This window comes from Beta vulgaris, chromosome 6 (assembly GCF_026745355.1).
Source record: "Beta vulgaris subsp. vulgaris cultivar EL10 chromosome 6, EL10.2, whole genome shotgun sequence".
NCBI classification, from domain to species: domain Eukaryota; kingdom Viridiplantae; phylum Streptophyta; class Magnoliopsida; order Caryophyllales; family Amaranthaceae; genus Beta; species Beta vulgaris.
This window is the reverse complement of record NC_079207.1, coordinates 36770592-36842680: the sequence shown is the minus strand read 5'-3', so window position 1 is coordinate 36842680 and position 72089 is coordinate 36770592. Positions and strand designations below refer to the sequence as shown.

The window sequence follows — 72089 nt, the reverse complement described above, 5'->3', positions numbered from 1 at the left end:
CAAGAACATAAAAAAATAGTGTTAATACAAAAAATACATGAGCACAAACAAAAGAGAAATTCTCATGTAAACTGAAATTCTATCAAGAACTAAAACATATAGTGTTAATACAGAATGGCGGTTGAAACTAAAACTAAATTATCATCTAAACTGAAATTCTCATCTTAAATTCTCATCTTAAAATTCGAAAAAAGTGAAACTGAAAATCTTACCGTTATAGGTTCGGCCCCGAGTCCGACAAAGTGACGATGTCGTCGTCTGGCATCTGGCGGTCGACGGTGCGTCGCTGGTGTCCGGCGGTATGTCAGGTGAGTGACGGCTCAAGAGAGTGACTGAGTGAAAGTGAAGACTGAAGAGTTGTGAGTAACGTGGTGAGTGGTAACTAATTAACTCTAAGGGATTAGGGTTCACAATTTGAATTTTTACTTTTTTTTTTACAGTTGGGAGTGGGACTTGGGAGTGATGGGTTGTATTGGACCATGGCCATTGGGCTTTGGTTTTCAATACTAATTGCTAACTCTCAAGTGCTAGAATCTTAGAAAAGGTTTAATTAAAGGTGGATATACTAATTGAATTTAGATCAGACTCGGGTCGGATCATAAGTCGGGTCGGATGCGGTCGGACTCAGTCGGACCTTATGAAGGGTCCAAGTCCGACCCACCTCCTATTCGGATTCGTACTTTTTAAATCGGACTCGGATTCGGACTATTTCTTCTCAGACTTGGGTCGGATTTTTTCTATCGCACATAGTCGGAGTTAGAGATGGCAATGGGTCCTGGACCTGACCCAAACCCGCTAAGACCCGACCCATTTATAAGGGTCTGAGTCCAGAAATTTCAGACCCAATGGGTCCGGGTCCGAAGAGCATGGGTCGTGTCTGGGTCCGCATATGCTAGATCCAGACCCTCCCCGCAGACCCATTTTCATATTAGAAGTTTTTTTTACCTAAACACTAAGGTTCTATGAGTTATGATTTTGTGAATTCGTTAGTGTTGTAACTCCATCTAAGATTTGTAACTCGTTAGAGAATGCTTTCACCATGGATAAGAGACCTATATATATTAGGGCGAAAATTTTTAATTACATATATTCAAAAATGTGATGAAAACTTAAAACTAACGACCCATTTAGGACCCGTGGACCCGCTAGACCCAGCGAATCTGGATCGGGGTCGGAAAAATCTAGACCCAACGGATCTGGGACGGGTCTGGGTCTGTGAAAAATAAACGGGTCTGGGTTTGGGTCTAGGTTGACCCGCCCCATTCTTGGATCGGATTCGGGCTCAATTGTCATCCCTAATGTGATAATGTATACACGCTACATGACACCTCTGTTAGCTTGACACAAGATTTGAACCCGTGACCTCGGGTTATTATACATGACACAATTACCATCTCAACCAACTTTTAATCATGCTTTAAGCGTCCACATTATTATATTTGTACCTTTTTTAATGTTGACTTTTCTTTAATATATTTTAATAAGAATGGAAAAAAACATATTAAATCGAAAATGCAATACCAATCCGGAATAAATCCCGAATCCAAATACTAGTTCCATACAAAAATTTGTTAGAAATACGGTTGGATCATTACTCCGTCTGGTTTACGTGTGAACATGTTAGGTTGAAGTAGTAAATAGGCAGCCAATCACTTGTTTTCTGTTTTTCCACATGTTTGTCCAAATGTGTAAATCACCATCCTACCCCTTAGTGCAAAACCCCAAAAAGTCCCTAGAGAATATACACCTGTGGGGACTGGAATAACGCAGATATGCTCTAAAACGAACTTATGTCTTATATCTACAGAACCGTGGGCGTGAGATATAATTATAATGAATTCATCTTCCTAGGTTAAAAACTCATATACCTGCGTAACATTTCTCTGTTCAGGAAACAACGAAATAAAACTAGTTTCATTAATAAAATCATAGGATTTTCGAGATTGAAGGAGAGAGATAAAGAGATTGGAAATGGAGGAGGGGTTGTTATTGAAGAAGAAGGTAGGAAAAGAAAGAGAGATAAAAGTAGGATACAAAGAAATAGCAGAAGAAATTAAGAGGGTGAGTTGGGTTGCAGGTCCAATGGTGGCGGTACTAATGTCACAGTATTTATTACAAGTAGTGTCATTGATGATGGTAGGTCATCTTGGCGCACTCTATCTTTCCAGTACAGCACTCGCTGTTTCTCTGGCTGCCGTCACCGGGTTTAGCCTCTTGGTAACTTTCTTTAATTTCCTTTTCTCTTCACTTTCTTTGTTTTACTAGTCAACCCCTTCACTTTTGACTTTTCTAATTGTTACTTGATCTACAAATACACCGGTGATTGTTTATAAAATAGCGTAAATAAAAAATAATCATTAACATAAATAATAATGAAACAGTCTTATATTAAGCTGCTCGCTTGAGAATTATCAAAGTACTGTACTGGGATGTCCCCTCAAAAAAAAAAAGTACTGTACTGGGATGATATTGTTAATAAGGCCAGTGTATAATAAACTTACAAATGAAAGACTTTTTATCGTAAAGATACGAAGCAATTTTTTTGTTGTTGTAATCATGTTTTTTTCTCAGTGGTATTGTGTTAACTATAGCAAACAATTTGTAAAAATAAACCCGCAATCTTACCGAATGGATTAAACTAGTCCCTAAATGGATTAAAGAATGTGATTATTGAATTGATTAAACTGATCATTAAGTATAATAATAGTAACTAGTCTTTTACAAGACCAACTATTAGAACAATGATATTCAAACTAGTTCATTAATGGTATTCTCTCGATTTAGGGTGCGTTCTCTTTATGCGAACTTATTTTAACTAAACTTATTATTCCTTATTGGACCTATAGAGGCACTTCGGGAGTGAGATTCCCTTACCATTCCCCCCACTCCCAAACGCGTCGGGTTACCCTTAAGACATTTTTTCATTACCAATCTCTTCTTCTTCTCTAGTTGAACTTCGAACTTCCGACTTCAAACTCTGCCATTTGAGCCATGGAAGACGAAGAAGCAATTCCACCAATGCGCGTGAATCAAAATCTGAACAAATTTAGAGAGGAATGCAATTGGCCTAGGAAGTCTTTAGAGAAAGCAGTACTAAACAGGTTTGGGGTCAAACTTAGCAAGTGAAACTGTTACAGAGTAAAAAAGCATGCACATAGGCTTTTACATATAAATTTGAATGATCATTATTCAAAGATTGTTGCATACTTAAATGAATTGATTCGCACGCAGAGGTGGAATTGCTTCTCCATCTTCTTCCTTTGCTCAAATGGCCGAGATTGAAGTTCGAAGTTCAACCGAGAAGAAGAAGAGAAGAGAGAGAAATAGAAAAGAAAGGGGGAGGAGGCACGTGACTTTAACAAAAAGGGGGAGGAGGCACGTGACTTTAACAAAAAGGGGGAGGAGGCACGTGACTTTAACAAAAAGGGGGAGGAGGCACATGACTTTAACAAAAAGGGGGAGGTAATTAGAAGAAAATTTTAACATAATTGAGATTCCCTAACTCCGGTGTAATCTCCGTTTTCGAGTGTCATTCATGCTATTTTATGCACCACACATTTAAGTTGGTGCTACGCTTTGCACCCGTTTAAAGTTGTGTTGTTCCTTGCACTAGAGCCAAAGGTTGTGCTGTTGTAGTCAATTGACCCAAATAAAAATAAATAAATTACATCTAGCAAGCATAATCTCTTTTATTGAACTTTATGTACATTTGGTAGAAGTGAATATGTTAGAAACTTTCGGGATTAGTTTGGTTGGACAAAAAACATTTTCCATGGAAGATGGTATTTCATGGAAATATTTTCCGGTGGAAAACACAAATAAATATTAGTTTTCCTTTGTTTGGTTTGATGAAAATTATTAAGCTAAGAAGGGGAAAATAAAGATGTTTTCGGGTGAGAGGTCTTTGGAATATTGGAGGAAATGTTTACAAAGGGATGAAAAACTCTTTTATACCTTAGTTTTCCTTCTTAAATCACTTGTCATACGAAACAACGGAAAATATGGAATATCATTTTCTTGGAAAGTGTTTGCCTCCAAAACAAACGGAGCCTTAATGAAATGTCACATAACTGATTGTTATTATATACACTCATCTATCAGATCTAAGTGAACTCTCATGAAGTGGTGTTTGTTCATAGCTAGGAATGGCTGGTGCATTGGAGACTATAAGTGGCCAAGCTTATGGAGCACAACAATACCAAAAACTGGGAACTCAAACATACACTGCCATTTTCTCTCTTTCCTTATTTAGCATCCCACTCTGCATCATATGGATTTATATGGGGAACATCCTCGTTTTCATAGGCCAAGACCCTTCCATTGCACATGAAGCTGGTAGATTCATGACATATCTTACACCCACTCTCTTTGCTTATGCCGTATTTCAACCCTTGCTTCGATACTTCCAATCCCAAAGTTTGGTCGTGCCCATGGTCGTAAGCTCCGTTGCTACTCTTTGCCTACACATACCTCTCTGTTGGGCTTTGGTATTCAAATCTGGGCTAGGAAATCTTGGAGGCGCGGTTGCAATGAGTTTATCAAATTGGTTGAGTGCCATTTTTCTGGTATTATATATGAAGTTATCTCCCTCGTGTGCACCTACTCGTTCTCCACTCTCCATGGAAATCTTCCATGGAATTGGGGAGTTTCTTCAGTTTGCTATTCCTTCAGCTTCGATGATTTGGTACGCTCCTTCTTCTTATCTTTGATTGGATTAGTGGGCTGTTTGGTAGCCAGTACTAAACAATGATAACTATATGTAATATTGTTAACTAAGTCTCAGGCCCCTGCCTATGGTAATGGACACTAGTATCATGACGTCTTTCACAAAAGCACCCTATGATGATTAAAGGATTTAAAACTAACATAATAATTCAATCTTTTCCTTGTAGCTTAGAGTGGTGGTCCTTTGAGCTGCTGATTTTACTATCTGGATTTCTAACAAATCCAGAACTCGAGACTTCTGTTTTGTCTGTGTGGTAGTGTTCTCTATCAACTATTAACAATGAATTCTTTTGTCACATATTCAATATCATCAAGTGAAAATGTGAGTCTCTCCCTGTTAGGGAATACAACTAACTCTCTTTGTTATTGTTATTACTAGCCTGACAACCATTTCAACACTCTTCTCAATACCTTATGGAATATCAGCTGCTGCAAGGTGCGCATTAGACCAAATATTTCTGTAGTAATTTGTAAATATATCTATTCAGCTCAAATTTAACCAAAGAACTTTCATCTTTTGACCTAAATTACAGCACACGAATTGCCAATGAACTTGGGGCTGGAAACCCACAGGCAGCTCGTATAGCAGCCTGTGGAGTTTCGGTATTAGGGGTCGCAAATGGTTTAGTTGTTAGCTCAGTCCTCTTTGCCAGTCGGAAAGTTTTTGGCTACTGTTTCAGTAGTGACAAGGAAGTTGTAGACTATGTCACCACTATGGCACCCCTTGTCTGTGTTAATATTCTATTAGACAGCACACAAGCAGTTCTTTCAGGTATACATTCCGAACTTCACCGCTTATTATGTCTGTCTATGAAGAATGCAACAGGCTTTCTACTGAACTTAAGCTGCTGTTCTTGCTATATTTAGGTGTTGCTAGAGGGTGCGGGTGGCAACATATAGGTTCGTTGGTGAATCTGGCTGCGTTCTATCTTGTAGGCATTCCGGTCGCAGCTGTGTTAGGCTTCTGGATGCAAATGAGAGGAAGGGGCCTTTGGATTGGAGTTATGTGTGGTGCTTTGACGCAGTGTGCACTGCTGGCGCTTGTAACGGGTCGTACCAATTGGAAAGAGGAGGTTCGTCTTGTTTATACATATTTCTCACTATCTGTTGCCTAATACACTTCAATCAAAGAAATTTTATTCTAATAACAGTTTGCTAATTGGTTTGCAGGCAAAGAAAGCAAGAAAAAGACTAGCGGAACAAACTTCTAGTGGAGTTTATGTAGATGAGCCAAGACCACTGATAAACTAAGTTTTTCCATCATTATATACTATGTAATTTTTTGGGGTAATTTTAAATGATAATCCCATGTTTTTGCTTCGATAATCAAGAATATAAATTTATTATGAAATGGCCATGTATTTTTGTTTATTGTACGATATAACAAATTCTTATATGTGGCCGGTCACATCTATAACCTTCTGTGTGGCGAGCTCATATAACAAGCCCAACGAAGTAATATGTTCAAAATTTTCATTCTAAATAACCCTAGAGCGCTTTCTCTCTCCTCCTCCCCAACAACACTTTATGCACTTTCTTTATTCTAACTATCTTAAAACTTCAATCATCAATTCATCTCACACAATTTGGGATTTCCAAAAGAAATTCCGGGCAAAAAAAACTTGTCCATGATTGAAAACTCGAAATTCCAAAAATCTGAAGGTTTGTTCATAATATAAATTTTTCTAATTCCTAGTTTTGGAACTCGTATTTACCATAATTTGATAGAGAACTTTGAATTGCAGAAATTCAACCTAAAATGTGTCTAAAAGAGTTGGAATCAAATACACAGAAGAAGTTGAATCCATGAAAGAGCTGAAAAATGATTTTAATTGAGGAGATTGTTTAGGGCAAATCTCACACAAGGATCAATCTGCTTAGAGAGAGAGGGACAATTAAGTTGCAATACTTGGTAAAATAAATGAGCAAAATGCAGCGCAAAAATAAAGAAATAACACAAGGTAATTTTACGTGAAAATCCTATAAATGGAGAGAAAACCATAGGGAAATCAGTGTTCTACCAATTCACTATATTAATATTAGTTTGCAGTACAAGTACACTTGTCTTGCCTAATTGATAAGACTGGCGAGCAACTCAGGTTAGAGAGAAAGAGAGATGACAATTTAAGAATATGAAAGAAAAATGATGGAGAGAGAGATATTGCGCTAAAGTGTTGGTATGATGAGATGATGTTTAAACGCTACATATATGAGCTTTTTATAGTGTAATACTATGTTGCCGTTAAAGGATTTAACTACTTCCCTACTAGCAAGTTCTATATCCTCTTTTCTACGGATTCAATCATATCTTTGATAGGTTGTTGTAACCTCTTTGTAACACTCCTTCCATTCATAGGCAATGAATAAACAAAATAGAAAGATTTATTAAGTACTAGACGATAGCGGAAATATCGTCAAGACGGACAGTGTCACTCTAAAGTTCGAATAAAAACTAAAACAACAACAAAATAAATCCCAAAGAACATTAATCCAAAAGTATCTATAACAAAATAACACGATCCCAAAATCTCACAAATAACGCAATGAAACAAAATAAGTAATCCTCCTAATTAAGCTCGCTGGTATCTCTCAAACCCCATGACAAAACCATATTGCAACATATTAACCTGCAAAATATCAACAAACATCCACAATCAGTGGGGAGTAACTAACAACTCTCCCAGCTCAATTAGGATCCATGTAGAAGTTATCAAGCATTAATAAATAAGTCCCAATTAACATAAAATATCAAACCGAACCAAATAACAGCCAAACAACAACTAACACTTTAACATGGTTACATAAAGTAAATCATGATTAATAAATTTTATAGAAGCATACAAGATCCATAACATTAGCCTCCAAAATAATTTAACAAAAAATATAAATAGGTTTTGAGAAAGAGCAGAACGCTAGTGGATCGCAACCCACTTCCTAAGGTTTGTCAGATCGAAATCTCCAGACAGCCTATGGGCTTACGTTCCCTACTGCCTGTGTCTAAGAATGGCCAAACTCCCGATGCAGGATAGTACCCAGCTCAGTACTTGCCAACCTCTCGGACGACAACAATTAACCCAAGTAAGACCCCTAAATCGCAACCTAGGTGGTTGGCATGTTCTTCACCGGGGACTACGTCTATCCCACCGGATATCTTAATCTCAATAAAACAGTTCTACAAATAAATACAATAGTTTATTCATCAAATATAAATATTAAGGATGTCCTTAGGGCCTTACACACAAAATCAGCAGAAAGTAGGATCGCAATCCAATAGTCTCAATTCAACGATATTTATTCTTCTCAAAGTAACAATAATATTAATACTAACAAAAAAAAAAAATATTTCACCCAACTAAAAAGAATAAACCAACATTAAAGCATACTTATACACCAAAAACACAGTATAGTTAAATTCTCCAACTATTACACTCTCGTTGTCTGAGTTTGGGTACAAGGTTAATTACAACATTAGGTATAATACCTCCGGTACATAACTCTTGGCGAAACGGTACTAAAGACAGTATTATTCTCCCTCGAACTCTGAAACGTCGACAACTTAGATATTGATTTAGTAAAATATATCATTATTATACTCTCAATTTAGTTACCCCCAACAATACCATTATAATAATAATAATAAAAAAAAGTAAGACACTCATAATATATATAAGCAAATATAGCATGCAATTCACGTAAGCCTACTTGGCACTATCATTCACATACAGACAACCACGGACTAGCACAGATGCGAACCACGCAAGGGATACGTTCAGCTCGAGATTCATGCGCTCGGCGCAGTCCATAAATGATAAACGCAAGAAAGTGGAGAGACTAAAAAAAAAAGTCACGAACTACACCCCTTTCTTCAAGCTACTTAACTAGAAGACATCAGATTTGCATGCTCTCATATTATAATCATTTTGATCATACCTAAGAAAACCAACAACATAGGTCCATAACAACATGATTTATAAGGTCTACTAACCAAACCGTAAACTATAAAGATATAATAAAACAAAACAAAATTCTAGCCACCAAACTCTAGCAAGGATAAAAATATACTAGAATCAGTTTTCTTCCACATAAATATCACTCATAAACATTCAAGTATAACATCAATACTATGAAGCTTACCCACCCACAAATCTTAGCATAAAATTTACCCTAACCTAGATATTAAGAACTTAATAATTCCTAGACGGATGCTAGTCGTGTTAGATTCGCCATTAGTTACCTGGGCTAACTGGAGGAGTGAAGCTAAGTCGTATAGTTCCCACTGTCATTCACCTGTTTGTCCTCCAAGTTATGACCTCCTAGCAACCCCAACAAGAGCTTAGTAATTCTAAGATAAGAATGAAGATATACTATTATGTGTTGTATGTGACAAAAGGGGTGAATAAAACGGGGCTTCTTGGTGAGCAACAATGGTACGGGAAGATGAAGGAGAAAAAAAGAAGATAATAACTTTCTTACTCAAGGAGGCCGAAGAGTTTGCAAGAGTGAGTATCATTCACGTTAGTTTAGTGCCCCCAAATATGAGGATTAAAAAGGAAAAGAAACCAAGCGTAAATGATGGTATTTGATGTGGGTATTAAGAATGATTATGAGGGAGATTACAAGGGGGTTATAAACCCTTTAAAATTTTGAAAAAATTCCTCATATTACTGCATAACATTCTGCCAGCATAAATCGTGTAACAGTTCAGACCCCTCTCGCTACTAAACAGTCAAACCGCACGACGAGTCGATAAAATATAAAGCGTAACCCCAACGAGAATATCTAACTACCATTAAAAAATAAAATTAATAATATTTCAAATAAATATGATAATAACATATACTAAATAAATATAATTTTTGTTTTTAAAACAAGTTCACAAACTATAACTTATACGATGTAATTATTTTTCTTAAGAATAACATACTAAATTTTACGACGGAAAACCATAGTGTTACAAACACTCCCCCTTAAGAAAGTTTCGTCCTCGAAACTTAAAACGTCAAACAATACCTGAAAAAAATAACTCTGGATACTTGAGTCTCATCGACTCCTCGGTCTCCCAGGTGGCTTCTTCAAATTTCTAACTCCTCCAAAGCACCTTCCCTAAGTGAATGACCTTTCTCCTTAACGCTCGGTTATGACGGTCAAGAATACGAACTGGTCGTTCCTCAAAGGTCAAGTTCGGTTCCACAACTACCGACTCAACTGGAATGACATGAGAAGGATCGCTACGATACCTTCGCAACGACACATGGAATACGTCATGAACCTTGAAAAATCTGGCAGCAAAGCCAACCTATAAGCCACTTCCCCTATTCTCTCAAGAATCTCATAGGGACCTACATACTTCGGACTTAGCTTGCCCTTCTGACCAAAACGCATCACCCCCTTCATTGGACATACCTTTAGCAAGACCTTATCACCCACCTCATAAGAAATTGGCTTACGACGAAGATCAACATAGGATTTCTGCCTATCTTGGGCAGCCTTCATCTTAGCCTGAATGACCTTCACTTGCTCCACAATATCTCGAATCAGCTCTGACCCCAAAACTAAGGAATCACTAATGTCGCTCCAACAGGTAGGACTACGACACTTCCTCCCATACAAAGTCTCTTATGGAGCCATCTGAATGCTAGCCCGATAGCTATTATTATAAGAGAACTCCACTAAACTCAATGACTTGACCCAAGATTGTTGAAATTCCAGGGCACAAGCACGAAGCATATCCTCGAAAGTCTGAATAGTTCTCTCAGTCTGGCCATCTATAGCAGCATGAAATGCTGTACTCAACTTTAACTTTGTACCAAAAGCTTCTTGCAGAGCAGCCTAAAATGGGGATAAGAACCTTGGGTCACGATCAGAAACAATATCCTTAGGAACCCCATGCAAACGGAGTATCTCACTAGCATAAGCCTCGACTAACTCTTCCATAGACCAAGTATTCTTCATAGCAATGAAATGAGCCACCTTGGTTAAACGATCCACGATCACCCATACCGCATTCTTGCCATCAGCAGCTCTCGGAAGACCCATTACAAAGTCCATCGAGATAGAATCAAACTTCCATGCAGGAATAGGTAATGGTTGCAGCAAACCACCAGGCCTTTGATGCTCAATTTTTACTTTCTGACAAACCAGGCATTTAGCCACAAATTCAGCAATCTCCTTTTTCATACAGGGCCACAAAATATTAACCTTAAGATCCTTATAAAGCTTATCACTCCCCGGATGGACAGAATAGGGAGTGTTGTGCGCCTCCTCAAGAATTTTCCTCTTAAGATCCCCAACATTAGGTACGCACCAGCATCCCATGAATCTCAAAATACCATCACCACCAATCTCAAAATTCTCAGCTCGACCTTGCCCTTTTGCTTCACGAATCTTCTCGAGCTTCGGGTCATCTCTTTCTTTGCTTCTCAACTCCTGGAACAACTCTGGCCCGACACTCATAGAGCCCAACAATGCCTTAATGGAACCTTGAGGCACCATCTCGATATCAAGCTTTCGGAACTCATCACATAAATCCTTAGGAAAAATCATGGCAATGTTAAGAGAGTGTTTTGCCTTTCGACTTAGAGCATCCGCCACCTTATTAGCCTTACCCTCTTGGTACTCCAGGGTCAACTCATAATCTTTAATAAGCCCCAACCATCTGCGCTGCCTCAGGTTCAGATCACGCTGAGTTAAGATATACTTCAAACTCTTATGGTCATTATATACCTTACATGGAACACCATACAAGTAGTGTCGCCAGATCTTGAGTGCAAATACTACTGCTGCTAACTCGAGATCATGAGTCGAGTAGTTCCTTTCGTGAACCCTCAATTGCCTCGAAGCATAAGTAATTACCTTACCTTGTTGCATCAAAACACAACCCAGACCATTTTCCGACGCATCACTATACACCTCATACTCTACCCCTTCAGAAGGTAAAGTAAGAACTGGAGCAGATGTGAGACTTTTCTTCAAAGCTTGGAAAGCCTTTTCGCAATCCTCAGACCACAAGAACTTGCACTCCTTCCTCATCAACTTGGTCAAAGGTTGAACAACTTTGGAGAAATCTTTGACAAAACGTCGATAGTAACCAGCAAGGCCTATGAAACTCCGAACCTCAGACACATTCTTCGGACTCTCCCATTCAACCACAGCTTTGATCTTGGAAGGATCAACTTTTACCCCTGCTTTACTAATCACAGGGCCAAGAAATGCGACCTCTTTCAACCAGAACTCACATTTGGATAACTTGGCGAACCATTTTTGCTTCCTCATGACATTCAGAATTAGCCTAATATGTTTCTCATGCTCACCCTCGTCCTTAGAATACACCAAGATGTCGTCAATAAAGACAACAACACAAGAATCCAAATATTCATGGAATGAGCGGTTCATTTGATCCATAAACACAGCAGGAGCATTCGTGAGACCAAAAGGAATCACTTCGAACTCATAGTGGCCATACCTAGTTCGGAATGCAGTCTTAGGGATATCTTCCTTCTTCACAGGAATCTGATGATAACTAGACCTCAAATCAATTTTGGAGAAGACCCCAACACCCTTCAACTGATCGAACAAATCTTCAATTCGAGGCAACGAGTACCTTGTTCTTGATCGTTACCTTATTCAATTCACGGTAATCGATACACCAGCGCATACTCCCATCCTTTTTCTTGACAAACAGAACGAGAGCACCCCAAGGTGAGACACTAGGCCTTATAAAGCCTTTATCAATCAACTCTTGCAATTGAGTTTTCAATTCTTGCAATTCAAGAGGCGCCATTCTATAAGGAGCCTTAGAAATAGGTGCGGTACCAGGAACAAGATCTATACCAAACTGCTCCCTTTTTGGAGGAATACCTAGTAGCTCTTCAGGAAAGACGTTCGGATACTCACGGACTACTGGAATACCCTCAAGTTGCTCTTCAAGAGTTAGATCCTTCACCATACGCAAGAATACCTCATCTCCCTTCTGCCGCATTCTTTTCATTTTCAAAGCAGATACAATTTCCACTCCCTTCTTCACTACGATTCCCGAATAGGAAATCCGATTACCTTTAGGACCACGGAGTAAAATCTTCTGATCACGACAATGGATGCTAGCATGATACTTGAACAACCAATCTACACCTAGAATTACACCGAACTCGGACAAATCAAACTCCTTAAGGTCAGCTGGAAGATCGATTCCCAAAATAACCATGGGGACATCCTTATATTAAGCATAGCAAGGGTAACTCTCTCCAGATGCAAGAGATATGAGGCACCTTACGGGGGAACTAGAGGTCAAATTAGCTTTTTTCACAAAAGCACTAGATAAAACAGACACTGAGGCACCAATATCAAGTAAAACATAAGCAGACACATTATTAATAAGAAAAGTACCAGTAATCACATCTGGATGAACATCTGCCTCTGCTCGAGTCATCACATATACTCTATAATTAGGAGGAACAGAAGAACCGGTTGGTTGAGTAGGACCTGTAGAAGATGATGTAGCACTCGGGTTCTTAGGGAACTGAAATGACTTGTGCCCTAGCTCTCTACAATAGTAGCAAGTGATCGTAGTGCCATCACATTTCTTTCCTGGATGTATCGCCTTCTCACATCGACGACACTTAGTCGCATCATAACTCTGCTGATAACCAGAACCTTGCTGGTTACCCCCACGGCTACTAGACTCATACCTCGGCCTTTTAGCCGGACTATAGATGAAGGACACAACATACTTCTTCACATCAACAACCGTAGTAGCCTGTTCTTCCTTGACGGAAGCATGAATACTTAAGGCGATCTTATATGCCCCCTGAAATGTAGAGGCCCCCGAACTCAGCACATGGGTCCTAACCTTCAGATCCATTCTCTTTATGTACCTCTTCACCCTCTCAGCCTCTGTAGGTACAACGGTAGTAGCAAAACGGGACAACTCCGTAAACTTGTCCGTGTACTCATGAATGCTCAAAGTCCCCTGGGATAATGAGAGGAATTCCTCCTGTTTCTGCCAACAGAGCTCATCTGGGTAGAACCTCTCCTTCAGTTCAGCAACGAATTATGCCAACCAAAGTCTGGTGTAGCCATGCAGTTTGCACGAATCGTGCTCCACCAGTTGTCTGCCTCCAGTTTCAGATAATAGGTACCTGTAGGGACCATTTCTGCAGCAGGACATCTAGTGGCTGCAAACAATTTTTCCATTTCCCGAAGACAACCCTCTAAGATAACAGGATCATCAACACCCTCATAGGTTGGCGCCCTATGACGATCAAACCTATCGAAGACCGACTGCACACCAGCAGGAGCATTACCACAGTTGGCTAAAGAGATGATGATGGCATTTTCTAATGCCTGACGTCTCCGGCGAGTCGCTTCCTTTCGTGCCTCAAGTGTACGACGGGGAGGCATACTACAAAAAGGAATACCTATTAGTTAATAAATCACATGGAAGAAACATATAACACATCATTTAACAAAAATAATTCCCGAGGCTTTCATCCTACCCAAGTAACTTTCGCAAGAATCTTTTATTGAAGCCTAAGACACTAGTAATCGTAATTACAAGACTACATACTTCATATGAAACATGTAGCAACTCAAAGAGAGTTTTTGGAACATTTGCTCTGATACCAACTGTAACACTCTGTCCATTCATAGGCAATGAATAAACAAAATAGAAAGATTTATTAAGTAGTAGACGATATCGAAAATATCGTCAGGACGGACAGTGTGACTCTAAAGTTCGAATAAAAACTAAAACAACAACAAAATAAATCCCAAAGAACATTAATCCAAAAGTATCTATAACGAAATAACACGATCCCAAAATCTCACAAATAATTCAAAGAAACAAAATAAGTAATCCTCCTAATTAGCTCGTCGGTATTTCTCAAACCCCATGACAAAACCATACTGCAACATATTAACCTGCAAAATATCAACAAACATCCACAATTAGTGGGGAGTAACTAACAACTCGCCCAACTCAATTAGGATCCATGTAGAAGTTATCAAGCATTAATAAATAAGTCTCAATCAACATAAAATATCAAACTGAACCAAATAACAGCCAAACAACAACTATCAGTTTAACATGGTTAAATAAAGTAAATCATGATAAATAAATTTAATATAAGCCTACAGTTAAATACAAGATCCATAACATAAGCCTCCAAAATAATTTAACCAAAACCGCAGCAATAGGTCCTGGTAACCAAATTTTTTTAATTTTTTTTTTTTTTTGCATTTTGCAATCACATTTGTAAGATTAAAATCAGGCAACAAACCAATCCATTATTCACAAAATTCGCATATGAATTGAAAATGAAATGACATATAGATCTTATTAATATATAACGATAAAAAGAATTAGTTACATAAATAATACAAGAGATTAAAAAGTAAAATTAAAAAAAGCACTTACAACCAAAATAATGCACATAATAACAAACGTTTACCAAACTCAAACTCGAAAAAAAAGAAAAATTGTACATAATAACATTATAAGAATTTAACACTTTGAACCACTTCGAACCACTTCAGATCTGGCGGTTTTAACAGAAAAATTTACATAAAATTAAAGGTTAACAAAAAAAAAAATTCAGATCTGGTGAGATAGAAAGAGAGAAAGAGGACGACAGAAAAAATGAAAAAGAGGGAAATTAGAGGGAACGAAAGAGCGAAAGAGGACGACAGAGGAAGCAAAAGCACTTCGAACCACAACTTCGAACAACAACTGTAACCACAGAAAGAGGACCAAACTTCGAACCACAACATTGAACCACAACTTCAAAAACAACTGTAACCACAGAAAGAGGACCAAACTTCGAACCACAACTGTAACCACTTCGAACCAAACTTCGAATCAAAAAACGCAGAGAAATTAGAGGGAACGAAGACAGTGGTCGGCTTCGCGAGCGGTGAGCGAAAGTGGCCGGCTTCGCGAGCGGTGAGCGATAGTGGGCAGCTTCGCGAGCGGTGAGCGACAGTGGCCGGCTTCGCTAGCGGTGTACGACAGTGGCAGGCTTCGCGAGCGACGAATGTGTATTTCCGACGAAGAAACTGGACATAGACCGTGTATAAATTCGGCGAAGAAAGAGGAGAGAGAATGCAGGAGGGTGAAGGGTAAAGGGTGAAGGAGAGAGAATGCAGGAGGGTGAAGGGTGAAGGAGGGAGAAAGCAGGAGGGTGAAGGAGAGAGAATGCACTGCGAAAATGAGAGTGGAAGGAGTAGGAGTGAGAGGGAGGGGGGAGAAGGAGGGAGGCGTGATTGTTAGATTTAGGGTTTTCAGTTTTGTAACATCCAAAGGGAGGGGCGCGCGCGACCTATATATATATATTAAGCGTTTATATTCCTGCAGTTTCCACGTAGGACCGCAGCAATATATTAAAAAACATGTTTTTTAATATATTGCTGCGGTCCTACGTGGAAATCGCAGCAATATTAGCTGGCCTGGGCCCCACATTTTGTTCAAAATTAATCCGTTGGACAATATTGCTGCGGTTTTTGGCGGGAACCGCAACAATATTGTCATTTTTTATTTTTTTATTTTTTTTTTGTGTGTTATATTGCTGCGTACAGGTAAAATCGCAGCAATACCACCGCAGCAAATAGCATTTATTCTACTAGTGAGTGGATCGCAACCCACTTCCTAAGGTTTGTCAGATCGAAATCTCCAGACAGCTTATGGGCTTACGTTCGCTACTGCCCGTGTCTAAGAATGGCCAAACTCCCGATGCAAGATAGTACCCAGCTCAGTACTACCCAACCTCTCGGACGACAACAATTAACCCAGGTAAGACCCTTAAATCGCAACCTAGGTGGTTGGCATGTTCTTCACCGGGGACTACGACTATCCCACCGGATATCTTAATCTCAAATCTCAATAAAACAGTTCTATAAATAAATACTATAGTTTATTCATCCATTTATTCATCAAATATAAATATTAAGGATGCCCTTAAGGCCTTACACACAAAATCAACAGAAACTAGGATCGCAATCCAACAGTCTCAATTCAACGATATACATTCTTCTCAAAGTAACAATAATATTAATACTAACAAAAAAAAATATTTCACCCAACTAAAAAGAATAAACCAACATTAAAACATACTTATACACCAAAAACACAGTATAGTCAAATACTCTAACTATTACACTCTCGTTGTCTGCTTTTGGGTACAATGTTAATTACAACGTTAGTTATAATATCCCCGGTACATAACTCTTGGGGAAATGGTACTAAAGACAGTATTATTCTCCCTCGAGTACTGAAACGTCGACAACTTAGATATTGATTTAGTAAAATATATCATTATTATACTCTCAATTTAGTTACCCCCAACAATACCATTATATTAATAGTAATAAAAAAAAGTAAGACAGTCATAATATATATAAGTAAATATAGCATGCGATTCACGTAGGCACTAATAATCACACCTGCTACTTATACCCACAACTAAAAAATATAATACAAAAAGAAGAAAAAGAAAACAGAATTTCTACAATAGCAACCTACGAGAATGAAACCAAAACTTCAAGCTTACTTGACACTATCATTCACATACAGACAACCACGGACTAACACAGATGCGAACCACGCAAGGGATACGTTCAGCTCGAGATTCATGCGCTCGGCGCAGTCCATAAATGATAGACGCAAGACAGTGGAGAGACTAAAAAAAATGTCACGAACTACACCCCTTTCTTCAAGCTACTTAACTAGAAGACATCAAATATGCATGCTCTCATATTATAATCATTTTGATCATACTTAAGCAAACCAACAACATCGGTGCATAACAATATGATTTATAAGGTCTACTAACCAAATCGTAAACTATAAAGATAAAATAAAACAAAACAAAATTCTAGCCACCAAACTCTAGCAAGGATAACAATATAGTAGATTCAGTTTTCTTCCACATAAATATCACTCATAAACATTCAAGTATAACATCAATACTATGAAGCTTTACCCACCCACAAATCTTAGCATAAAATTTACCCCAACCTAGATATTAAGAACTAAATAATTCCTAGACGGATGCTAGTCGTGTTAGGTTCGCCATTAGTTACCTAGGCCAACTGGAGGAGTGAAGCTAAGTCGTCTAGTTCCCGCCGTCGTTCGCATGTTCGTCCTCCAAGTGATGACCTCCTAGCAAAACCCCAACAAGAGCTTAATAATTCTAAGATAAGAATGAAGATATACTACTATGTGTTGTATGTGACAAAAGGGGTGAATAAAATGGGGCTTCTTGGTGAGCAACAATCGTAGGAGAAGAAGGAGAAAAAAAAAAGATAATAACTTTCTCGCTCGAGGAGGCCGAAGAATTTGCAAGAGTGAGTATCATTCACGTTAGTTTAGTGCCCCCAAATATAAGGATTAAAAAGGAAAAGAAACCAAGCGTAAATGATGGTATTTGATGTGGGTATTAAGAATGATTATGAGGGAGGTTACAAGAGGGTTATAAACCCTTTAAAATTTTGATAAAATTCCTCATATTACTGCATAACATTCTGCCAGCATAAATCGTGTAACAGTTCGGACCCCTCTCGCTACTAAACAGTCCAACCGCGCGACGAGTCGATAAAATATAAAGCGTAACACCATCGCGAATATCTAACTACCATAAAAAAATAAAATTAATAATATTTCAAATAAATATGATAATAACATACACTAAATAAATATAATTTTTGTTTTTAAAACAAGTTGACAAACATAACTTATACGATGTAATTATTTTTTTTAAGAATAACATACTAAATTTTAGGATGGAAAACCATGGTGTTACATCTTTGTTGTTATTCCATGATACTATTAATTTCCTTCTTCTTAGAAAGGTCGAAACTAACCTCCCGCCACATCAGCGATCCGTGCTTCTATCTTTGAAGCAATCGCTTGCCGCCACCTATACACATATACTGCCACTATATTGCTGCCACGTGGATTGGAATTTTACCCCATAACAATAGCCCTCAATTTCCTAATGTATGTGAAGCAATGATGATGAATTAGGAAATTCTGCTTTGAAATGTTGCTTGGTTGCGTATGAGATCGTTGCAAGATACATGTTGGGAAGACGTTTTGCAAATTCCTTATGTGACAATTTGAAAGTGAAGATGCCTCAATACTTTGCCATTTGTATGTATTTGCTCGAAGCACTTTGTATATGCTTTTTGTTTGCTAGAAGCATTTTGTATATGATTTTCCTATGTTGCTTGCTAGAAGCAATTTGTGTTTTTTGTTTAAAATTTGCTTTTGTTTTGCTTGTCATTTTGCTCGAAATGGCGTGTTTCATTTTTATCATGCATGAATGTTGTAGCAAACTAAAACGTCGACCCGTTTTGAAGTTGCTTTTCGTGCTCAATTGTTTTGTAGTTTGCATAGGCATTTTTCCTTTCTTTTGAGAGGTTGTACAATTAGCTTGCGCGTGTTTTGTTATCGGGCAAAATTGCCATTGGACGGTAGTTTTTAAGAGTCTTGCAAAACTAATTTAGTTAAAGGATTGGTTGTTCGCTTGCATAAAAATATAAATGAACGTAAAAGACAGAAATAACATGTTACTCTTTTTACCCATGAATACTTAATTTGTTACGAGAAGATGCCGTATTTGATTTGCCATGGGAAGATGCCTGTTGAGTTTGCCATGAGAAGATGCTTGTTGAGTTGCCATCTTGCTGATTATTTCTTATTGCTATCTACTTATGAAGTTGTTTGCATAGTTGCCTAGGAATTTGCTTGGAAACTTGCCAAGGAAGTTGCCTGGAAATTTTCCTAGGAAGTTGCATGGAAAGTTGCCTAGGAAGTTGCATGGAAAGTTGCCTAGGAAGTTGATCCCTTTCTGGTGTCAAAATATTCCTCAAATCGAATTTGCACAAGAGCTTTGGCTTAGGTATCTTTAAACGTTGGACAAGGGTATTTGAAATATCTCCTGACGCCTCTATGGTTGTAGGAGCGTCACATCTTGGGATGGAGACTTTTTCGCGATTGAACCTATTGAGGTAGTCTCTTAATGGTTCGTCATACCTTTGGACAATCCGGTAGAGGTTACTGGTTTGCTTCTCAGGGGTGTGCGACTGGCAAATTGGAGGTTGAACATATCCACTAAACCTAGGCCTACAAAACTAGAAATATCACCATTAGGTAGATTAATGAACCATTGAAGGGCGGAACCTGATAAAGTCGACCCTAATACCTTAGACATGCAAGCTTCGTGCATCTCACGGGGTATTGGATTGATGATCATTCTTTGTTTATATTGCACAACATGCTCGTTGGGATCTATCATTCGATCATATAGCTTCATGGCAGGGACAACAAAACGCTTTGGAATTTCGACTAGAGCAATGACATCTCCAAATGGCGAATCTGCATAGGTAGTCAGGGCAACTTTCTTGACAAGCCTCGAGAATCTTGGGATCTTTAATATCATGTCCTCAACATATTTGAGTCACTTGTACAACGGATATGCATAGGCAGATGCACCTGCAAAAGCATAATCAGATGCAGTTTGCCTAGGCATAATGTCTGGGATGTTTGCATGACTTTGCTGGTGCCATCCTTCTAATCCTGGCATGGGTCCAAGACGGGTAACTTGACTTGGTGGATTGTCAGATCTGGCATCTTCATTGACTGGAAGGAGCCCTTCCGTTTCATGAGAAAGTTGCCTCCGAGAGTTGGACACAATTGATGCCATGAACAACATTTGGGTGCAGATTGCACCGGTTTTTCTTTCAAATTGTACACCTTGGACATCAATTTCTTCCCCGAGGGATCTCTTCTTGTCATCAATGGCTCCCATGATTTGCGACATAACCTCTTGATTTGGCACCTCGAACAAAGTGTTAGGAGTTGCTGGGGTTTCAACTTCGTTGTTGATTTCGGCCATAATGCTTGGCATGTTGTTGATATTGGCGATTTTGGCAAGTTGCCGAGACTTGCGATTTTGGCAAGATTGCTTTTTTATATCATCCCCATGGTGGGCGCCAAATTATTTAGGGCAAATTTCACACAAGGATCAATTTGCTTGGAGAGGGGGTTAACAATTAAGTTGCAATACTTGGCAAAGTAAATGAGGAAAATGTAGTGCATAAATAAAGAAATAACACAAGGCAATTTTATGTGGAAACCCTCTAGATATGGATAAAACCACGGGGGAATCGGTGTTCCGCCAATCCACTATAGTAATATTAGTTTGCAGTACAAGTATACTGGTCTTGCCTGATTGGCAAGAATGGCGGGCAACTCAGGTTACTAAAAAAGAGAGACAACAAATTAAGAATATGAACGTAAAATGACGGAGAGAGAGAGCGAGAGAGAGAGAGAGAGAGAGAGAGAGAGAGAGAGAGAGATGTGATTGAGCTAAAGTGTTGGTGTGATGAGATGATGTTTAAACGCTACATAAATGCTCTATTTATAATGTAATATATGTTGCCGTTGAAGGATTTAACTACTTCGTTACTAGCAAGCTCAAGATCCTCTTTTCTATGGATTCCACCATATCTTTGATAGGTTGTTGTAACCTCTTTGTTGTTCTTCCCCATGATGCTATTGAATTCCTTATTCTTAGAAAGGTCAAAAATAACCTTCTGCCACATAAGTGATTCGTGCTTCTATCTTCAAACTAATCGTATGACGTCACCTGCGCACATATACATCCACTATATTGCTGCCACATGGACTGGAATTTTACCACATAATAGAGATGATGAAGAATAATGTCGATATATAATACGCAAGGCTGGAGGGGTTGTGATAGCTTCTTCCTTTGTTGATGGTGGACGAATTTGCTGGGCAACTTTTGGGAGTATGACATGGATTTCTACACTTGAAGAAGCAAATTGCGTGTTTTTCATAGATTTTTGTAAAACTTTCATTAAATAATTACTTCTTTTAACTTTATTAAAAAAGAATTAGTTGACAACAAAGCAGAAATGATGGTTTTTAATAGTGATGGTAAAAGGTAAGTTAGGTCTCATGTTTCAAATAGTTAAATTCTGTGAAGTATTATGGAAGAAAGGAAAATGGAGGAGCATTTAGGTAGAATTAAAGTGGTCAATGTAATTAGGAGATCCATATAAAGAAGATATGAGAAGTTGTATTTTGCATTGAGAATATTACACACTTATATAATAATTACATTCCTTCTGTACAGGGTTAGTATATATGGCAGCAAAATATATTAAGGCTAATATCAAGGAGAGGAGATGAAGGAGATCATTTAGATACATAGGACTAGAATCAAGAAGAATAAAAACTTTGATGAAGTTGTCATGATTAATCCTTATCATGTCCCCTCAAAACAGTCGGCCAAGAGGAAATACCGATTTTGCGTATCAAGGAAGTATATGTGGAGCTTGGTAGAGGATTTGTTAGAGCATCAACTAATTGGTCATTGGTTGAGATATATGCAACTCGAAGTTTTCTAGCTTGCACATTTTTACGAACAAAGTGGTAGTCTAAGCCAAGGTTCTTCATCTTTGAATGAAATATGGGATTAGCACTGACATAAGTGGCGCCGACATTATCACAATATATGACCAGTGTTGTGGTTGATGTTAGACCAATCTCATGAAGAAGGTTTCGTACCCATAATACCTTGGCAGTGGCACTAGCTATGGCTCGGTACGCGACCTCGGTGGAAGAACGAGCTCTTGTTCGTTGCTTTCTAGATGCCCGTTGTAGGAGTCTATAAGTACTATAAAGCAGAATTTCATGAATCAAATTCATAAGCACTTAAATCAGGATCACATGCATATACAATTAAGGATCACATACAAGTTTAGAAATAACCTTTGTAGCGTGATTTCCACAAAGGTTGAATAACCCGGATTGAGAATCTCATATGTGATTCCTCTACTTAGTCCACCAACCCAGATCAACACTCCACCAATGCTAGTTGGAAAGGAAGAAAACTTCTTTTTTCTTGGAGTATAACGTGACTTTTTGAAGAGATAGAATAGGAGAGAAAAATAATAAGAGAATAAACTGATTATTTTCTTTTCTGCCTAACCCAAATATATAAAGTATTTAGGTCAGATTTCTCTCCTTTTCCCTCTTTGGCCGGCCACCCTAGGGCCCTCTTGGGCTCTAGGTTTCTTTTGTTGATCCAAGTTTAATGTGTGACCTTGTAGGATCCGTTACATTGGGCTTCGGGTTTATTTATTTACTAATCCGAAGTTCTATAGCTTTCTCTAGCAAGACGTATAGACGACCCAATTTAACGAACTTATTATCTCTATAATACGATCCATTATATTAGTAATTGCATTTAAGTCGAGGACATAAATCCTTCAATCTCCCACTTGTCCGAGACGAGTGTGCAATGTTTTTATTCCTCAAGTCTCTTAATGTCTTAATTTGATAGTATGATCATATTTCTATATCATCCATACTAGCTTTCAAATTATTCCTTGAAATCCGAGTTCAAATTGTCAAACAAATGATCATCGAATGATCCATTTGAGCACGGCCATGCATTTTCAATTTTTCACTCTTCAAGGGGCCAAGACACCTATCCTATCTCATATAGGAGGACTTTTCCAATCTTGTAGTAACCAATACTCCCACTCAACTTTTAGCACAACCTGAATGCTGCCTTTATAGTCCCCTTTTACGGCATGACGTTTGACAGTATCAAAGCTATACTAATCATTGGGCTAAGTAATGTTCTACTCATGTCTCAGGAATCTACTAATATAATTTCGAAGTTATAAAACTTCTAAGTAGGTCAAGTTCGACTATGTATCAACTATACATATCCATATGATTGATTAAACATCTCTATGTTTCCATAGCCCATGAAACGGCGCTATCAATCAATCTTATATGCTAATCCCTTTAATAAGTCATTTATGTCCAGTTTAATGACTTAGATTAGGAACTTTAATATTCTATGAATTCTGTTCACTTATGGTGTTTCATTCATCAAATCACATATTTGACAAAACCATAGAATTCAAGATATATTTTGGACATTTTATTTAATACCAAACCAAAATTAAATAAGACAAAATTTATTATTATAAACATAAATAGCAAAACCATGTCTTTACATTGTAATAAGTTTCTCTAAACCTAGTACAATCTAAAGCCACTCTAACATTTGCTTCAAGCCTATAGCCCTAGCGTGACACTCATGCTTGGTGTTGAGGTACGGTTTAGTTAGCGGATCAGCCACGTTCTCATCCGTATGAACTTTGCAGATTCTGACATCCTTCCTGTCAACTATCTCTCGAATGAGGTGATACTTCCTCATCACATGCTTGGACTTGTTATGTGACCTTGGCTCTTTTGCTTGCGCAATAGCACCATTGTTGTCACAAAACAACTCAATTCCTTCCAGAACACTAGGTACGATATCCAGCTCTGTCAAGAATTTCTTTATCCAAACTGCTTCCTTAGCTGCTTCAACTGCTGCTAAATATTCTGATTCTGTCGTAGAGTCTGCTACAGTGCTTTGCTTTGAGCTCTTCCAGCTCACTGCTCCTCCATTCAGACGAAAGACATACCCTGACTGAGAGCGGTAGTCATCTCTGTTCGGTTTGGAAGCTTGCATCCGTGTAACCTTCAACAACCAACTCACTTTGTCCCCCATATACTAAGAACATGCCTTTAGTCCTCCTTAAGTACTTAAGGATGCTCTTAGCTGCAGTCCAGTGTGCTTCTCCTGGATTTGCTTGGAACCTGCTACACATGCTCAAGGCATATGCAACATCAGGTCGAGTACTTATCATGGCATACATGATAGACCCTATAGCCGAAGCATAAGGAATGCTACTCATTCGCTTTAACTCATCAGGCTCAGTCGGGCACTGACTCTTGCTAAGCGATATGCCATGTGACATGGGAACGAAACCTCTCTTCGAGTTTTCCATGTTGAACCTTGTAAGAACCTTATCAATATAAGTTTCTTGACTTAGCCCAATCATCCTTCGAGACCTATCTCTATGGATTTAATTCCCAGTATGTACTCAGCTTCTCCAAGGTCCTTCATAGAGAAACAACACTTTAACCATTCCTTGACTGACTCAAGCATTGGTATGTCGTTTCCCATGATTAGTATGTCATCTACATACAGAACCAAGAAGACTAAGCTGCTCCCACTAAACTTCTTGTAAACACAAGACTCTTCTTCGCTTTTGATGAAACCAAATTGTTTGATTGCCTCATCAAACCGAAGATTCCAGCTCCGAGATGCCTGCTTCAATCCATAAATGGATCTCTGAAGCTTGCAAACCCTTTTAGGATTTTCTGGATCTTCAAAACCTTCAGGTTGTGTCATGTACACATCCTCATTCAAGAACCCATTCAAGAATGCGGTTTTGACATCCATCTGCCAAATTTCGTAATCGAAAAATGCAGCAATCGCTAAAAGTATCCGAATTGATTTAAGCATTGCTACTGGAGAAAAGGTCTCATCATAGTCTATACCATGAACTTGTCTGAATCCTTTTGCAACCAGTCTTGCTTTGTAGACATAGACATTTCCATCTTTGTCTGTTTTCAATTTGAACACCCACTTGCATCCAATAGGGTTAACCCCACAGGCAAGTCAACCAGTGTCCAAACTTTATTCTCAGACATGGAGTCTAACTCGGATTTCATGGCCTCAAGCCATTTCTCAGAGTCTGGGCTCGTCAAAGCTTGTTTGTAGGTAGTAGGTTCTGAATTTTCCAAAATCATAATTTCAGAATTTCAGTCATTAGGAAATCAACCAACCTTTTGTTTGGAATCCTTGGTCTACTAGACCTACGCGGGGTCTGAGCATCAAGAGAAACGTTCTCTTCAACAGTTTGAAGATTTTCGCTTGATTCAACTTCGAATGGGACGGTAGGAGGTTCACGCGTTGAATACGTTATCTCCTCAACATGACTTTCGTCTTGTTGGGCCGTCTCTGACATGGTGTGAGCCACGTCAAGTTGTTGCTCATCTCGAATTTCTTCGAGTGTTATTTTACTCCCACTTGTCTTTCTAGAAACAAATTCCTTTTCAAGAAAGACACCATCACGAGCAACAAACACTTTGTTCTCTTGACGGTTATAGAAGTAATAACCCCTTGTCTCTTTTGGATACCCCACAAAGAGACATTTATCTGACTTGGGTGCGAGTTTGTCTGATAGTAACCGCTTTACATAGACCTCGCATCCCCAGATTTTAAGAAAAGACAAGTTTGGAGGTTTTCCATTCCATAACGCATAGGGAGTTTTTTCTACAGCCTTTGACGGGCTCCTATTTAGTGTGTGTGCAGCAGTTTCGAGAGCGTATCCCCAAAAAGAAATCGGTAGATCAGCAAGACTCATCATAGATCGAACCATATCTAGTAATGTTCGATTCCTCCTTTCAGATACACCATTTAACTGTGGTGTTCCTGGTGGAGTTAATTGTGAAAGAATTCCACAATCCTTTAGATGATCATCAAACTCTTGGCTCAAATATTCACCACCACGATCGGATCGTAGTGCTTTTATTGTCTTACCAAGTTGATTCTGTACTTCATTTTGGAACTCTTTGAATCTATCAAAAGATTCCGACTTATGTTTCATCAAGTAAATATAGCCATATCTACTCAAATCATCAGTGAAGGTGATGAAGTAATTAAACCCTCCCTTGCCTTTGTGCTCATAGGACCACATACATCTGTATGTATGAGTCCTAAAAGATCGCTGGCCCTTTCACCTTTTCCAGTAAATGGTGATTTTGTCATCTTCCCATTAAGCATGATTCACATACATCAAATGATTCGAAATCAAATGATGGAATTATACCGTCCTTTTGTAACTTGTGAATGCGCTTTTGGTTTATATGACCCATTCGGCAATGCCAAATATAGGTTAGGTTAGAATCATTTGATTTCTTTTTCTTGCTATCTATGTTATAGACTTGTAATGATTTATCAAGCACATATAAACCATTTATCAAATTAGCTCTGGCATAGAACATATTATTGTAAGAAATGGAACAACATTTGTTCTTTATTTCAAAGCAAAAACCTTCAGAATCCAAAACTGAAACCGAAATTATGTTCTTAGTTATTGTAGGAACAAAATAACAATTATTTAATTCTAAAATAAGCCCAGATGGCAAGTGTAGACTATAGCTCCCTATGGCAAGTGCAGCAACTCGTGCTCCATTTCCAACGCGTAGCTCTACCTCGCCTTTTGCCACCTTCCTACTTCTTTTTAGTCCCTGCACATCATTAACTATGTGAGAACCACAACCGGTATCAAATACCCATAAAGAAGTAGAAGTCAAATTGATTTCTATAACATATATACCTGAAGTAGAAGCCCCAGACTTCTTTATTTCCTCCAAGTATATCGGGCAGTTCCTCTTCCAGTGTCCAATCTTGTGACAGTGGAAGCACTTGCTTTCCGCAGCAACCTTGGGCTTGGCGGTTGGCTTAGGTTTTTCAGCGACAGTGGCAACTTGCTTGCCTTTGTCCTTCTTTCCTGCCCATTTCTTTTTGAAACCCTTTCCCTTTTGAACCAACAGAACCTCTTTCTTTGGTTCAACCTTAGGGATGTTCCTTTCAGCATTGACCAACAATCCATGCAGCTCTTGCAAAGTCTTTTCAGACTCATTCATATTGTAGGTCATTCTGAACTGATTAAAACTTTCAGTAGTGAGTGGAGAATTGTTCAGTAGCCAACTCGAGCCTATAAGGGAACCCAAGTCTTTCCATGTTTTCGAAAAGACCCATCATTTCGAACACATGGGGGCCAACAGCTTGACCCGGCTTCAAGTGACATTCAAGGATCTCCCTGTTAGTCTCATACCGCTCAACTCGGGCCTGAGTTTTAAACATGGCCCGCAGCTCTTGCATGATGTGTAGGCATCCTTGGTTTCGAACCTCTTTTGGAGGTTCGGCTCCATGGCTGCTACCATCAAACAAGTGATTGGTATAGACTTATCACTAGCCTGTTTTGCACGACGTTTTTCAGCGTCAGTTGTTTCATCAGTTATTACAGGAAGCGGGGTATCTAAGACGTCCTCTCGACCCTCAAACCTCAGAACGAGTCTTAAGGTCCTTTCCCAATTAAGGAAATTTTCACCATTCAGTCTGTCCTTTTCCAGAAAATGACGAATGTTGAAACCGGAGTTGTTGTTGTTGTTATCACTAGTAGAATAAATGCTATTTGCTGCGGTTAAAAAGTGCCCTATTGCTGCGGTTTTACGCGCGCAGCAATTAAGAGGGCAGCAATAGGTATTAATTATATTGCTGCGGTTTTAAACCGCAGCAATATCGACAAATATTGCTGCGGTTTTTAAGCCAAACCGCAACAATATATTAATTTTATATTAGATTTAGAAAGCATATTGCTGCGGTTTGTGAAGAAAACCGCAGCAATATGCTATATTTAATAATAAAAAATAGACATATTGCTGCGGTTTTTATGGAAAACCGCAGCAATAGGGTCTGTACAGGTAAAAAAAATTTTTTTTTTTTTTTTTGCATTTCGCCATCAAATTTGGAAGACAAAACAGTTAAAATAAAATAAAACACTCTTGATTGATACTAATGACAAAAAATTATTATACAAAATTCAAAAACATAAAAAATATAATATAAAAACAACAAATATAAAAAAGAGCAGGAGGGACTGCAAATTAGTTAGCCCTTGGCTCCTTGTCCTCAAGTCAAGCAATGGTGGATTGCTGATGGCTCAGCCGATCACCCAACATTTCGGAACATTGGACCTGCTGAGCTGCAACATACTGCACCTGAGGATATTCCACTTTCAAACCTCGCTACATCCTAATGATTATATACCAAAAAAAAAAATACTAGGTCGACCATTTCAATTGACCAAAGAATGAAGAATTTGGCTCACTAAACCACTGTATAATTGGAGAATAGACTAATCAACTTTTCTAATGTCTCAGGATAAAATTTACGATCAAATAGATAACAAGCTCGCTTCTGTCCGTTCCACTTGCATGGTGTAACTGTCACTGGATTTTGTAACAACATGTAAGACACCATCCTCATGTGTTAGAGAAAATCTTTACAAACATATTTGATACCTTTCTGAAATTCTACTTTAGTAAAAAAATTACCTTCTCATCACTTGTCAGATGCAGACTCTCATCAATAAACTGCATCATGCCAAAATAAAGTTACCAAGCTATTCATTAACACTAGCTGCCAAAACAAAATCGTAATATAGAAATATTACCGTCATATTTCTTAGAAGTTCAAAAGTGACATCTTGAGCTCTGAAGGACCTGGGATGCCACTTTCTTTCAGACCAATAATCAACAAATGTCACCGACCAATTCGCTATTCCCCCAGGATCAGTCATCTGAGCAGATTTAAAGGCTAAAGGCAAAGCATGAGAACATACAGAGTAGAAGATCAACAAGTATAAAGTAGAACAGCTGCAAGTAATACTAACATGGAAGAAAGTCGGCAAATAGTGCTCATCAGCATAACAGTTCTTCCCGTACTCCATTCCTGGCTGTGGAAGTCAAAAACAGCAACGTCAACATAGAATATATATATCACGAACAAGCTAAATTGGTTCCTAAATTTTATCGATTTGTAGCAACAAAGAAAGCCCAAAAAGCTTCACTAGATCTTCAAAATGATAGTATGACAATATTTCATTCTTCAGATTCATTGTTCCTACAAAGACCTCACAAGTCATAAACCCATACAGAATATCCTCAATTCCTTATTGCCATGAAAAAGAGGAAGCATCCATTTAGTAGGTCATCTCTAAACAGGCATTGCGTACAAGAACATATACGAGAGGGTCGAGAGAAACAAAGTTCGACCCACTTCAGGTTTCCTCTCCAAGATTTGCTTAATCAACCATGATGGGCCGATTTTGGAAATATGCGAGCCTCACATCCTAAAGCATAAGCTTTGTTCAGAATGGATAAAAGTTAGCAAGCACATCACTCATAAATAAAATTCCATTATGTTTCCTCTCCAAACTCAGCTTAATCCACCAAGATGGGCCGGCTTGGGAAATACTTGAGCAATTAAGCCTCACATCCTAAGGTTAGCAAGCACGTCACTCATGAGTAAACTTCCATTGTGCTACCAGAATTCTAGAATCACAAGCTATAACATGTTAAAGAAGCATCTAGTATTGCACATCAAGTGATTTGCAACCGTGATACTTCTTAATTAGTCCAAGAAATGAAAATCAAGATTATGAAGTTCTCAACTGTCTAACTTTATTTCTTTTTGAACCAGTATTACAACAAATTCATGCAGTATGGATCTAGTGCTTAAAATTAAAGCAAGTGCAGATGCATGAACTTTTTTTTATGAACATCTGAGTTGTTTCAAGACTTCAAGTACATCATGAATAGCATCAATTTTCGTTGCAAATATGCAACATCTGGCTGCAACTTCGCATGAATAAACAGTCCAAGCAAGTCACAAAACAATTTTAGTTTACTTGTACTCTTCTACTCCATTGGATAAGGACAAGCAAAGGCAACCATTATTAGTTTTAAATAGAGTAAAACTGTGGGTGCCAGAAGAAAACAAAGGAACCTTCAAGGCTTGATATGTAAAGCATTGTTCAGCTCCACAAACAACAACACTCTAAACACATTGTAAACATCACTGCAACTCTGCAAGACACTGTCTATCAGAAGAATACAAAAAGCTTATCTAAAAATCAAGACTAAAATAAACAACTATACAGCTTACTCTGCAATATAGTTGTGAATTTTCTGTAGTATAAGCTGTCAGCCATGACAATTAAGGCATGCTGGTGTTTCATGGTGAACCACTGGATGAGAAACGAAGCAATTATAGTTAATTCCTCATGTCACAGTGAGCAATATTAGAAATATGTAAAAATATAAAACTTACAACCAAGAGAAGAATCACGCAGACATGAGTCAAAGGTTACTAGCCACACACACACTCAGACGGACTACCAGATTTAGATGTGAAAGTTCAAAAGGAGAGACAGGAAAGCAGGCATAAAGTTTCCTATGGGCCTTCCAAGCTTTGTCCAAAAACAGAAGAAGAAAAAGTTACCTTCTCATCACTTGTCAGATGCAGACTCTCATCAATAAACTGCATCATGCCAAAACAGAGTTAACAAGCTATTCATTAACACCTTGGTCAAAACTGCTATTTCAGACTTGAATTCGTTTAGCCCTTTTCCGAAAACAGATCTGATAATCGAAACTAGGAAGACGAACAGACTCGAACGACCGAACCGAGGAAAGACGAACAACTTTCGCTGGCTGGAGAAGACGATGGACGAGAGTAATGGTGATAGAGAGAGAGCAGTGAGAGAGAGAACGGAGAGAGAGAGAGAGAGAAAACGGTGAGAGAGGCGCTAAGGATGAGGGAGAGAGAGAGAACGGTGAGAGAGAAGGAATGACAAGGAAACCCTAACGGGCATGTTTATTATTAATTTTAAGACAATATTGCTGCGGTTTTGGGCGGGAACCGCAGCAATATATTTTAAAAATATTTTTTATTATATTGCTGCGGTTTCCTGCCCAACACCGCAGCAATATTAGTCTCTCAAGGTCCCACATTTTTTTCAAAATGGATCCGTTAAATAATATTGCTGCGGTTTTGGGCGGGAACCGCAGCAATATTGTTATTTTTTGTTTTTTCTTTTCTTTTTGCGTGTTATATTGCTGTGTATAGGTAAAACCGCAGCAATATCACCGCAGCAAATAGCATTTATTCTACTAGTGTATTAGACATGATATCTACAGACAGAAAAATAAGGCAAAGTTCAATTTTATGTTTATAAAGCAACCTAAAACATGTAAAAGGTTTCTAGGTTGACCACCTATTCAAAATTAAAGTCCCCTATGAATAAGTGTTTTACAAGATCCTATCAACATGTAACACTAAGCAGACGGAGGCCTTATCTTAACGTTACATTATCAAGGTAAGTAAACTCTTTTACTAATTATAACACTTTATAACTCTTGTTTAGATGGATAAACATCGCATGTTTAACTATCTCTTGCTTCAAAATTCAAAACGCTTTTGATAATTTTGTTAAGGACAACCAAACTAAGTTGTAAAATTCGCAATTTTACCTTATATCCCAAAATTAATGATAACACCCTGCGGAGGCATGACCTATTACTATTAATTAAGGGTTTTATAAGTACTTTATGTTTGGAAAAGCAAACCTTAATATTTACGGGGCCTAAGTTTATTATGTTGTTATGAATTAGTGAACTCTAGCGCATCAACAACCAACATACAATAAACTTATAAGCATTTTAAAGAATAATAAAATGCGAAAAAAATGATCTAGTATGGCCCCTAATCCTAAGAACTAATCATCAATGGCTCCCGCTTGGACTCTTCATGGATCTCCATCCACCTTTTCCATGGGCCTTCTCTTGATGGGCACTTCTTTGGATTACATAAGTATCAAAATAATTTAAATAATAACTAAATTAAACAAATTACAAAAATACTTAACGATACGCAGATCGTATTTAAAATTACAAGAATACATCACGATACGCATATCGTATTTTCTATCTTAATTTGGGCCATACTAGTCATACATAGCAAATATATCATAATATAAAAGCCATATAATAATATCACATATTATACTTGCCCATCAATTAAAATATCAAATATTCTTAATTAAAGCAAGAGGATAATATTTAAGTAATAACTAATCACCCAAAGATTCTATCCCTTAAAACTAGCCTAATTAATTTTAATTAGATTAAAAAATCAGATTATGGATCGAAATCTATGACCAACTCAACATTATTGAAATTTACTTAATCTTTCTCAAAATTCTGTTTTCAAAATTAAAATTTCCAAAATAAAATAAAATAAAATTCTGCTGCCCAGATTTTTTTATTTTTTTAATTTTTTATTAGGCACGGTTTCCTTAACAAAAGATTTTTTATTTTTTTAAATTGGAAAACACACGTGAAACACAGCAGTTCAAAACTGCTTTCCACGCAACCTCGCCTGAGACTTACAGCCCAAAATTTCCGGCGACCGTTTCAGGCCACCCCTTTCGACGACTTCACCGGCAACTCGCCGCTCGTTTCTTTCACGAAGGCGCCGGCGATTCACCATCTGCAGCGCGCAGCACTGCTTCGCACGTCAAACGTGCGTCGTGCTGCCGCCACGTCCTCCCTCTAACGTGACTGCTCGCCGGCAGTCAGCGTCTTCCTTTTCACCGGTTTTTCTCCGACAGACCACCGGAGCAGCCACGGTGGCTGCTCCTTTCCTCCTTTAATTTTTTTCTGTTTTTCAAATCTTTTATTTTCTTTTCTTGAAGGATATTAAAAATACAACCTCTTGTAAATTTAATTAGGTGATCTTGATTAAATTAAACATAACTTTTATGTTTGATACAGAAAATTAAATTTTAAAATCTCTATTTTAATTAATTTTCAGATTTATTCATATAATTAATCAATAATTCATATAAAACACCTTTTACATGAATTTATCTTCATACATAAACGATTTTAAGCATGAAAATTTATTAATAACATGAATTTATTTTCGAAATTTAAAGATCTAAAATCAGAATTTTATAAATTTCGAAAATTAGGGTTTAGGAGGTTAAAAAATTCGGCTATTAAATATTAAGAAAGAAAGTAACTAAAACTCTTTTTAACAAATGTCAATTAATTATTCAATCCATAATTTAATTCCTCCCCTTAATCAAATTAAAATTAATCATACATAAACTAAACTTTATGACCAAAAATTTATATGCAAGAGGCTAAAACTGATACCACTGTAGGAGTCTATAAGTACTATAAAGCGGAATTTCATGAATCAAATTCATAAGCACTTAAATCAGGATCACATGCATATACAATTAAGGATCACATACAAGTTTAGAAATAACCTTTGTAGCGTGATTTCCACAAAGTTTGAATAACCCGGATTGAGAATCTCAGATGTGATTCCTCTACTTAGTCCACCAACCCAGATCAACACTCCACCAATGCTAGTTGGAAAGGAAGAAAACTTCTTCTTTTTTCTTGGAGTATAACGTGACTTTTTGAAAAGAGAGGATAGGAGAGATAAAATAAGAAGAGAATAAACTGATTATTTTCTTTTCTGCCTAACCCAAATATATAAAAGTATTTAGGTCAGATTTCTCTCCTTTTCCCCTCTCTTGGCCGGCCACCCTAGGGCCCTCTTGGGCTCTAGGTTTCTTTTGCTGATCCAAGTTTAATGTGTGACCTTGTAGGATCCGTTACATTGGGCTTCGGGTTTATTTATTTACTAATCCGAAGTTCTATAGCTTTCTCTAGCAAGACGTATAGACGACCCAATTTAACGAACTTATTATCTCTATAATATGATCCATTATACATTAGTAATTGCATTTAAGTCGAGGACATAAATCCTTCACCCGTGAGATAGGATTCTTACCTACATACACAATATATGCAGTAATATATATATATCATCTTTGTCTCTTGCCCAATCCGCATCCGAGAATGCATGCAAAGAGAGGTAAGAGTTTTTATGAATTATGATCCCCATATGTAACGTGCCACTTAAGTATCAAAGAAGTCACTTAAGTGCACACCAATGATCTTCAGTTGACCGTTGCATATATTGGGCCAATTTATTGACAGAAAATGCAACATCCGGGGGAGTAAGACTAAGATATTGCAAGCTACCTATCAAAGTACGATATTGTGCAGAAGGAGCTTTCCTGCCATTGTAAGAGGGGGATTATTGACTAAAAGAGTGGTAACTGGTTTTGCACCATCCATGTTGACCTTGCACAAGATCTCAGTTATATATTACTTTTGACTCAAAAAGAGACTATTATGATGAGGAATAACTTCTAGTCCTAAAAAAAAAAAGGATAGCTCACCCAAGTTTTTTAGAGAAAATTTGGGAAAATGTTGGCAATGAATTCTTCAAGAAAAGATGTGGAGTTGCTGGTGACAATAAGTCATCCCCACAAACCAATAAATAAATTATTGATCCATTAGAATGCATAGTAAATGAGGAATCTGGGATTGTATTTTTGAACCCAACGTCGAGTAAAAATTGCCTCAACTCTTTATATCATGCCCACGGAGCTTGTTTAAGCCCATATAATGCTTTATTTAGCTTACACACATAATTTGGATGAGTAACATCACTGTATCCTGGAGGTTGTATGGTATAAACTTCATCCATTATTGCTCCCTGTAAAAAAGCATTGTTAACGTCAAGTTGGCGTAAAGGCCAATCTTAACTTATTGCAAGAGATACTAAGAAAAACGACTACTTGTGATTAAGAAAATCACTATTCAATGTGACAAAACGAACAAAGTGCAAAAACTTCTAAGCTAAATAACTAAGAAAAACAACTACTTGTGATTAAGAAAAGAAACTAACTTTTAATGATACTAATACTAATAATTCAAGAACACAATATATAGAAAAATATATAAAACTGCTATAAAAAAAAGTCTGATCATATTAAAATTCCTCTAGTATGATATTGAACTAACACCTCCCCGACAATGGCGCCTAAAACTTGACTGACGTAAAATATACCAAATTTCTGCAAGTATACAGGTTAAGTATAGTAGTATATATGAGCAAGGTATCATTTTCCACAAGAATGTATAATCAACTATCAAATCAAGAAATTCAAACCAGATGATCGAAAGTATTCTAGAAAAGAAGTAGAATTGACTATCCCAATCCCCCAAAAGGGGGAGGAGATTATCTCACCTATTCAACCAAAATGATACATCCAAATGGCACAGGAATTTGGCCGATCTGTGAACCCATTATTCGAAACGAATAAGGAAGATGATGAGATTATATCTGACGATGAAGAAGTTTCAGAGATTAATGAGGAAGATGTATATTGCCCTACTATTATGCTAACAAGGGAGGATAAGCGTCGTATACGTACTCCATGGAAAAATGCCATTATTATAAAACTATTTGATCGTAAAATGAGTTATGAATTCTTAGTGCGCAGACTAAAATTCAAGTGGAGTCTTAAGGGTCAGATTGCGTCAACAGACGTGGGACATGCTAACTATGTGGTGCGATTTAGTACCCTTGAAGATTATGAATTTGTTATATCGCAGGGGCCTTGGATGATAGGGGATAATTACCTGACTATTAGAAAATGGGTTCCCAATTTTATTGCGGATGAGGAGCCAATTAAGCACCTTACAACTTAGGTACGTATACCCAATTTGTCTGTAGAGTATTTCGATAAACAAGTTCTACATAAGATTGGAACGAAGATTAGCAGAGTGATTGAAATAGATCAGAACACAGAGTCCATGGATAGAGGACAGTATGTGAGGTTATTGTTTCGGTTAGAAATAGTTAGCGTCCTCGCAAGAGTCCGCCGAATCTCGAGAGCTCACGTCCTTGCTGAAAAGCTGCACAGGATGCAAACGTAAACTATCCTCGGGGTGGTTTTGAGGAAACCCCCTCCGACGCTCAAGTCAGATACTTGGACCACTAGGATGTAGAGAGAGAAATAAGAGAGAGAGAGATCAGCTATTTTCAGTGTGTAAGAGAATGTACCTGCAGAATAGTACCATTGGGGTATTTATAGAAGTACTATTCCTCTGACAGGACGTATAATCCTTTGACACGTGTAGGGCTATGACGCATTTGACAGGTGGGAAGATTCCCCCTATTTTGTCTTGTTAGGCGTCCGCCAACACTGTCGGTCCTAGGGGATGAACTGGCTCGAACGGTGCTTTTAGTGGTTTTATCGTACTCGCGTCCATAATCTTATTCGCGGCCATAGATGAGAAGGCCGCTAATGAACTTGGGTTATACCCATACAACTAGCCCCCCAGCATCTTTTGTGGTCGCGACCACTGGGGATGTTGTCGGATGGACGCAGATATTTTTGCGACGGTATTTTTATATTTCTTTTTACTTTTGTCTTTTCTTAATGGGGTAGGTTTGTGAAGTGCCACGTGTCGTCGTAGGGAGTTGAAGAATTTCGAAAAGTTAATGATTACCTTTTCCGAAAATCCCGCCCAAATGGCTTATTAGGTTTAAGTGTAGTCTTGACACTTGGCACGCATCTGAGACGAAGTTGAAGAGTTTACTTGATCTTGGCCACCCATCCTGGTATAAAGGTTTAAAGGCGGTTTTTTCTTCTGACTTTTTATCTTATTTTTCAAAGAACTCTCTCCTTCCTTTCCCTTATTCTCTGACAAGAACCCCCATAGTCGATACTTGCACTGCTCCAAAGCTTGTTTTTTAGTGCTCCACTGCCACCAAAAAGTTCGTCATTGTCTTAGTTTTCTTCTTCCGGTTCTGGTGATACTGAGGATTTTGTTTTTTCTTGACTTGCATTTTCTGGGTTTTACCTCGCTCTGGTTTTCGTGGTTTTTTGGTGGTTTTCCGGTCCAAGGTCTCAGCTTTTGGTGTTGCTTTTGCTGTTTCGGAGTTTCATCTGTCTTTTCGGCAAATTTCGCTCTTTGTTTTCTTGCTTTTTTCCGGCGACCTTACGTTTCCAGGTAACTCTACCCTTTCTCTTTTCCTTTCTTTAAGTCTTTTTTCTTCGCGTTTCGTTGCCATGTCGGACCAATCAGATAGCCAAAATACCCCTGATGAGGTTTTTATGACTGAAAGTGATCCCTCCTCCCCCTCTGTTGCCCAAACTTCTGAGCCTAATCTTAGCCCTGTGGGGAGAACTAGGCTATTAGCGACATACCCCCTACAACTGATAGAGAGAGAGAGTTGAGATCTAAATTCCTTAACGACCCTTCTACTCCTGAGGAACACAACTTGACTTTAAGGTATCTGACCGCTAGCCAGAGTGGCGACAAGCAGACGCTTAGGGAACTTAGACATCAAATTTTAGCTAGGCGCACCCGTAGGCATCCGCCTTCAGATGCCGTCCCTGGTCTTGACGTTCTTCCTCTTAGGGAACATGCTTGGTTAGACAGTTTAGCGGACGCGGGGGTTAGAGTATCGTCCAACTTTTACGACCGTTTGCAGGAGTATGCGACTCCTAATCCCCCTATTATTGATTTAGGTGATGACAGTGATTCACCTGCTATGGCCCAAGAGGATAATGCTGAGGTTGTTTACCAGCGTCATACTGGGCTGGCGGCTTCTAAGGCTCCAATGGTTGAAGAAAATTCTCAGTCTGGCCGAGAGGAGGCTGATGAGGTTGGGCCGGGAACGAATGCTCTTTGGCTTCCTGAGGACGCCTGCAATGGTCCCCTTACAGTAGTTATAGACGAGCAATGGCGCCGGGATGCTTTGGAGTTGCATTATCCCCGAGTGGCCCGAGACTTATACCCTATGCCGACCCCTTACCGATTGGTCGTACCATCAGAAGGGTCCATTATAGCGGATTGCCCACCCGGTCACGTAGCCGTCTATACCCACCATTTTGAGTTTGGTCTTCGCTTCCCCCTGGATTCTTTTGTGGTGGAGATCCTGAATGCTTTCAACGTTTGTTTGGCTCAACTGACTCCTTTGGCCATTCGCAACCTCATTGCGTACATCTGGGTGGTACGCTTTCTTGACTTTCCCCAGACCGTCAACCTATTTCGCCATCTCCATTGGTTGAAGAAGAATGGGTCTTCTCGTTTGGCTGGATGGTGGTCTCTTATGACGGCCGACAAGAAGATGACAGTCCAACCTAAGATGACCAGCTTGAAAGGCTGGCAGGACGCTTTCTTCTGGGTGCGGGTGCCGGATGATTATCCCGTACGCCGTCATTTTACAGAACCTGCTCCTCACATGGAGCATAGCTCTGAAGCCGTTGACTGATGAAGAGTTAGCGGCCTATGATTACTTTGCTTCTGCTGACTATGATACCACTTTTGATGACGGGAAAGTTGTTAGGACCAAGGAGCCTTCCATCTGGCTCCCCCATACCAAGTACATCTTAGGGGATAGGCCGTTGTCGGCTCTCCTACTTTCTCCTGCTTATGAAAATGGTAAGTAGTGTTGTCGGATTGGTCCGTCTGATGGCGGTGGTATACATATAGTTGTACATTTTTTTTTTGTTTAATTTTATTTTTTTAAATCGTTTTGGCTCATTTGTTTTGCAGGTCTTGATCATCTTGACCTTGACATTCTCGGCGTTGACAGTGATTTTCGGCCGCTGACACACCTGCCCGGTCCTCCATCTTCTGATTACTTGACAATGCATAGCTCTACCAATGGTCGCAGGGGAGGGAACCGTCATGGGCCTCAAACCGTCCGCAGAAGAGGTCGCGGTCCCTCCGTCAGCACTCGCGTCCCAATAGTCGCATCCACCTCAGCTGCTAACTCTCCCACTGCTCCTCCTAGGCCTTCCATCACCAGGACCGTCACTAGGGGCGGTTCAGTGAGTAGGAGACGCTCTCGGGAGCAGGCTATCGAAGATTCTGCTGCCAACAAGAGGCAGGCGGTAGAGGGCCCTGTCACCTCTACCGTGAACGAGGTGCTGGTAGAGGACTTGGATCCTTCAACTGAGGAGGTTCAAGTGGAGGGTGCCGCTGTTGCTGGCGCCGGCGTGGCTGGTGGTGGTTCTCTGGTATCCCAGACCACTTCTTCTATCAAGGAGAAGTTGAGAGAGCTGATTGCCACTCCTAGCTTCCTCTCCAACCTTTCTCCTGGGATCTTTTATAGGTTCCGGGAATGGATTGAGAAGAAGGAGGTGCCGTTAAGCGACACGGTGGCGGCCGCTTTCGCTCCTCAGACTGTGACTCCCGGCAAGATCTACCAGCCAAACTGGGACGTCAGGGAGGATGAGTCCTTGTATTCTGACATCCCTGAGAACGGTGGCATTCTTGCCTACCGTATTCTCAGGGGTATGCAGCTGCCCTTGGACCGTCCTTCAGGCTCTCTGAAGACTCCTGCTGCTAGGCTGGCTCATGACCAGTTAGTGGTAAGACTTTAACTCTTCTTCTCTTTCCCCCCTCTTTTTTTTTTTTTTTTTTTTTTTTAACCTCTTGTTTACTTTCGTAGGCCAACAATGCTGCTATTGAGCTGATAGAGCAATACTTGGAGTACCAGAGGCTGGCGGATTCCTACAAGGCCTCATTGGAGACTTGCCAAGACTTACTCCAGGAAGCTGAGAAGAAGGTGGCGCCTCTGGAGGATGAAGTGGCGACCTTGAGGGACAGGGCGACACTCCTGGAAGAGACTGAGGAGAACGTCAAGGCCCTGACTAAGGCTGTAGAGGCTGCCAACTCTGAGAAGGACATTGCCGTCCTTGAGGCTTCTACAGCTGAGGCCCGGGGTGCCGCCAAGGCCGTTGCGGACTTCAAAGCCTCTGATGAGTACGTGGCAGAGCTTCACAAGCGGTACGATGGTGGCTGGGCGGCGGCTATGAGGTGCGTCTGCAAAAGCGTCCCAGGTTTTGACTGGAACGTTATTGAAGACGCTCATGCTGCCGGCCAGCATCTGTCGCCTTTCGAGGGGGATCCAAACTTTGCTGACGAGGATGCTATCGCAGATGTGGATCCTCGAGAGCCTATGACGCCCCCCTCTTGAAGCTCTTGGCGGCCTTCTATTAGCTCCTCCTGCTCTTCAAACAGCTTTTAGTTTTTGTATTTTGCTTTGTAATGTTCTCAAATTATAACATTGTAATTTTGCCTTTGTTGGCGTTCCTTGACATTTATTGCGTTTAATTTTGTTAAGTACTTTTATCTTGATTAAAAGCCTTTTTCACATTGGCCGCCACGATATATATTTTTTGTAGTTGGCCGCCAAGCCAGTAGCTTTTATTCTATGGAAAGTACTCTTGGTTTACTTCTGATTATGCGTCTTGCCATCGTTTGCGTGCTTGTATAAGTTGTTGTAGTTTCTTTTTATTCTTCCTTGTTTTTCGCGTTTATAATGTTTGTCGTGGGGTATCTGTTTGTTCTCTTATGTCTTCAACTTAGGTGTAGGGTCCATGTGACCGCAAATACATTTAGCCTGTTATATGGCTTTTTGTTTTGCGTGCTAGGTCTGTCATGTGACCATGAATGCACTTAGCCTGTTATATGGCTTTAGTTTGTGTGCTAGGTCTGTCATATGACCGTTAATGCACTTAGCTTGTTATATGGCTTTTAATTTGTGTGCTAGGTCTGTCATATGACCGTGAATGCACTTAGCCTGTTATATGGCTTTAGTTTGTGTGCTAGGTCTGTCATATGACCGTTAATGCACTTAGCCTGTTATATGGCTTTTAATTCGTGTGCTAGGTCTGTCATATGACCGTTAATGCACTTATTTTTTCCACAGACGTCAACAAAGATATGATACAATAACAAGCAAAAGAATTTATCGGAACGCTAGTGTAGGTCGTATTATTTATGTAATTCAATCAAAGGCTCTTGGCCGAATACAATTATTCCCTACACATAATACTTTTTCAGAACATCCGCGTTCCAACAGTTCTTGAGCTCTTTTCCGTCCATATCCTTAAGGATAAAGGAACCGGGGCCTATCTTCTGAGCGATTATATACGGGCCTTCCCAGTTCGCAGTTAGCTTTCCTTCAGCATGCGCTTTACCAGTGGCGGCTGTTCTCCTGAGGACGAGATCATTGACCATCAGCTGCCTTTCCCAGACTCTCTTGTTGTAGGCTTTACTGATTCTGTCTTTATAAGCAGCTGCTCTCAATTCCGCCATGAGCCTTACCTCGGGTAGGAAATCTAGACTTTCTTTGAGAGCCTGTTCATTCGCGTCTAGATCCTGATGTTTCACCCGGTATGAGGACAGACCCACTTCGACCGGCAACACTGCTTCTGCTCTGAAAGCCAGTTTGAAAGGATTTTCTCCCGTCGCTTCTTTCTCTGTTGTTCTGTTCGACCATAGGACGGCAGGCACCATGTCTGCCATTTTCCCTTAAATTCATCCAGCTTCTTCTTTAGGGCGTTTAGGATTTGTTTATTTGCGGCCTCCGCTTGGCCATTGCTTTGGGGGTGGCACACAGCTGAGTATGCGAATTTATACTCTGTACTCTGTCAGGAAAGCTTGAATTGGACGACAGTCGAACTGGACGCCATGGTCGAAAACAATAGCCATGGGGATCCCAAATCTTGTCATTATATTCTGCCAAATGAATCTCTTGACTTGGTGGGCTTTAATTTGAACTGTCGGCTCCGCTTCTATCCACTTTGTGAAGTAATCTATGCCCACTATCAAGAACTTCCTTCCCCCGGTTGCCTTTGTAAACGGCCCCAGGATATCCATCCCCCACTGCGCAAACGGGATGGGACAAAATATGGGCTGCAGATCATTGGCTGGTCTGTTGATGACGGGAGCAAATCTTTGACACTTATCACATTTTTCGACATAGCTCTGAGCATCCGCCAGCATGGTTGGCCAGTAGAACCCCGCCCTTAGCGCCTTTAACGCTAAAGCTTTTCCTCCGATGTGATTGCCGCAAATACCCTCATGTATTTCTTCCAGTATCTTCTTCGCTTCCCATGCCGTTGCGCATTTTAGTAGAGGTAGGCTAAATGACTTTCTGTATAGCTCATCCCTTATATGATGTACCAGTTTGCCTGTCGTCTTAACTTCTTCGCGGCGAAGGGATTGCTTGGGAGTACCCCTGTCAGTTTGTACGCCACCAGCTCACTGAACCATTCCCCCTGCTGGTTTACCACGTTGACGGTCACAATCTCTTCTAAAATGCTTTTGTCTTTTTGCATGTCTATGGTGACTGTCCTTTCAACGTTGAATGAATTGGAGCTGGCTAGCTTAGAAAGAGCATCTGCTTTTGCGTTCTCCGCTCGCGGTATGGCCTGTACTTCGAAACGCCGAAGCTGAGCTATCAACTCTTTTGCCTTCTGCACATACTTCGCCATGTTTGCCCCTCTAACTTCAAAGTCCCCTTTGAGCTGGCCGCTAACCAATTGAGAGTCAGTCTTTAGTAGTACTTGCTGGGCACCAGCCGCCAAGCACATTCTTAGACCAGCTATGGCTGCTTCATATTCCGCTTCATTGTTTGATGCTGGGAAACCGAATCTGATAGCGTACTGAAAAGTGTTACCTTCCGGGCTTGTCATTACTATACCGGCTCCTGAGCCGCTATCAGCAGCGGATCCATCTACTTCCAATAGCCAACTTTCTTTCTGCTCTATTTCTTCTTCTTCATACGAGGCCTCTACCATGAAATCCGCCAAGGCCTGAGCTTTAATGGCGGTTCTGGGCTTGTATTGAATATCATACTCAGATAGCTCTACGGCCCATTTCAGCAGACGACCCGAGCTATCCATCTTTTGAAGAGCTTTTTCCAGTGGTTGATTTGTGAGCACCTGGATGGGATGACAATCGAAGTATGGCCTCAGTTTCCTGGCTGCTATGATGACTGCCAAGGCCATCTTTTCTACCAACTGGTAATGGCTTTCTGGGCCGTTAAGGATATGGCTTATAAAGTATATGGGGCACTGTCGTTTCTCCTTCTCCACCAATAGTACGGCCGCGACCGTCTTTGGTGACGCTGAAACATACAACTGCAGTACGTCCCCTGTCTCCGGTCTTGTGATTGTAGGTAATTTTTTCAAGTGCTCTTTCACAGCCGCGAAGGCTTTGCTCTGGTCTTCCCCCCACTCGAACTTTTTGTTTCCCCTTAACAATGCGAAGAAAGGCAAGGCCTTGTCGGCTGACTTGGAGATAAATCGGGTAAGTGACGCCATTCTCCCTGTTAACTCTTGGATGTCTTTCACCCCCTTAGGTTTGGCAAGGTCATGATTGCTTGAATCTTTTCCGGATTCGCATCTATTCCCTTTTGCTGACAAGAAAACCAAGAAACTTCCCAGCCTTCACTCCGAACACACATTTTTTAGGATTAAGCTTCATCTGGTACCTTCTCAGCGTTCTAAACGTTTCAGCCAAGTCCTCTAGGTGCTCGCGGTCAGATTTACTTTTGACAATGGAGTCGTCAACATAAGCTTCTATGTTTCTGCCTCTCTGATCCGCAAACACTTTATCGACCAACTTCTGGTAAGTGGCTCCGGCATTACGAAGCCCAAAAGGCATCGCCTTATAATTGTAAACTCCACAGTCTGTTATAAATGCCGTCTTCTTTCTATCTGCTCCGAGTAAGCTGATTTGATGATATCCTGAGAATGCATCCATAAAACTGAGCAGAGCATGGCCGCTAGTAGAATCTACTAACTGGTCTATCCTAGCAAAGGATAGCAATCTTTCGGGCAGGCCCTATTGAGATCCGTGAAGTCCACACACATTCTCCATTGGCCGCTAGCTTTCTTTGCCATAACGACGTTAGCCAACCATTCTGGGTAGTCACATGGCTCGATAAATCCTGCCGCCAATAATTTATCTACCTCCTCTTTTATGGCTTTATTCTTATCTGCCGAAAAATTTCTTTTCTTCTGCTTGATTGGACGGACTGCTATCCACTTTAAGCGATGGACAATTACAGAGGGTCTATCCCTGGCATCTCATCAGCGGAGAACGCGAAGACGTCTGCATTCTCTCTTAAGAGTGCCACCAAATTGATCCTCACCTCCGGATCTATATCTGTCCCTACAGCCACCGTCCTCGCCGGATCTTCCGCCAGCATTTCTTGCTGAGTTTCCCCATCAGGCTTTGGCCTTGGCGTATCCTCTGGCCTGGCCTCTAACTCCTCCATTGATATTTCCATCATCTCCTCCTTATCTTTCTCCGATTCTTTCTTTTCTTGTTCATTCATCGCGGCCCTTCTTTGAGCCCTTCTTTGCTTTCTCCCGGGTGGATTTGCTTCTTCCACTGGCATCCTCCTAGCTGGCTGTTTCAGGGTTGTCAAATAGCATGACTTTGCTGCCTCCTGGTTCCCCTCAGCTTAGCTGTCGTCCCCTCATTGGTGACGTACAGCATTGTCAGATGATAAGTGGAAACGACACCTTGGACATCATGTATCAGAGGATGTCCCACTATGGCGTTGTAGGCCCCAGGAACGTCTACCACCAGAAATTCAGTCATGACATCCCGGACTTCATTGCCGTCTCCTATCCGGACCGGGAGGCTCACCAAACCCTCCGGAGTTACAGACGCCCCGGTGAACCAATTACAGGATATCGGACTGGCTTCAAGTATTCTCGTCCTATCATCAATTTTTCGAACGTTGAGAGATACAGGATGTTAGCTGAGCTTCCACCGTCTACCAGGATCCTATGGACCAAACAGTTCGAAATTCTTAAAGTGACCACCAATGGGTCATCATGAGGAAAAACCACATGTTCTGCGTCTTTTAGTGTGAAAGTCATTGCCGGCATGGCTGGCGGATGCCTCAATCTCATGCTTTCATTGAAATTGACTTGGTGCCTGAATTCTTTCAGGCTGGCTTTAGCTCCATTCACACTACCTCCATGAATAGGTCCGCCACTGATGACGTGAATTTCACTGATCCTTGATTGAACGTTCTTGTTGACTGGTTTCACCAGATCTCCTTCTTTCGTCTGTGCTTTATATTGGCTGAAATAGCCTCTTCTTAACAAATCTTTAGATTATCTTTCAAGTGACGACAATCTTCCGTGACATGGCCGTGATCCCCATGGAAATCACACCATTTGCTTTTATCACGATTTTTGTGGAACATAGGCTTAGGACGCTGCCATTTGTCGCTATCCTTGTTCTTCAAAAAGATCTGACTTCTTGAGGTAGTCAGCTGGGTGTACGCTCAAATCTGTCTTTGCGCTCACCTCCTTCCCGAACATTCCTTTCACGATCCCTACGATCGCGGTCATACCTTCACCATCCCTTTCTCGTTCATCTCCTCTTTTTACCATATGCGACTCTTGTCGTCTATCATCTCGGGCGCGATCAGATTCACGGCCCTTATCTTTCTTTTGCTTATCCTCTTTCTTCTCAGATTCACGGTTACCCACAGCTTTGTCAAACTCCTCCCCCCTAATATAATCATTTGCTTTACCCAGGACGGGACCCAGAGTGGTGTAAGATTTCGACCCAGATAATTTCGAAATGGTGACCCCTCCTTGAGGCCAGTCATCAAGGCTAGCACCGCTACATCTTGCTGTAAGCGTGGAATTGAAACGGCTTCAACATTAAAGCGACCGATATAGTCCCTTAAACTTTCGTTAGCCCCCTGCTTGACAGATAACAGTTCTCCCGTAGTACGCTCGCGGCGTCTATTATTGACAAAGTGAGTACTGAATGTGGACGACAACTGGGAGAAGCTAGAAATGCTACCTGGCTTTAGGCTTTGAACCATGTCTGGGCTATGCCTGTCAATGTGGACGGGAAGACCTTGCACCATATGGCGTCCACATCAGTGTAAAGGAATGCATGTGCCTCATAAGCAGCCACGTGGTCATCTGGATCCGAAGTGCCATCATACTTGGAGGTTGGCATCTTGATTCTCGTCATTGGATGATTCAAAATATCCATAGTGAAGGGGAGAGTTTAGGCTTAATGAGTAGGTGACCCCCCATCGAATATTACTAGCGCCTGAGGCACTGTACTCACGACGGGAGCCACCCTGGGCCTCTTCCTCTGAATGATACAATTCTTCTGTCTCCAAGATGTCTTCTTCATAGTTTGACTGATCAATCCTTTTTTCCATCTCTCGTCCACTAGGATTCAAAGATCGCATTTTTCGAAGAGGGGTGTCGTCCGCGTTCCTACCGGCCGTGGCTAGTGGTCGCTTACGTGCACCGCCAGCAGGTTGATTGGGTGTGCTCTGTTGGGGGTTGGCAGTCAACATTTGAATGAAAGAAGCTACAGTTTGCAGCTGTCAGGGGAGAATTGACTTAGCTGAGCTAAATTGAGAGGTACATTACTGTTTGGGGTCTGTCCCTCGGGGGATTGGTAGTTGAATTGTGGGTTTCCCATCGCCCCAGTGATAACTGGCTGCGACGAGGTCTGGCCGACATCCTTATCCTTGGATCCTTGATTTGTGTTGTTTACGTCACCCATGGTTGCTTCTTTGCTAAGGTTGGGAGGTCCCCTCCTTCTAGCGCCAAGTTGGTTCGGTTAGAAACAGTTAGCTTCCTCGCAAGAGTCCGCCAAAGTCTCGAGAGCTCACGTCCTTGCGAAAAGCTGCACAGGATGCAAACGTAAACTACCCTCGGGGTGGTTTTGAGGAAACCCCCTCCGACGCTCAAGTCAGATATTTGGACCACTAGGATGTAGAGAGAGAAATAAGAGAGAGAGAGATCAGCTATTTTCAGTGTGTAAGAGAATGTACCTGCAGAATAGTACCATTGGGGTATTTATAGAAGTACTATTCCTCTGACAGGACGTATAATCCTTTGACACGTGTAGGGCTATGACGCATTTGACAGGTGGGAAGATTCCCCCTATTTTGTCTTGTTAGGCGTCCGCCAACCCTGTCTGTCTTAGGGGATGAACTGGCTCGAACGGTGCTTTTAGTGGTTTTATCGTACTCGCGTCCATAATCTTATTCGCGGCCATAGATGAGAAGGCCGCTAATGAACTTGGGTTATACCCATACAGTTATGTATTGAAGTAGACATCTCCAAACCACTACTCTCCAAATTCCGGCTGAATGGGAGAATCAGGAAAATTCAATATGAAGGGTTGAACATGGTTTGTTTCAAGTGCGGACGTTTGTGTCATAAGGAGGATAAGTGTTCAGCATTTGGTTAAGTGGACGGGCATACGGAAGAAGGGGATGAAGGACATCCTCGGTCCAGTCGGAGGATAGAGTCCAAGCCCCCACGACCCGAGATTCAGGCCAAGTATGGGGATTAGATGCTGGTTCAGAAATCAGGACGGAGGTTAAATATGAAAAGTGTCCTAAGTGGAGGTAGGAAGGCTACTAGAGGTAATCTTCCAGAAGGTAGAGCTCAAGGTGGAGTGGCTCGGGAAGTCGCCATTAAAAACACCACTATCAGAGGAGCGCAATCAAATAAAGGACCAAGATTTGAAGTGCTAAATCAGGATGATAACGTGGAGCAGTTGGGGGATGATGTTGGTATGGGAATGGCTATGGATGAACAACCCGTGGTAGTTTCGGGTAGTGACCTCGGTAGTCCAGCGGGTCGGGCTATTAACCTTAGTAGGTTAGGAAATTTCGATTTGGAAATTAATTCAAGTGGGGAAACAGCTGCAGAGAATCAGGAAAATATCTCGGGGAAGATTTAGCCCATATTATTATGTAACAAAATATATATGGGGAGTAAGGAAATTACCATAGAGTCTCACATTGGTTCGGAAAAAGTTTCGGATTCTAGAGTCCTTGTTGGAACTCAACATCAAAGAGAATTTTCTAAAGATTCTCTAGATACTGGAAGTGGGCCTTTGACTCATATTAATAAACTCCCGGTTTAAGGATCCAGACTTAAGAAAACTTCGGTTCGGAAATCCCCTTATCAAAAACCAGTTGGCAAAGAAAACTTAGGGGTAATTTCGAAAGCTCAGACTAAGGCTATCAAGATCCATAACCAAGTGCCGCGAGTTGTTGGAGGTGAGACGCGATATGGTGCCCATAACACTAGTGTCTCGCATACCTCCCTCGGTGGAGATGTTTGTGGAGGAGAATTCAGAAGGACCGTTAATGATTGTGGCCCATCCTCTATCGAACCGGGTGCGATTGGAGTTCAACTCCTTCCTCCCGCCGAAGAACAATGTGCTCTTTCTAATGGTAACTATTGGCCTTCCATTCATAATAGCGGGACCCATGAGAGCTCTCGGGGAGGCGTTCCTCTCAATGATGCATAGGATTCCTGTGATGGAATATGATAGGTACCCTAATTTCCCAAATTTAAATATGTTAATAAAAATACTAGTTTGGAATGTGCAAGGTGTAGGTAATAAGATGCCAACCATTTGGAAATTAATATGAATTAATAATCCTAGGGCGTTAGTTCTCATTGAAACCCATTTGAGTGGTGACCAAGCTCAGAATGTTTGTGACAAAATTGGCTCTTCGTGGCTGTTGCGTGTTGAAGCTCAGGGATTTTCTGGTGGTATTTGGATGTTTTGGAGAAAGGAGGTTGTCTTAGAACCTCGTATGGATCCCATTCTCAACACCTTACTATTGAAATTCAAAAAACTGGAGATGATCCTTGGCTATTCTCGGCTATTTATGCTAGCCCAGATAGTGGGTTGAAGAAACAACTATGGGAGGAATTGGAAAGAATCAAGAATTCCTTTACGGGCCCTTAGTTATTGGCGGGAAATTTTAATGAGACCATTAGTATGAATGAGCGAAATGGTGTTGGAGGTTCAGAGATGGAAATGAGATGTCGTAATTTTGCTAACTGGATTGAGAACTTAAACCTCATTGATTTAGGGGCCTCGGGTCCTAATCATACTTGGTTCGAGGTAATTCTTCAAGACATTCAATACTGCGCGCCTTGATAGAGGTTTGCTGAATGAGGAGTGGCGTATGAAATTGGAGGAGGGTGTAGTTCGAAATCTTCCTAAATCTTGCTCTGATCAATTTCCGATCCTCATTAGTACTTCGGGCTTTGCCCCGATTCCTCAAACGATCCGACCATTTTGTGTCCAAGCGGCGTGGGTTAATCATGAAAAGTTTCATGCTTTTATGCGGGCATTTGGCTCGCTTCAGCCCCTATAGTCCCATTTTTGAAGTCATTTGCTGAAAAATTTAAGAAGTGAAACAGGGAGGAGTTTTATAACATTTTTAGAAAGAAATCTAAATTATGGGCTCGTCTAGAGGGTGTTCAAAAAATTATGTCTTCTGGGAGTCAGCCTCAACTTATCAAGCTGGAAGCAAAACTAAGAAGGGAGGTGGATGATGTGTTGAATGATGAAGAGATGTTGTGGTTCCAAATATCACTTATGGAGGCTATCGATTACAGGGATCGTAATACGAGGTTCTTCCACTTATCCACGGTAATTCGAAGACGACGTAGTAGAATCAATACCCTTCTTGATGATGATGGCACGTGGATATCAGATGGAACCAAAATGCAAAATATGGTCCGCTCTTATTGCAAAAAAAAATTTCAGGATGATATTGTGGGTTCGACCAATATTAGTCTACTTCGAGGCTATTTTCCAAACATATCTTCGGTTGATCGGGAGAAATTGAGCCGTCCGTTTAGCTCTTGTGAAATAGTGACCGCTTTAAAATTCATGCAACCTTACAAAGCCCCTGGGCCGGATGGGTTTCAGCCGATTTTTTATCAAAGGTTTTGGGACGTTGTTCATCCTAATGTTAGTACTCTAGTGAAATATGTTCTAGAATGTAGGAATTTCCCGGGGGGCCTTAATGATGTTTTCTTTGTTTTAATTCCCAAGCAGGAGGTGCCTAGCAAGCCGCAACATTTCCGTCCTATTGGGCTTTGCAACATTATGTATAAGTTGGTGACTAAGGTGATTGTGAATCGCCTTAAGCCAATCCTCCCTGATCTAATCTCCCCTACTCAATGTAGTTTCGTTCCTCGGAGGCAAATTACAGACAATGTGGGTATTGTACAAGAGATATTGCTTTTTATGCGCTCCAAACAAGGGAAGGTAGGGTATATGGCGGTTAAACTTGACTTCGAGAAGGTATATGATAGATTGAGATGGTGTTCATTCGTGATACGTTAGTTGAACCGAGTCTCCCGCAATTGATGATTAACATTGTGATGAATTATATTACGTCGGCCAAGTTGCAGATATTGTGGAATGGAGAACCCCTATAGGCCTTTAGCCCGACGCGTGGTATACGTCAGGATGATTCATTGTCACCATACATTTACGTATTATGTATGGAACGTTTGGCTCACCTTATTGACCGGGACGTTAAGTTGGGAGAATGGAAGGCAGTGCGAGCGAGACATAATGGTCCCCATATATTTAACCTTGATTTCGCGGATGATTTAATCTTATTTTGTGAGCCTTCTTCTCAACAAGCGGAGGTGATGAAGAGGTGTCTGCAAGCTTTTGTGATGTTTCGGTTAGTAAGGTGAGTCTTGCCAAGTCTCTTATCTTTTTCTTCAATAATATAAATCTCGACATTCGTGATGAAGTCAGCCGCTGTTTGGAAATGGAAGCCACGGATAATTTTGGGAACTATTTAGGGTTCCTACAATTAATGGTAGAACTTCGAAGAGGGAATATCAGTTTTTAGTGGACAAAGTTAATGGTCGCCTTGTTGGGTGGAAGAATTTTTTTTTGTCGATTACCGGTCTTGCGACATTAATTCAATCAACTCTTGGTTCTATCCCAATGTACACTATGCAATCGACGGAAATCCCACGCTCGACTTGTGATGATATTGATCGACGCTGCAGGAGTTTTTTGTGGGGTGGCCTTGATGGAGAATGAAAGACCTATTTAGTTGCTTGGGAGAATGTCACAAAGATGAAGAAGGATGGAGGTTTAGGCCTTAAATCTACGTGTCAGGTCAATTCGGCGTTCCTTGCAAAATTAGGTTGGCGGCTCTTAACTGAGCCTCAAGCCCTTTGGTCGAGGGTACTACGAGCTAAGTATTGTGACAACATATGTGATTTAGATATGTTTAAAGAAAGAAGTAATGCCTCTAATACTTGGAGGGCGATTATTTCTGATGTCGATGTGGTGCGCAAGGGTATTAATATGACAGTGGGGAATTGTGCAAGAACATTCTTTTGGCATCATCAATAGGCAACTTGTAAACCCTTGTTAAGTTGGCCATTGTAGAACCTCCAATTCATTTACAAGATGTTACTGTGAAGGAGATGTGAGATAGTAATGTGGGATGGAAAGTGGAAGCCTTTTGGGGGATTCTCATTGGGATGGGCCTTAAAGATAATTCGAAATGAGGATGTAGTAAGTGATAAGGACGCAATTCCGTGGAAGCAATTGTGGAAGGTGGCGGTTCCACAAAGAACAAGATTCTTATTATGGTTCGCTATCCAAGATCGCATAATGACAAATGGTAACTGTTACGTAGTGCAAAGCTGGTAAACCAATACTACAATTCCCAACAGTGGGTTCAATAATAGGAGACTTGTGCAACAATGTCTAGACTCCAATCCCGAACCTGAGCTCTGCCTTTAGACCTGCAAAAAGGGAACCACCCTGGAGGTTTGGGTGGTATTTCCCCCTCCGAAGCTTAAGTCAGGTATCAGGAGTAGAAAAGGAACTTTTAGAGATAGAAAGTAGAGAGAGAGAGAGAGAGAGAGAGAATTTATGGCTGAATAACAGTACTATCCTCTGTAAAACGTACATTTCCCCTGATTTCATGGACTATCTATAGCATCTGAAATGACAGCTATACCTTGATGTCACCCTAATTTGGGAGCATCCGATTGGCTAAGCAATGATGCTATGATACGTGGCAATTGTTGATTAGATAATACACCTCACCCTTTTTCAGAAATATGCATTACCTTTACTGGGCCTAAGTACAATTTTGGGCCACCAGAAGGGTTTTAGTACACCTTTTGTTTAGAAAAGTGTATTTTAGCCCATACAAGCTTATGACCCATATACTTTACCAAAATAGGTTAATGCCACATGTAAGGCTGCGATGGAGCCACATGTCACCTTTGTAGCCGTTGATTCTAGGCCACAACATTTACCCCTTAAAAGAGGAAGTTACCATTTGGGCGCAAAGACAGTTGGTTTCCTCTTTTAACCGACCAGAGTTGCCCTTCTTTTTCAACAGTAAAAGGGCGCCATTTTGCCGGTCTCATCAGGTCAACCCTCGAGGGTATTTGGCATACAATGGTTACTTTTTACCTAGGAGAGGAGGTCACTTTCACCTCTCTATAAATATGCCCCTTTGTCGTTTCTGAAATCACTTTAACATCTTTGAAAGATTTTCTAGAGAGAGAGACTATGCCCCATTTTTACTGAATTCTTAGAGAGAGAATCTCTTCGTCCAAATTTTTGATAAGTGCTTTCCAATTCGTCCGAAGTTTCATCCAGCTCGTCCTTAACGTTCGTCCAAGCACTTTCAACAGGTATCTCTTTTCTCTGTTTTACTTTCCTTGTATTTTCACGCATTTTTTAAGAAAAATGCACTCGTCTTCTTCAACGAATATCCCCGGCCGCTCAAGGGTTGGTTCTGACCCTAGAACAGAGAGCCTTTCTTCTTCGGCACATACTAGAGTTGGACCTATCTCGGCCGGCCCTGCATTCTTTTATTTTGGACATGGACGGTAAAGTCAGACGACCCAGTCTTTACCTGTGCAGGGTAATCTAGCGCGCGTCAAGCAAACAACTCGCACTAGACGAGGGGTAAACCTCTCGACCTCTAGCTCAGAGATGGAGGCGTCAACTGGGCGAATTCCTGCTGACGGGGAGCGCCTGGCCAGCAAGTCAATATACATCTCCTGGTAGCGTCCAAGTTGAAGACATTCCTAGAGAGTCCCCAGAACCCTGCCCGTCCGGACATAATGTGGCCACGGACGAGGTCAATGAGGCAGAAGCCTCCTCCAGTCCGTCTAGCGACTTTGAGGAGCCGCCCACCACTTCTTCGGAAATAAGGCGCCGCTGGGCCCTTTATCTGACCCTAGGTTCATTCTATCCGACAATAGTTGGCTAGGACGGGTAGGTCCTGACCTCAAATACTTCTCTACGGCTATGCCAATGCCGGGATATAGCTTTGTCCTTCATGGCCGAGAGGACGCCATACTTACGGCCCCTCCTGGCCATTTTGCTGTTTATCGGCTGGCCGTGGATGCCGGGTTGCGATTTCCCTTCCATCCCTTCATCAGCCGCCTTCTTCATTACTATAGCATAGGCCACAACCAACTTACCCCAAACTCTTCGCAAAACATCCTAACCTTTTTAGCCGTCTTCGAGTTAAAAGGTGTCGATCCTTCCCTAGCCGCCTTCTCCCAAATACACTATGTCTCAAAAACTCCCAGAACGGTGGATGGAGCCTGTTTCAATGTGTGCAATCGTCAGGGCTACATGACGTCCTGGGACAAAATGTCCAAGATGCACGCCTTGGAGGCCGAATTTCTGTTCGTCCAGACGCCTAATGAAGTCGTCGCCAGACGGTACCGGTACTTTAGCCGAGCTACCACCAACACTGGACGAACAACATCTTATTTAGAGCTTGAAAGCACTTCAGCTGAAGAAATGATGGGATACTTCAGAGTATCGGAGTATTCCATCAATAACTCCTCCTTTAAGCGTCTGTCCAATTGGAATCCCTTCAATAACTTCCTGGTCGCCGTCGGCTTACGGCGGGCCGAGGATAAAGGTATAACTTGCAATTTTTTCTAAGTAAAATCCCTCGTCCAATGACAACCATTAATCTAATCATGGTCTTTCTTTTTATACAGATTCGGCCAGAGCAGCGCTAAAGAAATCTTGGACGGGAGATATAAGTATATCTAAGTTCACAGACGGATACCCTGATATACTTAAAAATATTTGGTTTTTTTTTGTTTTTTTTTTGTTTGGACGAATCCTTTCTTTAAGGAGCAAATCGTCCTGTGGTAATTTGGCCGGCTTCCTGCAACCTTCATGCCTCGTCTAGTAGTGAACATGCTAAACTTTGGACGAGTGATATCGATTGGACGGACCTCGATCCAAGGAGGAACTCGGCCAGATTCTGCACCCCTCCAGGAGGGAAGTCATCCAGAGTTTATTGGTCGGCTTCCTTCCATAGGGAACACCTTCTTATGCTGTCTTTTTAGACTAATTTGGACGGACTCCTTATTTGACAAGGCTCCGTCCAAGCTAGAGCTATACCATTCATGGCCGGTCTACCTTTTCCTTTCTGTGCATTGACATCATTGTTTCTTTTTCAGAAAAACGCCCCAACGTCAAAGGCGTTGGCCGAAAAGGAAGCTACCAAGAAAAGGCCGGCCGCAACTAGGGATACGCCTCCACCCAAAAAATCCAAAGGTTTCACCGCTAGGAAGAAGAAACCATCACGGCTTGCTCCCAAGGTCGTGATTTCTATTTTGGCCGAGGATGACCCTCCTACCACCGAGGCGAGGGCCTTGGCTACTTCCACGGGCCCTGTCGACCCTACTCTCCCACTTACTTCTGAGCAACCGGACGCAATTGTTCATTTGGACGAGGCAGGGAATCAGTCTGCCCAGCCGGACGCGGCTTTGGACAGTTCAGCCTTTTTCTGGGCTAGTTACCAAACTGGTATCCCAGATGCCGGAGGCATATAGGACGGCCTCACGATCTTCTGGTGAGTCTTATTACTCTAATGTAGTTAGCGGGCGGCCGCTGAGTCCGTCCAACAAACAAGTCGTAGTCATACCCGTCCAAAATATTAACGAGTCTCCTCTTTCAGATAAAGGAAAAGGGCCAGCTGAAGTAGCTCCTGATGGCTCTCCAACATTCTCGGACGATGAATCCTTGGCCGACCGGGAGAAGCTCAAGTAGGAGCTTTTCAAATGTTTCCCTGAGCCTTACATGAAAGGTTTGAGGGGGGCTTCTTCAAGACATGTAGGCTACATGTCTCAACTTGCTGCTGAGGTACATTTATTTTCTTTTGCCACCTGATTTCTGTACTTGTATTTATTCTCACTTTTGCAATCGTCCTAACATATCTCCGTATTTCCTATTTCAGTTCTTTGCTCGCAGTATGATAATTGAGGACTGGGCAAGAATGTTAAGAAAGGAAAACAAGAGCTCGTCGGGGAGGTTACCAAGGCGGCAGACCTGGCTCAATTTTTGATGGCCGAGTAGAGAATGCTGCACCGTCAGTCCAGGGAAGGTTGGGAAAAGCGCTCGGCCGAAATGGAGGCCGAGAATCAGAAGTACCTGCTCCGGCTGACGGAGCTTCTGGACGAGAGGCCTATCCTGGAGCGTTCCCTTAAAGACGAGAGAAACTCAGCCCTGTTGGCGGCTGTGGAGCTTCGAAGAGAAAATCGTTATCTTCGAGGCAAAAACCACGCCCCGGCAGAGGAGGCTAAGTCAGCTTTTGTGGGGGCCAAGGAAGCTCTGAACGAGGTGATCGACACTTCAAGATCCTGGGTTGTGAAGGCCTTCGAGATGCTCGCCGAGGAGGATGATGTCCCAAGATTCGTCCGTCGGCTAGACTTTCAAGAAAGTCTTCACAAGACCACTGTGGACGGGAAGAAACTTACAACCTTTCAGGAGTCTTCGGACGACGAAGAAGGAGAAGAAGAGGCCGACCCTGAGACTCGGGACGAAGATAACACTGATCCTCCAGAGGCTTAGTTTTCCCTTCCCTTAGTCTTGGTCGCAGGCCTTTTGTACTTTGTAACTTTTTTTACTTCTCTTTTTTTTTGTAATTTTAGACTAGATTGTAATTTTCTCTTTTGATCATGTATAAAAGAGTTTCTTTTTTCTTACATCTTTGCCTCAGAATTCTATCATTTAATCCGATTATTCTGAATAATAATGCTAAGTATGAAAATGGTTCGGCCTATATGATCAGCTTTCTTTGGCCGAAGACTTGATTCATTTATTAGTTCTGCCAAGTTAAAAAACTGTTCGTCCTGAAACTCGAATATTGTTCGTCAGAACTTAGCGTCAGAACTTATTATACCAAACTTCTTTGTACAAGGACTTTGTTATCTGTAGTTGTATATTTAGCCCATATGCCCCCCTTTTTGGACGAAGAGGTTTCAGCAACCTTTCTTTGATCCAAGAAGGAGAATGACCATGATATACTTATGCAAGATAACTTAACGCTTTATGAAGGTTTTGGAAATTCGTCCATCCTTGTTAAAATTTGAAATAACTTTTTCCTTTACTAAGGTTGCTATCTCAGTGAATGGCCTTTGGACGGAAAGTAGGACACTTTTACTAAAGCGTCCTAATTCCATCCGCCTTCATTTAGGAGATGTTAACTCTTTAAGTTAAGCAATTGTAGTCCTTTGTCATGTGATATCCTTTATAGGATTTTAACATGTTGGTCGGTCTCCTAATTAGAAAGTAACTTTATTTGTTGTTGTGCATTGAATATGAGCTTGGCCGATGGTATGTACTTTTGAACAAATAAAGAAAGCATACATATCAATTAAAGAGACAGTCATAGGAGGGAAGTAGATTTGTATTATATGAATTTTGCTTGGCTGGGAGCCAAGATACATGTATACATTTCATTAATGTGTACTGAAATTAGCAAAAGATTACACTTTCTTCAGCTATCTCAGACAAAATATTTTTTCAAAGTGTCGGAGTTCCACGTCCTAGGAACAGAATGACCGTCCATATGCTCCAGACGAAAGGTGCCACTCTGAACTTCTTGGGCTATCTTGTAAGGTCCTTCCCAATTTGGAGTGAGCTTCCCTATTTCTTTGGCTCGGCCGACTGCTTCCAATTTTCTTAGGACGAGGTCTCCCTTCTTCAATGGCCGCCTTGCCACCCGCTTGTTAACTTCTCGAGTCATTCTTATTTTATAGATTTGCATCCTCAACAGAGCATTACCCCTTACTTCAGGAACCTGATCCAAGACCGTCCGAAGAGCAGCCCAATTGGCGTCTTCTGAATAAAGCGTGACTCGCAGGGTTGGTTCTTCAATTTCAACGGGGAGGACGGCCTCTGAGCCATAGACGAGCATAACCGGAGTTTCTCCATTTGAGTTCTTGGCCGTTGTTCTGATCGACCAGAGAACCAACTGTAACTCTTCTACCCATATATAATCCTTTTGCATTGTCTAGCTTCTTTTTAATTCCTACTGATAAGATCTTGTTGAAAGCTTCAACTTGCCCATTGGGCTAGGGATGGGCAACGACAGCAAAGTGAGCTTTAATACCCTGATCGGCCAGCCATTCACGGAGCTTGGGTGTTTCAATCTGGGGTCCATTGTCAAAAACGATATACTGAGGCATCCAAACCTTGTGATGAGGTTCTTTTAGACGAACCCTTTCACATCATTGGTGGTGATTCCTCTCATTGCTTCAGCTCACAAACTTTTTCTGGCCGGCTGCTACAGGAAATGGCCCAAGAATATCCAATCCCCATTTGGCAAAGGGAAGGGGAAAAAGAACTGGAGTCAGATAGTTGGACGGCTTCTGATAAATGTTGCCATGCCTTTGGCAACTATCACACTTCTTTGCATACAGCAAAGCGTCCTCCTTCAAAGTAGGCTAATAGTAACCAGTCCTTAAGGCCTTTTCCGCTAATGCCCTTCCCCCAATGTGGGAAACAAAAGCTCCTTCATGCAGCTCCTTCGGAACATCTAGGATGTCTTCTCGAGAAATACATTTGAGGAGGGGCCGGTTAAAGGCCTTTTTGTAGAGAGTTCCATCCCACAGCTCAAACCATTTGTCCCTGGCCTTCACATACTTAACTTTCAGCGGATCAGTGGGCAGGCGCCCTGTTTTCTTGTAGTCTATGATGGGGCACATCCAAACTTTTTCTCGTCTGAGGAATAGAACTTCCTCTTGATCAATGCTTTTGGCCGAGTTAACCTCCCAAAATACAGTCCTCGGGACATCCCCTTCGGCCGAACTTTATTACGTAGTGCAAAGCTCGTAAACCAATACTACAATTTCCAACAGTGGGTTCAATAATAGGAGACTTATGCAACAATGTCTGGACTCCAATCCCCAACCTGAGCTCTGCCTTTAGACCTGCAAAAAGGGACCCACCCTGGAGGTTTGGGTGGTATTTCCCCCTTCGAAGCTTAAGTTTGGTATAAGGAGTAGAAAAGGAACTTCTAGAGAGAGAGAATTTATGGCAAAATAACAGTACTATCCTCTGTAAAACGTACCTTTCGCCTGATTTCAAGGACTATTTATAGCATCTGAAATGACTGATGTACCTTGATGTCACCCTAATTTGGGAGCACCTGATTGGTTAAGCAATGATGATGTGATACATGGCAATTGTTGATTGGACAATGCACCTCACCCTCTTTCAGAAACATGCCTTACCTTTACTGGGCCTAAGTACAATTTTGGGCCACCAGTAGGGTTTTAGTACATCTTTTCTTCAGAAAAGTGTACTTTAGCCCATACAAGCTTCTGACCCATGTACTTTACCAAAATAGGTGAATGCCACATGTAAGGCTGCGATGGAGCCACGTGTCACCTTTGTAGCCGTTGATTTCTAGGCCACAGTAGTAACAAATTCATTAGGCGCTTTACGGATGACCCAAGATGTTGGGTGTGCAGTGAAGTTGAAGAGAACACTCTCCATTTTCTACGTGAATGTCCGGTGGTGAAGTTGGTGTGGAGGAAGTTGAGGATCAATGTTGATGGCTTGAGTTGGCGCTGCTCGTTACAGTAGTGGTTGCTAACCAATCTGAGTGAAAAGTCTCAGGCCTACACTGCTGGTTGGTCGCGTATTTTTTCCATAACATGTTGGTGGTTATGGCGCTGGAGAAATGATAGAAGTTTAAGGACATCGCCTCAAATTCCGGCGGACCAAGTGGCATTCATTTATGCTCGTGTGAAACAAGAAGATACAGCTATAGCCCATTTCGCTAATAGCAATGACGCGGCGGCTGCGCCACGCATTGCTGCTTTGATTCGGTGGATTCATCCTTTGGTTGGGTGGGTTTGAAGTTGAACACAAATGGTGACGCTAAAGGTAACCTAGGTAGTGCGGGAGCAGGTGGCTTGAGACGGGGTTATAGGGGAGAGTTGTTTGAGGTATTTGCCATGAATTCTGGAATGTGCAGCTGTACAACGGTGGAATTGTTAGGAGTGATGCGTGGGTTGTTAGTCGCTTGGAACGCTGGCCACCGTAAGGTACTTGTGAATGTTGATTCCGAAACTATGGTTCATATGCTGGAGGACGACAATCCGGTTAGCTCCCCTTATATCCATATCATTCGAAAGTGTAAGGCGTTACTCCAAAGAGAGGATTGGGAGGTGAAAATTTCCCACTGCTATAGAGAAGCGAACCGCGCCGCACACTGGCTTGCTAACTATGGGGTTTCTTTGGAGATGTGGTTTACGTTAGTAGAAGCGGTCCCTAAGGATCTTCATTATGTTTCATTGGAGGACCTTAGTGGAGTGGTGTGGCCAAGAAGGGTTGTCTTGGATTGATCCTAGTTGGTTTAGTTGTTTTTGTTCTGTTGTTTTGCTTTATGTTCTTTTGTTGTTTCCTTCATGTGTTTTGTTTTTTCTTTCTTTCTGTAAGTTGGGTCGTTGACCTTCATTCACACAAAAAAAAAATTATAATAAAAGACTATTATTTTTTGTTTAACCCCACATTACTTATGGGTAATTACTAATTATTATAGAAGACTATTAGCTTTTGTTTAACCGCACATTATCAGCACAAATCCCCCTTTAACTTGTAAAAATTAAAATTAAAGTAGTGTTTTAAGATGTAAACAGTATATATAAATATGAGCTTATCAACGCGCGATACATTTGCGTGTGGCGCAAGCTAGTCCCTAATTCCGCGGTTTATTTTCATCGATTTATTTGCCGTATTTCAATTTATCGTCACATCATCATTCATGATCAATTTTATGTCATCTTTTTCAAGTAAAACTCACCTAATTCGAAAATAATAATCGATCTTTCCATGTATATCATGTTAGGTCGAGTGTATTAAAAAAAAAATGCATCTAGATAATAATCATGATAGGGTTAGAGTCATCATGCATGTCTACCTCATCCCATCTTATTATCCTTCCTATCCAACAAATCTCTCCCTACACATCTATTCTATCATATTCCATCCTTTTCTGAAAACATTTTTTTTAAAAAAAACCAATACCGCATCTTCCTCTTTTCTATCTTTTAGAAAATATTCATCAATCATCATACCACCCATTCAAACGAAAATCTTTTTCAAAATTAGTCCATCATTTTTCCAATAAAAGATAAAAACAAAGAGATCTTTTTCAAAAATAAATTTCGAAAATTCTAAGAGCAATCTGAATCCCTCTAATCCAATCTAATCAACTCAATCCCTATCCACATTTATTTCACCAAATACCCCTAACAAAAAAAGTTTATTCATCAAATACTCCCACTTTTTTCAAAATTCACCAGATACCCCTGACCTTTAAAAAAATTACCCAAAATGACCTTTTGTCTAACAGACGTTAGTGCTCAGTTAACTAATTAACCCTAAAAACCCTAAATAAACCTAATTAAATCCTAAATAAACCCTAAAAACCCTAAATCTCTCTCTCACAAACCCAACCCAACCCCCTAAACCTAGACCAACCAGTCCCACCACCTAACCCCAGCCCCACCCCTCCCCCTCCCCGAAGCCCCCACGTAGACCCCCTCCCTTCGACCTCCCTCGCGACTCCTCCTCCCTCACACTTGTCAGTTCAACAGCAGTTTGCATAGGTTCAACACCAGTCCCTCCCTCCCTCGATCTCACCGGTGCCTCCCACTCCCTCACTCACTCGATCTCGTCAGTTCAACAATAGTTTGCCGGTGAATTTCTTCTACTTTTCAGTTTACCCCGAATTTGATGTAGGGTGGGGGTGGTGGGCTCGAGATTCGAAGGGGTGGGGGTGGTGGGCTCGGGATTCGCAGGGGGATGGCGCGGTTCCGGCAGCATGGGAGGGGGCTGGTAGGGCTGGGACCGGGGTTGGTGGGCGTGGTGGGCTAGGGGCTGGTGGGTTAGGAGAGAGAGAGATTTAGGGTTAGTTATTGTCAATTAGGTTGACTTAGGGTTAAGTAGGTTGACTTAGGGCTAATTAGATTGACTAAAGGCAACCTTGTAAATAAACGATAATAAAGGACTAACGTCCTTTAACAAAAGGACATTTGGTGAATTTTTTTTAAAGGTCAGAGCTTTCAGGTGATTTTGAAAAAAGTGGGGGTATTTGGTTAATTGATTTTTTTTATCAGGGGTATTTGGTGAAATAACCACCGTATCCATTTGCGTTCATCCTAGGCCCGTGAGCATTAGATTCCATAATGACCCAAAACTCCAAGGTCTAGCGCAGTTGGTCCTTCCTTAAGTCCATCAAAACCCAAATCCTCAAGTTTAACGAAGCTACTCATCTAAAGACCATAACTACAATTTTTTAGTCTATACTACTTAGTCTAGTGTAACTTCCAAAATATAGTTATATAGGTTGCTTACTATGTAAATTTAAAAGTCTAGTTGGCTAGCCTGCTTGCCTTAAGTCAAGTTTAATGTGTAGCCTCCCTTATTGTGTAGTCTTCCTTACTATCTAGTCTATGTACTCACTAGTAACAAAGTCTATAATTGCTTATCATCACCAAAGCCCAGTCATTAAGACCAATCTGCTTGCATAGTCCACTATGTCTACATCTGCATATAGATATAATTATGCCCATATTTCGATCATGGTCAAACCCATCCTAGTCCATAATCCACATCATTTCCAAATCGTCCATCTCATAATCATTTCTCATTTCCCATTTCCATTGTTATTTCCTATTTTCAAACCGTCCATCTCATTTTCATTTCACATTTTAAAATCCAAAAACTTAAGGTCTATTGTATTCTGTTCAAGATCGGTTGTGAGATTACAACTTATCAACATTTAATGGAGAAACAAAAAGTTGGACCTACCTAAAGCTCATCAAGCGCAGCATCACTACATCGACTTCATTTAGAGTCATGAGATTACTTTTGAAAGCCTTCACCATATATACAAGTTCACTTTTATAGAGTCTACTCCGAACCCTGTACCTAAAATATCCAAAAGGATCCATAACCTACATTTTTACTGCAAATTCTACCTAACATCTAGTGTCAAGTAACATCAATGCACTACGATACATGGTTGTTGACAACAGACTTCTAATGCCTCCTACAACATAAATCAGCATCAACAACAACCCTTGCACAGTGTATCAACAATCCAATAGGCTTAGTTATTTGGATTTCTAGAATGAGTTAGAGAGTTCTTACCCTAAGTCATTTACGTCATTCCCATCAAGTCTATGCCACTCTAAGACTTCATTCATTATAGCCTTTTCATTTTCATATCATGATATTTTTTCTTTTTCATTTTTATTAGTCTTTCATCATTTTATTTATGCTTCAAATTCAATGATGAAACTTAATTCACCTAAACGGCCTTGATTAACAAAAAAAATCAAAACAAATTAAAAAAGAGACATACTTAGGATTATGAGTTATTTTCCTCTCCTTCCATCAATCCGAAATAGACCATAATCCATTAGCCATCCTCATACAACCCAAAATAGAAAAATCCCTTGAGCCAACATATTCATCAATGATCCTTAGCCTAATAACCTCTCAAATTAAAGCACCACAAATATCCTTCAAACCTTCCAACACCCTAAACCATAAAAACTTGTGTGCAGGACTCATTAAATAGAAAAAAAAGAATAAATGCCAGGCAAAATAAAAAAAAGGTGAAAATTTTAAAGTGTGAAAAAAATAGAAATAGTAAAAGAAAAGGCACGAAGCAAATGCAAAAACAGAAATAAAAAGGCAAATGGTAAAAAAAAACTCAAGCTAGGGGGGGGGGGTTGCACGCAAGTTCTACCCCTCAATCGAAATCTCTTTAATCTATCAAAACCATAACCTATATGATCCAAATCCATAATCCTTACCTATCCCATCCAATTATAAACTTACATCCAAATCCCTAAACTTCAATCCTCAAACTTTTCAATCTTTCATCAACCATAACTCCTTCTCCAAGGTATGTCCGAGTCCGCTAGATTTAAAACCCGAAAGGGAGGCCTAGGCAAAAGTTAGTGCAAAAAAGAAGAAGAGAAAATCATATCTAGAAATATGAATGGTCTGATTCCACAAGGATACTTAGGAATCCTCATCTCGAGGTCAGACCGCTTCAATAAATTAAAATAATCAAGATATGATGATTTGACTTTCTTGAATTAATAAACATACACTTTCTAGATCCCGACATAGACTCAAGTGCAAACCTAGCCACGTCAAAGCCTTATCCCAAGTACATTTATTTAAGTCATAAATTAAACTTTTAATTTTTCAATCTAAACTCTCGTTTGTCCTTGAAAGATTCTCTGATGAATTATCTATGGCGATATTTGACTTTGCCTACATCAACTCCCCAGCGAAACAACTGCGAATGGTCCTTCAAATGTTCAATTCAAGATAACTACCTTCTAATCTAGGCTTAGATTGCCTACTTCAGCATAATTTTACCCAAAGTAGAGGATGCCTATATATATGGTGGTTCCTCCAAATCGTACTCCCAAAGAGTTGTAATATGTGGATCTCACTTGCAGACCTCGATTCATTGCCAAAATAGTTGTCAACAATCATTCTATCTCTCTACATATTCAGACCTCCTAATCTTGTATAACACTGACTTTGCATTATATTTCATCTTTCCTACCCTTGGATAACCCTAACATTGCATGACAATTCCTTAATCTATCTATACCATAGCTTTGCATAACCCTGATCCTTAGATATGTCTCATGCATCCTAAGAGAGTCTAAGTTTGTAATACTACATCAAATTAAAATGTGCCTTATCTAAGTTGTTTGCACCTATCTGCTAACATCTTTTCATGCATGTAATCAAATTAGTTGTAGTTATTGTCTTGCATACTAACTTTGTTTTACAGAAACTGGCATTTAGAATCGTTGTCCATCCCGACGTAGGCGACTTGGAATTTCGGTTTCCCGCACCTCAGTCAAAGTGGGGGATTCTGTAGACACATAAGTGTGTCTCGCCATTGAGTATCCAATAATGCTATATTGTCGTCCTATCTCGGTCTAATGTAAGAGCAATCGAACGAGCTAAGCCGAAAAATATTTCGAAAATATAAAGTCTATCCAAGCCCTATTTTAAAGGCCCAATCAATTTATTCTGGATGATGAATTTTATTTTTTAAAATCTATTAATTATTCTTGATAATCAATTTTTTAAGGATATTTAGAAAATCAGATGTTATTATTCCTAAAGATAGTTGATTTCGGATTCCAAAGGATAGATTTTAGCAGATGATTAAAAGAAATCTTAAATTAATAAAAAACCAGCTTAAAAGTCGGTGCACGCGTCTCACAGTATGTGCGTCTAGCACACTAGTTGTTCGCCAGAAGCACAATTTTTTCCTTATCTTTTCGCGATTTTTTTTGGTTTCTGTGGCTTATAAATAACTCGTTTCTTCGAATGACTTTTGAGAATGCTGTCCTACGACTTCTACACATACTCAGCTATATTCAAACAAATCAAAACACCCAAGCTCGTATTTAAACACATGCAAACTCATTCATACCTGCATATTTCATATTTCAAGCTTCAAGATTGCTCATCCTAAAGATCGTTGCATAAGACCCAAGCGACAAAGGTATAATTCATGAAGGTCAATTCCATTTGATTCCTTTTTACTAACAATTTACTTGTTGCAATGTAGATTTTGAAGGAATGAACACTTTATTGTAAGGTTTATATTTAGTATATCTTCTCTTATTATTTCTTTTCTATTATTCATATCCATATGCATGATTATATATTTTAATAATTTCATCACCTCACATGTTTATTATTGCTAATCAATACCTAAAGAGTTGTTCTAACACCTAATAAGATAATGGACAATCTGATTAGGATTCTAAATTTTTTGATTGCATAATAACATGTCACCAAAAATTAGTCTTTTATTTGTTTAATGAACTGACATAGATTAATTCTAAATTGCATTAATATAATATGTGGTTATTCATTTTCATAAAGCTTGAACATGAATCGATATTAGATAGAGGCCATCAATGGGCGAATCTGATTCTTGATCTTATTTGTAATGTCACCCCCGAACTCAATCTTTGTTTAATGACCATCTAGGGAGTCATGTCGGGGAAATCTACATTGGATAAGTCCCTAAGTTGTCGCTACAATCTTCCAAAATCCAATTAGATTTATGAGTCTTCGTTTAAAGCTTGTTGACGACTTCTCCCTTTCAAAACCTTTTGAAAATAAAACGTTTACAATGAGGTAGATTCAAATATGTGCTTATCCTGCGTAAGCAATAAAAACACGACTACAACAACCAAAAGAGAGAGAGAGAGAGAGAGAGAAGAAAGAGGTTCTCCATTCTTTCAGCAAACACCTTCGGATCTCGTTCATTGCTAGGTGGACTAAGTAGAGGGTTACACTTGAAACCGCTGATTTTCATACTTGGAGAAGAAACACTTTTTTTAGCGAGGGAACATATGCTTTAAAGGTATGATTTAACTGCTATATATTCATATTAATCTATGCATGAGATCTTGGGTATTTGATGTTAGAAAATTATAATATGAAATTCCTCTTATATATTGCACCAAAGTTTCTACAGTTATGTTATATTGAGCTTTTTCTAAAGTTCATTAATTCTTGTTTAATTTTGTTTAATTTATGAACGCATATTTATGTACTTATTTATTAATGTTGTTAGATGTCTTGTCATTGAAGTAACAACAGAGATGACGATAAAAAAACCAGTGTAACATTTGAAACTACATATATCATGATTTTTTTTATTACATAGGAAGAATATTAACATAATGAAACATCAAGCCAATATATTACTGCTATAAGTCAACAACAACAACCATCATCATCATCAGCAACAAAAACAACAATTTTTTCATGATTATTTCCTACATAGTTAATCAAATTTAAAAAAAAAAATATCAAGCGAATATTGAAAAATGAATGGTAAGTTTGATTTAATATGTTACAATTCTTGCGAAACTACTTGTTATTATATAATAATGTTGGAAAAAATCTCCTTTATAAAATTAACTATAGCTCAAATGCAGGGAGCACAAGAAACTAAAAGTGTATACCTTACACAAACGAACTATAGTAATGGATTCATGCACGAGGCACGACTTGTAGAGAGTTGAAGATTCTACCAGAATGATAACATCTTCTCTTTTTTCTTAAATGACCTCAAATGATGTAATTAGGGAAGCACATGACGTAAAAAAGACCTGAAATGAGATAATTATAAATTAGAGTAAAGTAAAAATAAAAGGTTTCTTTCTCTAAACCTCGAAAAAAGCAGCTACCAATAAAAATACCACGAAAGACACCTCCGACAGTCTCAATCTTAGAATTGGTGGATAGGAGTGTTCTTTCTATTCCAACTTGTTACCACCGTTTTTATGTTTAGTTAACATTTATAGCGATACATTACGTCAAGCCCCAAAGGGTTTAATGTTTAATGTTTACGTAAGTATGGAGGCCAAATTATACAATGAAGCTCATGATAAATAGTCAACAAAAGTCAAACAACTAGTAGCCCATGAAGGAAGGTCCAGCATTCAAGAATGGTCAAGGGATGAAAGTCAAGCGACGCCAAAATATAGACAAAGACGTGGTTGGAAGTTAACTTGATTACGGAGCATGCAAGAACGTGGGTAAAAGGATTCAATCACTATAGCGCCAGAAGATGGCAGTTGTGATTTGAATCACAAATGATTCAAATCACTTCCCTCCAAGAAGCAAGGAAATTACACACATATACGTAGTATAAATACAAGAAGGAATATCAAAACAAAGACAACAAACGTGCAATTTACTTTCTTCTCTAGCGTAGCTGAACCTAGATTAGCCAACCCCCTTTAGGGGTTATAATTAGTCGTTAGCCTAGAATTAGAGCATGTATTAAGTCACAAGTTTTTTCAATCTCCAGTTTTAGTCGAAATCCTTGGAGGTATTCTTCTTCATGTTTGTCCTCTAATTGTCCAGCCTGGTTTATCTTCTTGTGTGTTATAAAATAATCTTTCTAGAAGTTTGGGATATATATAAGAATATTTAGCTTTAATTAATAGATTAATTTTTAATACCAATCGCCTGAATTGATTAGGCGTTGTAGTTTAATTACATTAGGCTATAACAAAGTACTTAGCAAGGTTTTATCTAATTAAAACCGGTAACCCCCAGGGACTAAGACTCCTGTGACATTCAGTATCTAACTACTGGGTATGCATTGACTTGTTCACAAAGTCATCCAACTGATTTTGCACCAACAGGTTTTTTGGCGACCATAGTGGGAGGAAAAAGATTCATAATTAAATTGGGGAATTTTCCTCGTTGATTGTTTAAACTAGCCTCTTTATTTGAAGTAGCTATTGTTAATTTTCTTTCTTGTTTTCTAAATGTCGAATACACGTTCTCGAAGACATAGATAAGGTCTTAGAGTTTTACCAATCGCCCAAAATACGAAAGATCATAATTCGATACATTCAGAATCAAGGGGTCCTGAAGATGAGTGTGAACCAATTCATAAAGTTTCAAGAGAATCACAAGGAGATACTCCTCAAAGGGAAATCTCAACTCCAAGTAGTACCGGTCGTTCATTCGTGCACCAATTGTATGAAAAGTTTACTGAAATAGTGAAACAATTACTATTGGAGGCCAGGGAGAATCAAAGACAACAATTTGATTCTAACTACAAAAATTTTAGCCCATGAGTCAGCCAGAGTCTTCACAGATATCCTTCAAAGGATAAGTGAAGAGAATAGAGATAGTAACTCTATGCAGATAGATCGAATACTCGTAGATATTAATAATACCATAAGTGCCACTTTTACGGCAATGTCAGCATCTCTTGCGACTGAAGTAGTTACTCGTTTAAAACTATTAGTTGAAAAACATTATCAACTCAATGAGAAACTTCTTAAGGCTTTAAAAGAAGTGCCACTAAATAGACCACAAGGGGATCGTGGAATAACACCAGACCTCCCAATTGACTACCCAGCTCGGGTACATTTTTCCCACGTCGAGAATAAAGACCCATTGGTTTCAAATGATCCACAAACTTCCTCTCAAGGGCGTCGAACAAGGGTAAGGCCTTTAAGTGTTAGAGAGAATGGTCATTGGAATTTTATGAGAAGTGACAAAATGGCAGCGGGCGTGGAGCCAGGCTGGCACCAGGCGCCAGGACGTCGCCGACCTTCTATTTCCATGGGTGGTGGACAGTTTGGAGATAACACACATTGAATTGGGACAGTTTGGAGATAACACAGTTGGAGGAAAAAGATTCATAATTAAATTGGGGAATTTTCCTCGTTGATTGTTTAAACTAGCCGCTTTATTTGAAGTAGCTATTCTTAATTTTCTTTCTTGTTTTATAAATGTCGAGTACACGTTTTCAAAGACATAGGGAAGGTCTTAGAGTTTAATAAATCCCCCAAAATACGGAAGATCATAATTCGATACATTCAGAATCAAGGGTACCTGAAGATGAGTTTGAACCAATTCATAAAGTTTCAAGAGAATCACAAGGAGATAATCCTCAAAGGGAAATCTCATCTCCAAGTAGTACTGGTCGTGCATTCGTGCACCAATTGTATGAAAAGTTTACTGAAATAGTGAAACAATTACTATTGGAGGCCAGGGAGAGTCGAAGACAACAATTTGATTCTAACTACAAAAATTTTAGCCCATAAGTCAGCCAGAGTCTTCACAGATATCCTTCAAACGATAAGTGAAGAGAACAAAGATAGTAACTCTAGGCAGACAGATCGAATACTCGTAGATATTAATAATACCATGAGTGCCACTTTTACGGCAATGTCAACATCTCTTGCTACTGAAGTAGTTACTCGTTTAAAACCATTAGTTGAAAAACATTATCAACTCAATGAGAAACTTCTTAAAGCTTTAAAAGAAGTGCCACTAAAAAGACCACAAGGGGATCGTGGAATAACGTCGGACCTCCCAATTGACTACCCAGCTCAGGTACATTTTTCTCACATCGAGAATAAAGACCCATTGGTTTCAAATGATCCACAAACTTCCTCTCAAGGGCGTCGAAGAAGGCCTTTGAGTCTTGGAGAGAATGGTCATGGGAATTTTAAAGAAGTGACAAAATGGAAGCGGGCGTGGAGCCAGGCTAGCACCAGGCGCCAGGACGTCACCAACCTTCTATTTCCATGGGTGGTGGACAGTTTCCAACCTGGACCATCACATGGAGGTCAAAGGCAAGGTGCTTTTGTTACAAACAACAGTGGTTCACCCCATGCACATGTACCTCTAAGTCAGCCAACTATGGTCGAGAACCTTTCATCCGCTACTTCTATGCCTTACCAACCACCTATCATCGAGACGTCTCATTATGGGAATGCCTCATGTTATGGCCGTAATCAAGATCCATTTGCTCACATAAATGGAACTTACCAACAAGGGGTACCCACTAATGGCCATACATTTCTGCCACAAATGGCACAGGGAAAATCTAATCCTAACTATGTGCATCGCCAGGATATGTCCATGGGAAGTTATCATAACCAATCTTTCATTCCTAATCCCAATCATATGTATGACCAAATAGGGGACGTGGGAAATGGAAGTCCAGGTTATCGAGGGAGAAATCAAGATCCCATAACAACAACTCAAGTTGAGGCGCTAGTCCAAAGATTAGTGGGCGATAACTCTAGTAGGGTTCATAGGCAGATAGGTTAGAAGCCTTACCCTGAATGGATTGATAGAGCCAATCCTTTCCCTAGGAAATTCAAAATACGTGACTTTACCTTATTCTCAGGTAATGATAGAGTGTTAGCTGAGGAACGTTTAGTTAGGTTCAATTGTCAGTGTAGGGAGGCCGCTGACAATGATTATTTGAAATTAAGAATGTTCTCTATGTCTCTAACTGAAACAACCTTTTGGTGGTATACAAATTTGCCACCCAACTCTATTCACTCGTGGCAAGATATGCAACTGCAATTTACTAATCATTTTGCACGCACTGAACCTGGAGTGACTCTGAGTGACTTATCCTGAATCTAACAAAAGATAGGAGAGTCTGTGGAAGACTATCTAGCTAGGTTCAAAATGGCTAAGATTAGGTGCCATGTTAGCATCCCTGAGAGGGAATCTGTACAAATGGCTCAGGAGAGGATGATGATACCGTTCCAAAAAAGGTTTGATGGTCATGCCTTTCGCGATTTTTTAGAATTAGCAGAATTAGTCGTAAGGTATAAAAGGAACCTACAAGCTGGTGCAGCCAGACATCAGAGCTTCTTTGGTCAAAATGAACAACCTTTCCATTTTGAAATAACACCAGAGGTTGATGTGGCTGAAATGGTCTAAGGAGTACCTTATAAATGTTCTCCCTTAGAGAAAAGAGAATTCTCAGCGCCAAAAGACTTAAAGTCTGGACAGAAGAGAACATACACTTTTGATGCTAAGAAATCCAATGCCATCTTTGATTGGTTATTATCTAATAAGAAAAAAAGTTGGTAGGGAGGCATAAATTGAAAATCGTTGATGAAGTTAAAGGGAAAATATGATGCAAATACACAATACTTATGAATGCATTGTTGTTAGAAATAAAATTCATGACGAGATTGATAAGAAAAATATCATGTTCCCCAATGATCAAAATGCTAACATAATTGATATGGGAAAACCATTCCATTTATCTTGTAATATGGTGGCAATTAATAATGAGTTTTCTATCATTTTACAGGCATCTCAAGCCACTGAAAATTGGTAACCACCTATTTAACAGGCTGCTTGATAAAGGAGTCCTAATTATGCCGAAGATAGCTAATGAAGAGGGATTAGAAGACATGTGTAGATGGCACATGAATGGGTCACATACCACAGACCATTGCCAAGTCTTTAGAGGATTCCTTACTATCAACTAACTCTCAAAAGATTGGTTGTCTCAGAAATAGAGCATTAGGCCATGGAATTAGAAGAATATAGGATTAGTCTAGCGGAAGCTAATTCGCTTGCAAATGCAAAAATAAATCCAAGTCTGGTGATGCCCGAGGAAAAAGCTAAAACTTATAAGGTAGTTGCTCAAAAATTCCCGTTGCTAACCAGGGCAATAGAGGGATTAAAAGCTCTAAGGGGAAGCATGTGGTCCTCATGCTTAGATAAATTGACTTTTCAGATGACCAGGACACAGGTCATACCTAATGACCCTACATACGTCCCTTCTTACCAACGACCATTCCAGAAAAGGTCCCGAAGTCAAGGACCAAGAAGAAATAATGGATTTGAGCCATAATTTTTCTCAAAAGAAAAAGAGGCATAGGTAAGTTAAATCCCAGTTCCTAAGATTCTCAAGAGGAAGGAAAAACCTAAGAGGAATCAAGAGGAAATAAGGTTGAAATAAATGGTAAGGATAGCTTCATCTCAAGATGGTCGAAACTTGCAACAAAGCAAGTCATGAAAGATGAAAGAACTAAGCCTTAGGGCTACTGCAGGAAGAGCTCAGATTAGTACTCAAAATGTGCAAGAGTCTCTTATAGCAAATGTAAGGATTGATGAAGAAGCTTTTGAAGCTGGTATTACAAAGTTGCTCCCTCCAGAAGAAAACCAACCCAGTCTATCAGCTCTAGAGATAAATACCTAGCAACATCATGGAAAGGATTATCTTATGAAAGAAGCTGAAGGGAATGTTGTTAATGAAGAATATGAATTAGAATTTTGATATGAAGATCTGGATTTGTTGGAATCAGATAGTGACTTATTGTTATATGGAAATCCATTGATGCCTGAGTCTCAAACAGGAGATGAGGAAGATCAAAACATGCAATGCAACGTAGTCATGTTACCAACGAAGTTCAAGATAATAGAGGACCAGACAACATTACTGACTACTTCATCTTGGGCAGATGAAGTTGATAAGGAAGAGAAAGCATGTAAATCAATTACTTCTTCTCGAAGTCTATCCTCTTACTTAAATCCCCCACAAAAGAAAATGCCTAATAAAACATCTTTAAGAGCTGATTTGGAAAAACTAATCATAGAT

At 40.2% G+C, this 72089-nt stretch overlaps 2 protein-coding genes and 1 long non-coding RNA gene across 4 annotated transcripts; 1 reads left to right on the top strand and 2 right to left on the bottom strand.

Annotated features, from left to right (window-relative positions):
• Positions 1-1790: 1790 nt before the first annotated feature.
• LOC104896633 (protein DETOXIFICATION 12) lies at positions 1791-6101 on the top strand. 2 transcript variants are annotated; one of them, XM_010683400.4, is made up of 7 exons: positions 1791-2217; positions 4140-4684; positions 4893-4979; positions 5105-5161; positions 5259-5497; positions 5593-5798; positions 5896-6101. In XM_010683400.4, exons 1-7 carry the CDS (start codon positions 1972-1974, stop codon positions 5974-5976), a joined length of 1461 nt encoding a protein of 486 aa, XP_010681702.2. In that variant the 5' UTR covers positions 1791-1971; the 3' UTR covers positions 5977-6101. The 2 variants fall into 2 exon arrangements, with proteins under 2 accessions (XP_010681702.2, XP_048502556.1); XM_048646599.2 differs by having other exon boundaries at positions 2076-2217; positions 4102-4684.
• Positions 6102-28216: 22115 nt separating this feature from the next.
• Positions 28217-30425, bottom strand: LOC125498321 (uncharacterized). The gene is made up of 2 exons (XR_007275234.2): positions 29122-30425; positions 28217-29045 (listed from the first exon to the last, which is right to left on the bottom strand). It is a non-coding gene; the product is annotated as an uncharacterized LOC125498321 (long non-coding RNA).
• An 11716-nt stretch (positions 30426-42141) lies between these two features.
• On the bottom strand, positions 42142-43296 carry LOC125498679 (uncharacterized). Its single transcript, XM_048646930.2, has one exon. The coding sequence runs from the start codon at positions 43294-43296 to the stop codon at positions 42142-42144; it is 1155 nt and encodes a 384-aa protein (XP_048502887.2).
• Positions 43297-72089: the final 28793 nt, after the last annotated feature.

Bases quoted from the DNA above. Each gene is read 5' to 3' on its own strand.
- LOC125498679 (XM_048646930.2), bottom strand. From the start codon at position 43,296: ATGGCGTCACTTACCCGATTTATCTCCAAGTCAGCCGACAAGGCCTTG.
- LOC104896633 (XM_010683400.4), top strand. From the start codon at position 1,972: ATGGAGGAGGGGTTGTTATTGAAGAAGAAGGTAGGAAAAGAAAGAGAG. The intron at 5,162-5,258 runs GTGCGCATTAGA...CCTAAATTACAG, and splicing joins GGAATATCAGCTGCTGCAAG to CACACGAATTGCCAATGAAC. The intron at 5,799-5,895 runs GTTCGTCTTGTT...ATTGGTTTGCAG, and splicing joins GTACCAATTGGAAAGAGGAG to GCAAAGAAAGCAAGAAAAAG.